At 45.1% G+C, this 72,089-nt stretch overlaps 1 protein-coding gene across 2 annotated transcripts; it reads right to left on the reverse strand.

Annotated features, from left to right (window-relative positions):
• Window positions 1-5,609: 5,609 nt before the first annotated feature.
• On the reverse strand, window positions 5,610-51,142 carry PEBP4 (phosphatidylethanolamine binding protein 4). 2 transcript variants are annotated; one of them, XM_075272725.1, is made up of 7 exons: window positions 51,064-51,142; window positions 46,727-46,848; window positions 44,657-44,789; window positions 21,287-21,385; window positions 9,123-9,171; window positions 7,272-7,388; window positions 5,610-5,960 (listed from the first exon to the last, which is right to left on the reverse strand). In XM_075272725.1, the coding sequence occupies exons 2-7, from the start codon at window positions 46,840-46,842 to the stop codon at window positions 5,860-5,862; spliced, it is 615 nt and encodes a 204-aa protein (XP_075128826.1). In that variant the 5' UTR covers window positions 46,843-46,848; window positions 51,064-51,142; the 3' UTR covers window positions 5,610-5,859. The 2 variants fall into 2 exon arrangements, with proteins under 2 accessions (XP_075128826.1, XP_075128827.1); XM_075272726.1 differs by having other exon boundaries at window positions 5,610-5,956; window positions 7,268-7,388.
• Between the last annotated feature and the right edge of the window lie 20,947 nt (window positions 51,143-72,089).

Consider the following 72,089-nt stretch of genomic DNA (forward strand, 5'->3'; position numbering starts at 1 on the left):
TACAAAACAAATATAATACTAGCAGTGACCGACTAGCACAGTGGGGTAGAGGGGCCCTGCCCGCGAGGGCTTACAATCTATGGGGGAAGGGGGTTATAGACAGAAGGAGAGGGGGAGACTGTACAGATGGCGGTGCGGTGATAGTGTTATTGGAGGTTGTAGGCCTTCCTTTAGTCTTCAGGGCCTTCTTGAATCCTGTGATTGTGGGGGTCAGTCTTATGTGTCGTGGTAAGGAGTTCCAGAGTATGGGGGATGCACGGGAGAAATCTTGGAGGCGGTTGTGTGAGGAGCGGATGAGAGCAGAGCGGAGTAGGAGGTCTATGGAGGATCTGAGGTTACGTGTGGGCAGGTAGCGGGAGATGAGGTCAGAGATATATGGAGGGGACAGATTGTGGATGGCTTTGTATGTTAGCGTTAGTAGCTTGAATTCAATTCACTGGGCTATAGGTAACCAGTGGAGGGACTGGCAGAGGGGAGCAACTGATGAAGAATGAGGGGAGAGGTGACTTAAGCGAGCAGCACAGTTTAAGGTAGATTGGAGGGGGGCGAGGGTGTTTGCTGGGAGTCCATGGAGAAGGGTGTTGCAGTAGTCTGGGAGATTATGAGGGCATGGACAAGCATCTTAGTGGTTTCAGGGGTGGGAAAGGAGTGGATTCGATGGATGTTCTTCAGTTGGAGGCGGCAGAAAGTGTTGAGGGTTTGAACAAGCGACTTGAAGGATAGGTTGGAGTCCAGGGTTATCCCAAGGCAACGGACCCGAGGGACGGGGTAAGTGTGGTTCCATTAACTTTGATATATTGGTCAGGTAGAGGGGCCATATGAGGTGGGGCAAAGATGAACTCCATTTTCTCCATGTTGAGTTTGATAAAGTGGAAGGAAAGAAAGGAGGCTACAGCTGCTAAACACTTTGGAACTCTGGCCAGCAGAGAGGTAATGTCTGGTCCAGAGAGATATATTTGGCTGTCATCAGCATACAATAGATGTATGTACTGTTCATATGTACTAGAACCTATGTGCTTGTTTATCAAGGACGTGTCAAGTGTTATAAGTAGAGATGAGCGAACACTGTTCGGATCAGCTGATCCGAACAGCACGCTCCCATAGAAATGAATGGAAGCACCTGTGACGCCGGCCGGCCGCCGGCAAAGTCAGCGTCACAGGTGCTTCCATTCATTTCTATGGGAGCGTGCTGTTCGGATCAGCTGATCCGAACAGTGTTCGCTCATCTCTAGTTATAAGGCATCACTGGTGGAGTGTAACTACTGAGAGTGTGCCTAGTTGCAGGACTAGAGCAATCTTCATAGCATCATATCCATTTAGCTTATAGATTGTAGGCTTCCATATTTCCAAGCTATGCTGTTGGGCTCTCAGTTTACCTCAATTTTATGTTAAAATTAATGAAATTCCTTAGTGACAATGCCCAGCTTTCAGGACCATCGAGTACAAACATTTTATTAGAGCAATTCTATAAAAACCAGGAACCTTCATGTACATGTTGATGACAGGTGAGTCATCCACTCCATACCAGGGTCCTTTCTAAAATAGTAATGTGCAGAAAATCTGAAAGAAAAGACCACGTGAGTCAGGATTCTTCCAATAGTAAAACACTGAATGCTAGTCTGGTTTTTTAATTCCTTATGGTGATGGATATATATTATTGAGATGTTATATACATGATGCTGGTGTTAAAGGGGTTATCATAGCATAAAGAGAAAATAACTTTAAGAGACAATAAATTGAGCAGCCATCTTCTGATCTCTGCCATCTTCTGATCCCAGCCCTACATACAGTGGCATGCAAAAGTATTCATACCCTTGAACTTTTTCACATTTTGTCACCTTATTATACCTCCCAACTTTTTAAGAACTGAAAGAGGGACAAAGTGTGCGGCGCGCGTAGGGCGCCGCAGCAAATTTAGCCCCGCACACTTTTATGTTGACTCCGCCGATTCTCATTTATTTTTCATGTGCCCCCACACAGTATAATCCTCCTACAGTCACCCGTAAATTATATGTCCCCTCTCCATCTCTCCCCCAGTTTCATGTCCCCCTATCTCTGTCCCCAGTTTCATGTCCCCCCTCCATCTCTGCCCCCAGTTTCATGTCCCGCCATCTCTGCCCCCAGATTCATGTCCCGCCATCTCTGCCCCCAGATTCATGTCCCCCCATCTCTGCCCCCAGATTCATGTCCCCTCATCTCTGCCCCCAGAATCATGTCCCGCCATCTCTGCCCCCAGGTTCATGTCCCCATCTCTGCCACCAGATTCATGTCCCTCCATCTCTGCCCCCAGATTCATGTCCCCCCATCTCTGCCACCAGATTTGTCCCCCCATCTCTGCCCCCAGATTCATGTCCCCCCATCTCTGCCACCAGATTCATGTCCCCCATCTCTGCCCCCAGATTCATGTCCCCCCATCTCTGCCCCCAGAATCATGTCCTTCCATCTCTGCCCACAGATTCATGTCTCCCCCATCTCTGCCCCCAGATTCATGTCCCCCCTTTATCTGCCCCCAGTTTCATGGATCCCCTTATGTTCCACCTCAATGTTTAACACAAAAAACACTTATACTCACCTTTTCCTCGCTCCCCCGCTGCTCTCTCCACAGTTCCACTCACAGAGTTGTAAGCGCGATGTGATGTCATCACATCGTGCTTACACAGCCACTAGTTGGAGCGCCGCGGCAAAGCAAGGAGCTGAGCTGTGACAGCTCCTTGCTTTAGTCGCTTATGTATTCAACTCAGATCTGAGTTGAAATTGGGACATACTTCCTGCCGACCGGGACAGGACACCGAAATCGTGAATGTCCCACGGAAATTGGGACGGTTGGGAGGTATGCCTTACTACCACAAACTTAACTGTGTTTTCTTGAGATTTTTTGTGATAATCAACACAAAGTAGCAAATAATTGTGAAGTGGAAGGAAAATGATACATGGTTATCAAAATTTTAATCAAATAAAAATCTGAAAAGCGTGACGTGCAAAAGAATTCAGCCCCTGTACTCTTATACCCCTAAATAAAATCCAGTGTGCACAATTGCCTTCAGGAGTCACTTAATGGGTTAAAAGAGTCCGGCTGTGTGTAATGTAATCTCAGTATAAATACACCTGTTCTGTGAAGGCCTCAGTGGTTTGTTAGAGAACACTAGTGAACAAACAGCATCATGAAGACCAAGGAACTCTCCGGACAGGTCAGTGATAAAGTTGTGGAGAAGTTTAAAGCAGGGTTAGGTTATAAAAACATATCCCAAGCTGTGACCATCCCAAGGAGCTCTGCTCAATCCATCCTCTAAAAATGTAAAAAGTATTCTACAACGGCAAACCTATCAAGACATGGCCGTCCACCGAAACTAAGACATCGAGCAAGGAGAGCACTGGTCAGAGAAGCAGCCGAGAGGCCCATGGTCACTCTGGAGGAGCTGCAGAAATCCACAGCTCAAATTAAAGGATGGTGTATTAGAGAAGTGTGGAGCATAGCAGCCTGGAACACGACATCCGCCCGTGAGGCTCCAGACTGCTCATTTGTATATTGTGAAATAAATGAATACCTGGGCAACAAAGGCAGGGCTTTTCATGAAGGAAAAAGGCGTTATATTCAGGTGAGGCTGGCCTATGTTGCTGGTTTAATGTGGTAACAGGCTTCCTTTAAGGGACTATTGAAAATAGGTGAACACTGGTGCAGGTGGGTTGGTTAATTCCCCCTACCCAGTGATGTAATAATAAGCTGGCCCAGCTGGCTAGTATAGAATTCCTCATAGTAACACCAGAGGCAGAGAGGTTTATGCTCTTAACGTAAGGAAATGGATTGCAACCAAGTGAATGAGCAGAGAGAACTTCCTAAAGTCCATTGACCCTAAAGCTTACATGATTGCAGATGGATAACATAACTCCTTTGGTTCAGTTTTCCTAGCAAGAAAGTAACTTCATGCGTGCCGATGTCACAGATCACTTCTGCTTTTCTAATTTGCTAAGTCTGTCAGTTTTTGAGAGTCAAAGAAGGTCATGTAGATACTGGTTTGGGAAAGAAGCGTAGGGTTCTGGAACTGTTCTGTGCAGGACTTTAGGGAACTCTCTGACATTTGGAGTAAAAGTAACATTTTTGCACAGCTAACTCCTGGCCGATGACTTTGCACCTCCCGGCCACACATTTTACTAGCTTGGGCAAGTGCTTTGATTTTTATGTGACATTTATGTAGTAAGGACAAGTTCACACAGCGGAAAATGAAGAAGACTCTTTTTATCCCCCCGATTCCATTGTTGCTTAGGTCCATTCATCTGAATAAGCCGTGGAATCTACAGCAAGATGGAGAAGGAAGCTTATTTATCAGTGTCCTGCTCCGATCTCTGCCTCCTACAATGCTTGTTCATCTGAGTACTAGATGGCGGTAAGAGTCTGATGTTGGAGCCTAGCTGTAGGAACCCCTAAGCTGGTCTCCCCCAATTATGTAGAGGGGGTGTATATATGTACTACACTATACCCAGACTACATACATTATGTGGGATTTTCTGTAACCTACAAGATATTAGTCCAAGTTGATAAATTCCATTATATAATGGAAAAATCAGGACTTTCCATGGGAATACTCAGGACTGGCTGGAAATGTGTCCCTATAGTACAGACAGGCGATACCCATAGATATTGACATGAGGATTTTACAAAAACTTTTGCGACCATGGCTGGATTTATCTTTTATCACCACTTGTAGGCTGCTCACCCCCGAAGCGCCTGTGTGACCCTTAGGAATATATTATGTATAATTTGGGTTTTTGGTATTTTAACACAGGACGAAAGTTCCTATTTGTGTCAACTGGTGACCCTAAGCTTCGAGACCACTAAAAACCAACTATGGGCCTTGGTGACCCCCCTTATCATCTCTCCGTAGTAGATGGCCTTACTGATATGTATAGACTCAGGGCGTCCAATAAATTGTATAAAAGGAATCTATCGCCGATATATTTATTAAAATCAGATAGTGAAATATCACTTTTTTTTTCTAATCTGTTTTTATTTTCCAATTGTAAATTTTTCATTCTCTTTTCTCTACATGATGATGGGGTCGGCCATCTTGCCCGAGATTTTTCTCTGTTCAGTTAACAGCCCTTAGTGCTATTCTTTACAGCATAGTCATGGCCATAGGGATCAATAGTCTGGAGCAGACTCATTGAGATGTATGGGAGAGTTTTCTAGACACGCTCTTTGCAACGAGGGGGAGAAGATAAGGTGTGACATCATTTATTGTCAGTAATGGATGCAATTGGTCAGTAGTGTTATCTATAAAGATGTTCTCTTTTATGTAACCCTGTGATGTACATGAAGTGACTGCTGCAAAGAACACTGCAGAGTTGGAAAGTGTCTATTATTAGGTTTAGTGGCTAGAATGAAAATTGCAGGATTTTGTAAATTATCAAAAAAAAATTGGGTTAAAAAATAAATAAAATAATATACAACTTTTTTTTATTTATTAGGAGTTATATTGAGTGGTCCTCTCTAGCCAGGAGCAGGTTACCGGTGTCAGACCCCCACAATACCTTATCTTAGTGCTAGGCCATTAGAGTGAGTAATGTTAATACCTCGTACATGAGCAAAGAGTTAAGAAAACACACACGGGGGGCAGAGGACATTTCATTTATTCAGACTGAAGGCGCTGGAGTAAAGCAAATCACTGACCAATCATCACAATACAAGTACGTCTAACTTATTTTTATATATATATATATATATATATATATATATATATATATATAGGTATGTATATACTATTCTCAGACATAGGGGAAATGAGTAGTAGCATTGGTGCAATCTTTAGCAAAGTGCGGCAGCCATAATGTTGTTTGACATGATGTGACCATCCCTCGTAAATGTTAAAGATCCTTTTGTTGGGGATTCTGGGCCATGAACTGAGTGGTGGCCACTGGTTCTCCTAAATTAAAGCGTGATGCAAATGACACAGGTTCAAAGCTTCCTGCAAGAGAAGATTAATATTAGTAACCTGTCCTTAATAAATGGGTTGTCTCATGGTAGCCCAATAGGGCGTTATTCAGGAGTCTTCTGTAACATGGAGAGTAAGACTGGCCATAGACAGAGTATTGTCAGCCAAACCCACCAATTTCAGTGGCGCTGACCATCCATCTAATGTGTTCTCCCCCCCTCAATAGCATATGCTTGGAGAAAGAAGGATCGGGCTCTTGGATTTTAACACACCCAATCTTTTGTAAAGACTGAAGAGATAAGCCACTGCCAGAGACATCTTATCTTCCCATTTGGGACACATGCACACTTGGCTGAGCTAAGGGTGAATGTGTATGAGAGAGTCAGGAAGGAAAGTGGTCCATTGAACAAGTACTTGGCCAACAACTATCTAAAGTCTATTACCAGCCTTAAATGGTTCCCATTGCCATGGCTATTAATTGGGTTGTACCACTAAAGCTGTTCACCCACTTTCCACAATCCAATTGCAAAGTTCTGCTTGTTGTCCATAAGAATCTGACAACCCAACATCCTCCATGTTGTCAGCCCAACCCCTGCCTTTGTCTCTCCAGCCATCACTAGAGAGGACCAACTATCGTTTTCCAAGGTTAGAAAAACATGGCCGCTTTCTTTCTGAAACAGCACCACACCAGTCCATGGGACTTACCCTGTACTGCCCTGAAGTTAATGGGATCAAAGCAGCCATATTTTTTCTAATCTAGGACAACCCCTTTAAGTGAAGTTTTCTTTTAAAGCGATTGTCATACAGGGGGTGTCCTGTTGGAGTCACAGCACTAGTGTACCCATTTAAAATGCACTATGTGTAGAGTATAGAAGGGGTTAATAACGTTACCTCTGATAGAAGGGAGAGTGTGGTGGGGATATTGCACTTTTTTTTGCCATGCCGGCATTTTTCGGGAAATTCAATTAATATTATGGCAGTAGCACAAGAGATTAATGGGTCTGCACACCGGTGGGCGTTATTGGAACCTGTTTTTTTTTTTGTCCCCACTAGACCCTCACATAGTCCTAAACATAGCTGCTTCATCACCTCTTTATTAGGGGACTAATGCATGACAACTAAAACTCCCACAATTCTACTTTCCACAGAGCCATTCATTAAGAAAATGAATGACTATTGGATTTCTGGTACCCCCATACAATTTCAGTTCCCCATCTATAGACCTGCACACAACATGGCAGCCCTACGCCAGATCTGGTCATCTGCAGGTCCCTGGAGCAGTGCATAGCAGCACAATAGTGACAGTGAGTATATCAGGGATGTCATGTGGCGGATAGAACGTACCTCGAAATTCCTCCTCAGATGATGTAAGGGAAGGAACTGAACCTGGAGGCTGCAGATACAGGAGGAATTCATAGCGGTGATATCCAGTGTTCGCAGGGGGAGACGGACCCTTGTACTCTGATTAGGGAAAGACAAGTCTTACCATAAAAATCAGGGGAAAGATCTGCACAGACTCCAATCTCCGACACCTGTGTTGATCTATAAACTGTACAGACCTGAGACCCCCAAACATGAAGGGACTTCTGCTCACGGACAAACACCAGAATCCAAAATTATAGGACATATAGACTCCTCCTAAATGACTCCTCTTCATCACTGGAAGAGTCAAGTGTCTAACAACGTACAACTTCTGGTCAATAAAAATTTGGGCATTTAAGTCCGGGACCCCAATATGGGTCCAAACAACTAGAGGCACCCTTTGAAAACGAGGTTTTCACAAACCATGCCTATTTTGAAAAGGCAGGGACAGCCCAAATTTGCTGGAATTGTTACTGAAAATCGCAACAATCCTGGAAAAATTTTAACTTTTGGGAAAAGTGGAGTAAGGGCTCACTTCTGGCCTATGGCGATAATATAAACAGCCGGTCAGCAGGGGTCTTGGGTGGTTTATTACTAATGACATATCCTTAGGATAGATCATCAATAAAATGAAATGGACAAGCACTTTAAGAGCTCACGTTCTCATTCCCTTGACTTCCCATGACCTTAGATATTTGCAGCATACAGTTGTCTATCATGAGCCTTGTAAGACCCCATTGAACATATTTACGCCACAGACAGTCCAGACACTGCCTGGATCATCAGGAACACTTCTCTAGTACTAGTACACATACTGACTGGCTGACTAGTAGCGCCTCCCTACATTATAGTGAAGTACTACATGCTCTGTACTTTTCTTTACCTGTGGCAGTAGGAGCTGCACCTTCAGACACCAGGTGAGAGCGGCTCCATGTTATTTATCTGGTGTACTAAATACCATACAGGGCTCCTGTCCTCAAGACAGAAGGCAAATTACAGGAGATCTTTCTGACTTTTAGAAACCGATTCCTAGTTTTCAACTTATTTCAGCTTACAATGGTCATCCTGGAGCCAGTTACAGAGAACCTTTCACCATCTCCAGCTCTTAGCATTTGTTAATAGGGGCTACTCCACTGATTCTGGATTTTTTTCTCTATCCCCGCCATTCCCGAGCAATCAGTGCTGTTAGTTTTGACAGTCAGGTTCTGTACTGTCAGGAGGGCGGTGTCAGGACAGGAGCAGACAAGGGGGCTTGGTGGAGGAGGTGAAAGGTTCTAGCTAGATCATTGCATGTGAAAACTAAATTGCAGGGCTGACCCTAGTTATACCTTCTTTAGATATGCCCCATGTTGTAGCCTGGTTTACAGGGATGTCCCCTGACGTCTGGACTGTAGGCAACTATATATCTGAAGTATAATGGAAACTTTATCCTGCAGGCTGGCTCCTCTTCCCTTTCTTTCCTCTAGTTGATCATTGCTCCATCTGAAGCCAGGAGATTGCCAAGTGTTTTATATCATATTATGTAACAAAGATGTCGTTTTTAGTAAATCAGAGAATATGACTGGATCATATATTAAAGGGGAATTCTTCAAACAGTGATGACTGTGCATATAAGCCTAGAATAAGATGCCTACAGGTCAATCATGGAGGTTAAGGGTCATCACGCACTACAGAGCAAAAATGCTGCACCATGAACTAATCCTGGCCACCAGCAGGTGGAGTTGTGTATTGCAGCCTGGACTGTTCCCCATATATAACCGCTCCCCTTGCACTAGTTTTGAAGTTTCCTTTGTCGTCTCCCATCCAGATGATTTCTCCAGCGACTAGATTTACCTGTTATTACTCTTCCTTTCAGACCTTTTCCAGATAGAAGATCCCGACCCTAAATAAAAAAAGAACAATTTGTGTATATGTTGATATAAAACAGATACGTAACCATTCACTTAAAGGATACGGAGCTGAATTAGGTTCTTGTGATTGACAGGCATGATGTCAGTCAGTAAGAAAGGCAGCGGCATAACTATAGGGAAAACGCCGGCATTTCCGCTGCGATTTCCAAAAACACAATGCAGCATTTCCACAGCCGGTATTATTCTATACTGTGTGGATGGGATTCACTAGGGACTGTAAAATGTTGTGGACTTTGCCACAGCATTTCCACCACAGCCAAACTACAGCCATTACACTACATGGGGTGTCAGCCTTAGGCTGAGGTCCCACGTTGCGGAAATGCAGCTTTTTTGTTGCAGATTTTGCTGCGGTTTTTTTTGAGCCAAAGACAAGAATGGCTACAAAAAGAATGGGAAATCTATAGGAAGCTCTTATACATCTCCCCTCTGCTTAATCCACTCCTGGCTTTGGCCCAAAAAACTGCTACAAAATCTGCAACAAAAAAAGCTGCGTTTCCGCAACGTGGGGGCCTCAGCCTAAAACAGATTTTAAAAGCAAACGTAATAAAAACATAATTAACATAATAAATAATAAATGAGTATTAATCAATCAGACTCCAGATCAGAGGAAAAATACATCTATATTCAGATCTCAGAACAGAACCATCTCTATTCCAGGTGTCACAGGTGTCCCCTCCCACAGCCCTGCTGCTCTGGCCCTGGCTCCCCACCTAGCACCCACCCGCGCCTCTTGCTCTCCCCTTATCTCCCACCCGTGCCCCCTCCCCCCTTTACAGCCTACAGTCACCTTCCACATCTCCCCCCCTGCCCCCACCAACACCAACCACCCGTGACCCCAGTCACCCGCCCACCTCCCCCTTTAACCTGTGCAATCGGCCTCCCTCCTACTCACCCTCAGCCCTTTGGTCCCAACCCCCCCACCAAAAAACCCCTCCAGGCCCCCTCCCTAACTCCCAGCACCTCCCCTAAACCACCAACCCCAACTCTTTCTCCTACCCAGCGACTCCCCCCCCCCCCAGCCCCCTACACACCAACTCTTGTAAAACCCCACCACCACCACCACTAAGGAAAGTGGCGATCTCCGAACCTCCAGCACTCGCCTTGCATATGCTGGGGATGTCTGTGTGTAGTGACCGTGACATGAGAGTGAGTGCTGTCTGTGCTGTCTGTTCCCGGCCACACAGTACGCGGGTACGGGCGGCTGTGGGCTTGAGGCCTGGTCGTGCTGCTGTATGTAATGCCAGCATTAGGCGATATGTGGCTGGCCGGCATGTGAGCAGCGTTGGGAACATGCAGGCAGCCGCCATGTTCAGGCAAGTGTCCTCGCGTGCTGGCCATGCCCACATTTCGGCACTAACCTATGGGGCCGCTGTGCTGTCTCCCTATCCCGCCCCCACACCGCCATGCACCAATCGGAGCTGCGTGTCACTACCTGCGCTGACCTCAGGGCCGACAGTGGAGCCGGAGCCAACTTTTGAGGGTCGCGGTGGCGATTTGGGGTGAGTGAGACACGTTTAAAGTAGCCTATGTATCCTTCGTGGCCAATATGTAGATGTGTGTGAAATTTCAAAGCAATCCATTCAGCCGTTTGGGTGTGATTGAGGAACAAACATCCAAACATTCAAACACACAAACATACCTGCCTAGGCTGCAATACAAGCGCACGCCTGACAGGCCAGGGAGGCAGCGCGAGGCTTCTGCTGTCAAAGTAACATGACGCTGGCCCTCGCTCTGCCTCCTAGACGCCACACGCAGCCAGCCGCCCGACCGATGTGAAGCGAGCGAGCGGAGAGAGCAGCATGGGAGCGTGGCAGCGTGAGTCCAACTACACTGGGGACGAGGTGCTGGTGGTGGTGGGGGAATGAAGCTGGGAGCAGAGATGGGGGGGACATGAATCTGGGGGCAGAGATGTGGGGACTTGAATCTGGGGGCAGAGATGGGGGGGGGACATGAATCTGGGGGAAGAGATGGAGAACATGAATCTGGGGGCAGAGGAATGGGGGGAACAAAACCCTGGTGGCAGATGAAGGGGGAACAAGCACCTAGAGGCAGAGATGTGGGGGGGACAACAAACTGGGGGCAGAGATACAGGGAGACAAGAAACTGGGGCCAGAAATGGTGGGAAAAAAAACTGCAGGCAGGGATGGGGGGACAAGAAACTGGGGGCAGATGCAGGGAGGGACAAGAAACTGGGGGCAGAGATGGGGGCACAAGAAACTGGGGGCAGAGATAGGGGGCCAAGAAACTGGGGGCAGAGATGGGGGGCCAAGAAACTAGAGGCAGACATGGGAGGACAAGAAATATAAGCGGTTTAGCGCCACTGCCAACCCGCAGACGAAGTCGCGGGTAACTGCTAATATATGTGTGTGTGTGTGTGTGTGTGTGTGTGTGTGTGTGTGTGTGTGTGTGTGTGTGTGTGTGTGAATAGGGGTCTGTGGCCAGTCAGTGTATAGACATATACACTGACTGGCCACTGCTTAGCAGAAGCAGTGGTGCGGACACAAACAGTCAAGACAGGGACACAAAAATGTGCAGCAAACTGGTTTATTTACAAAAAAAACCCATGAAAATAAATAAACCTTAATTTCAGGCACAAATAAGCAAAACAAAATACAGCCTTAACGTCAGTCAAAAATAAAACAAATTCCTGCTCGTCCGAGTGACTAACTAAACAGAAGTACTGGGAAGCCGCATCAGAATAGGACCAAAATGCGCCTGCCGCAACTTCCGACAGTCGTGGCCTCCCGCTCCGGAGTGGGCCCAAATGAATGGGCCTAGTCTGGAAGGTGCTGTCGTGAGGAGGACACCGTGGCTGAATCGGCCGCGGAATCCGCCTGAAAAAAGTGCAGCTCGCTTCTTTTTACCGTGAGCGGGAACATGCGGTCTGCATAGACCCCTATTGTGAGGGGGCGGATTCTGACGTGGATTCAGCGCCAAAATCCACCCCCTCTTGCCTCGTGTGAACGAGCCCAAACAGTCAAGACAGGGACACAAAAATGTGCAGCAAACAGGTTTACTTACAAAAAAATAGGAAAATAAATAGACCTTCACTTCAAGCACAAATAAGCAAAACACAATACAGCCTTAACCTAACTATACACATGGCTTACTATCAGCCACACAAAAACCACAAGCACAAATTGGTCTCATTGGACTCAGGGTTACAGGACAGACCCACTCCCCGGATCTGCCCTGCAGTGCAGGCTCTGCAGGCTTTTATGGCCCAATAACAAGCCTATGACCCACATCTGGTGCTGAGGCCTCCTCCAGACCCGAACCGGATCACACATAAGTCAGGAATCTGGGGCTGATATAGTGTGATTCCAGCACTTTGCCTTTCACCTTCTCACTATATATATATATATATATATATATATATATATATATATATATATATAAAATAAAGTGGCCAGCAGTGTATAGACTACAAATCACTTTATATCTGGTGTATTTTAAAAAACAATGAGCGTATAAAAAGAAACAGGAGAGACAGCAAAAAAGTGATGGAAGTAAAAAGAAGAAGTAGAAGTACGAGAGAAATAAGAGGAGGTTGGAAAGTATTGAATGCAGGCAGAAGAAAACAGCAGCATCACGCAGGAAGTGCAGAGGAGTCACCGGAGTGTAGGAGAGCTGGGCTGAGGGGGCCGAGGATGCGGCACACAGGGGATCCCTGACACTGCCTGTGTGGGTGGGCTTGTGGGAAAGCCCCTTGATCAAGATCAGGAAGGTTCTCAATAGGTTTGGTGATAATTTACATTTAGTTCAGTAAAGATAGTTTATGCTTCAGTGTCTCCACATGATCAGAATCGAAAACCAGACACTGCTTTATATCACCCAAGTGCATAAAATGATATAAAGCTATAAGTGCACAAGGATGTGGCCTCTTACCGAAAGGATAAAGGGCCCCCGATGTGCTTCTCTTTCAGGGTTCAGAACCAATACTAGCCTTGCTGGAGCTTAGAAAGAAGGCTCCAATTTTTTCAAATTTATTTATTCTTATGACATTTTTTTCTATTGTGTTTACAGTATATTTTTTCTGATCGTAGGTTTTTGTATTCGGTTTTCTATACCTGATTATGTGGCGGCCATCTTGCCTGAGCTTCTGCTCTGCTCTGTTAACAGCATTTAGTGATCTCCTTTACAGAATAGTCACCAATAGTCTGGAGCGGACTCATTGAGGTCTATAGGAGAGTTTTCTGTACAAGGAGGGGGGAGGAAATAAGCGGTGACATCTACAGTCAGTAGAGGAGGCAATGATGGGTCAGTGGCGATATCGGTAGCAGTGTTATCTTCCATTGTAATCCTGTCTGTCTTACATGTGAGGTAAATGATGGGACTGCAGCAAAGAAGACAAAGTGAAGACAAGTTATAAGGTTCAGGCTATAACAATGGTAAGTGCGCTCAAGATGAGGGAATGAAACAGTGTATGTCTATGTGGTTACGTGTGTTTACCAAACCCATTTTAGGCACCCTCGGCTCACCACTCGAGGCTTTCACAATTGGAGCTCATGGCATCTTGTTACAGCCTGTATTATAGTCTCGACCTGATGTCAGCAAAACATGACTTTCCCAACACATTATACACCAAACAGCCATGACATTAACCTTCCTCTTGTGTTAGGGTCGTGACCGACCCGTTTTAGTTTTTAAATGCATACAAATTCTACATACATTTGTTTATTGCATTAAGACTTTTTGACTTTTCCTGAAACTTATTTTTAAACAAAATACAATAAAATAAAACTATTTTACTAAATTGTAAAATGCTCTTATTAAAATTATAACACTTGTGTTGTTGGGGTCGTTTTTGACCCAGGTTTAATATAAGAGTAAAAAAACAATAATAAGTCCCAAAACTGAACTCCTAAACACAATATAAACCAACAGCCCACAGCCAGCTCTACCTCCAACAACTTGAGTTAGGGACATGTTCAGGCATGTATGGCCAAATCAGCTTACAGTTGGTACTTTGCAGAGTATACATCTTCAGTTTACACCATGCAACAATGAGGAGAAGATTAGATGCAAGCCAAATTCTGGATTATATCTGGGATGATAATGAATCAGAGGACACACAGCAGAAAACTGATACAGATGAACAGGTTCCTGGGGAGGAAGATGATGTGGAGTATCAACCAGAAGACACAGACCATTCTGATCAGTCTGATGAGGTGCTGAAGCTGCTCCCACGGAAAGATTCAAATCCAAAAGTGGCAAGATCAGTTGGAGCTCAGTACCTCCAGATGTACATGGCAGGGCAGACGCTGCAAATGTCATAAAAATGACCCCTGGGATCACAAGGTTTGCTGTGACAAGAGTAAGTGACATCAAGACATGTTTTGATCTGTTTATGCCATTGTCAATAATAAAAAAAAAAAGTCATTATTGCTATGACAAACCTTGAAGGAAAAAAAGTCCACAGCAACATGTGGAATGACCTTCATGATGATGACCTGGATGCCTACATTGGTGTTCTTCTCCTTGCTGGAGTGTACAAATCCTGCAATGAGGCCACTGATAGTCTCTGGGACGCATCAAAAGGAGGAGTGGACAACCTGGTCAAGCTGACTGCTACCTACACTTGCCAGCGAGTGACTAGGAGATGGCCAATGGTTGTATTTTCAAACATCCTTGATGTGGCAGCATACAATGCATTTGTGTTGTGGACCCACATTCACCAAGGATGGAATTCAAAGAAAAAACAAACAAAGGATGTTTCTTGAGGTACTAGGAAGATCCCTTGTCAAGGCGCAGATTGACCAAAGGGAATGAGTGCCCCGAGACCCAGCCGCTGCAGCCTTGGTCCGACAACTCCAGAGCTCAACAAGTGCTTCGCCCACACCCACAGCAACACAAAGAGCATCATCACCAGCATCCTCCTCAACCATCTCTGCCTCAACATCAACCACAACAGCCACAACTCCAGTGAGACCAACTGATTCTAAAAGAAAGAGGTGTCAGGTCTGCCCTAGCAATAAGGACAGAAAGAAAAACACATCATGCTTTGCCTGCAAAAAATACCTTTGCAAAGAACACACAAAATGTATCACTTTTTGCCACACATGCATCTAAAAACTAGTACTTGATTTCTGTTGATTTGATTTGCTTGATTGATTGTTGTTTGTTTGTTTGACCTAGAAAAGCTACTTTTTATTATTATTGCTATTAATGTTAATATAATTTTCATCTTTTATTTGTATTAAAGTTCTATTAAAAAAAAAAAATCTGTTTTTTTTGCCTTTTTCATAAAGTAGTTAGATACGGGTCAAAACTGACCCGTAACACCATAGATGTTACTAAAGTTAATAATACAAAATATATATATGTATATTTTTTTTTTACATTTAAGAAATGTTTTCTAAAACCTTTCAGTAATAGTCAGATGATATAACAAACTTTTTTAAGTTTATATTATTCTCTTGAGGTTCATTTGACAATATTTTTATATTGAAAATGAAGGGTATGCTCTCAAATGAAAGGCCCAGGGGGCCACACCAAAAATATTAAAATCAATCCTTCCATGGATGAGAAACCCTAACAAGGTAACTAAGAGGTAAGAAACAAATTGGATCATAAATAACTGTTTTTAGGGTATCCTAGGGATGATTTAAGACACGGGTCAAAACCGACCCGTTAACATAAGGGAGAGTAACTGAAAGCTAACACAATACGAGGGTTAATAGTGAAGTGCATAACACCGATTATCTATGGACACTGCCAATGAGGGGGATCTATCAGGCAGCAAGTGAATAGTCAGGTCTTCAAGTTGATGTATTGGAAGCAGGAAAAGTGTATAAATGAAAGGATCGGAGTGACTTACCACATGTGGTCCAAAGGAGGACAGGCACAAGGGCAAAGGGATGAAAGACTAGTCTATCTGGTCCTATAAAAGAAGAACTACTGTATCACAGATTGCTGGAAATGTTACAGCTATGACACAGACCGCTAACAGTGCCTATGCTGAATCCTGTCCGATACCAAAAATGCCTATAATGGGCACATAAGCATCAGAACTGGACCACAGAGAAGTGGAAGAAGATGACTCGGTCCGAAGAATCAGGTTTTCTTCTACATCAAGTCGATGGCTGGTTGCATGTGTGTAAGGCTAGATTCACATCTGTATTGGAGTCTCTGTTGGAGGCTAACGTATAGCCACTGAGTTCCACCGGGCTCTGTGTGTAACTACTGTTTTAGCGGTCCGGCTCTCCGTAGTTCAGTTCCCCGACGGATCCAAACAATGGAGAGCAAGCACTGGCAGCACCACATTGTCAGCAAGTATCTGGGATAGCAGCGTCAAAAGAATGAAGCAAGGTCGGCGTGCGCTGCCACTGGAGCAGCATCTTGAAAATATTGTAAGCGAGAAGATTTGGCCGCTCGTCTCCAAATGATGGTCCAGAACAAATCCGACAGGGTCTCTCCCAAGTAACCCTCTCATATATGGGTGTCTAGGATATTGTTACGAGAGTAGGGTCTGGCAGAATGCAATAAAAGTGTGAAATAAGGCCCACTATGGAAGACTTGCAACATGGCCGATTTGGATATAGGAGAATCCACTAGAGGAGGGAAGATTAAATTCCGCTTGTAAGTAGATAGTGGTTTTTAATGTCAGATCAGTAGTTGGCGCTGTTTCTGACACTTAACAAAGGTTTCCAGCAGACCATCCCGATGGTCATCTTTAGCTGACAATATGGATGGCTTATGGGGGGTTCACACCGTTTTTTTTTTAACCGGACACAAAGTCCCTCATGTCCGACTTTGTGTCCAGCTAAAAAAAAAAAAATAGTTTCTCCGCGGAGAGGCAGAAGGCGGACACAGGCGGTCACCTTTACACACCCATTCAAGTGAATGGGTTTTAGAACTGACCGCCGGGTTTCCGTCTCCTGTTTAATTTTGCTGGGGCTGAAGAAGGAAACCCGGCGGATTGGCTAAACCGGAGACCGAGCGCAAGTGTCATTCTATGCTAATAGGAACAGCGTAGAGCACTTGACACATGAGAATGCAACAGGTTGATACTTGGCCCCTGTGGTTGTGAAGTAGTTAAAGTTGCCAGAGGGTACACAGAATAAAGTGCACAGCAGTGCAGGGCGCCAGGCAGGTTGTGTTTCTCGGCACATATTCTAATATTAGCTGCACAGATCAGGCTCGGTGTAACAATGGATCCAGCTGTCTCCTAATCAGAAGTCACAGCTGGCTCGGCTGGGTTATTAGAGTGCAAGCTGCACAGGGCGCAGTGTTATACCGATGAGCTGGATCTCGGGGAAGCTCTTTCAGGCTCCCACTCCCAGGCCACGTGTGACAAGGAATCTCCCACTCAGACACGTAAGAGAAACAGGAGGAAGACCAGGCGTGGGAGACAGGGAAAGTGGAAAGCAGAACACAGGGGAGAGGAGAGTGAGGAGAGGCAGGCAGAGGACCATGGAGAGACAGGGGAAAGCAAGGGGTGAAGAGAAGGGGCCCCCTCAAGTACCAAGAACAGGCCGCAGAACAAAGTCCTGCAAAACCCATCCCTACCTGACCATACCCCTGTCCATCTCCGCTATGAATCAGCCACCTTAATATTAAAACTCCCTACTGACTACTCTCAGCCCTCCATTACCCTCGGAGGCGCTCCCCACTCTCCACATCACTTATCCCGATGGTTCCCTTGGTAACTGCAGTGAGTTCGGCTTTTGGGATGAGTCAGGTTGGTGCTGTGAGATTTGCTCCTGCATATGGGACAGGACAATTCTGTATCATCACCACCGCCGCCATCATCATCATCTCTCTCATCCCACAGCTTTTTTTTTTGCCCTATCTAACATATGTCCGGAATGAAGTCTGCAGACACGAGGGAGCTATTCCCGGATCGTGTGGCAGCGTATAGTTTTTATATAATGTACCCACCTATGTTATAATATGACAAGTCACTGGGGATTTCCACTCTGTGCACAGAAGGCTTAGGAGATTTAACAATCTCTTACTTTAGGAGGTATTTCGTGCTATGTGATACACAGCCTAGCTGCTGCAGAACATCTTTTTGCAAAGGAAGGATAAAATGATTAGGGTTCACATGACCAAGAGCAGGGAGTGGGACACGGATACAAAAACAAACCAAAACTATACCCGCCCCTTTAATCCCCTGCTCTGCTAGTCGCCATATCTGTGCAAGTGACCAATGCAAAGATTACTAAGTGGCAAGTAGCGTATAATACACATGGTGCATATCCCTCCTCCGACCTCCTTTACTTAGATAGCCAGCCTTATCACACGTGGCATATATCATACCCGTCAGTGGGATATGGGCGCGTCATGGTGAAGCATACATACACAAGCCATAGATCACCATGCACAAGGCCACACATCAGAAAGATTGCACAGCATACCGTCATTGCACTTCAAAATTATGGAAGACCACGTAATAGATGAATGGCCTGCGTCTGTCCGATAATTGTTGGCCATAGAGGGAATACCTCACATCATGAGAAAACCTCTTTAAGGCTGGGGACACAAGGCTGTACCTGCAGTGGGTTAGTACAGAACAGTGTAATGGATGGGGCTTAACTCCCTCCGCAAACTGCGGGAACAAATCTGCAGCGCCAAGAGTCTTGAAGCACGAAGTATGGCAGATCAGCTCCAACTGAGCTCAGCCACTACACAGAGATCAGAGCTGTCTGCTGCTTACTCCATTCCCTGTGTACCAGGGTCCTGGGTGTGACCCCACCAGGCTGATACTTATCACCAATCCTGAAGACAAGTCCTCAGTATTTTCAGCCTTCAAAACCCCTTTAAGGGTGAATTCACACTGAGTAAACGCTAGCTTATTCTGAACGTAAAACACGTTCAGAATAAGCGGCGTCTAAAGCAGTTCCATTCATTTCTATGGGAGCGGGGATACGAGCGCTCCCCATAGAAATGAATGGGCTGCTTCTTTCACTCCGTGCAGTCCCATTGAAGTGAATGGGGAGTGCCGGCGTGTACGCTCCGGCATGAGCAGAGCTTGCCGTATACGCCGACACTCCCCATTCACTTCAATGGGACTGCACGGAGTGAAAGAAGCAGCCCATTCATTTCTATGGGGAGCGCTCGTATCCCCGCTCCCATAGAAATGAATGGAGCTGCTTTAGACGCCGCTTATTCTGAACGTGTTTTACGTTCAGAATAAGCTAGCGTTTACTCAGTGTGAATGCACCCTAATGCTCATGGTTCAGAAGTAGGCGGCTTAGAGGGGTTTTCCATAGGGTAGGTCATCAATATGATCAGCCGGGTTCCGACACCTAGGAATCACACCAATCTGTAGGTTGAAGAGGCTGCAGAGTATTGTGGCCTCTTCTTTGAACATCAAGCACAGCACTGTAAATATACTAATGGCTGCGCTTGGCATTGCAACTTAGTTCCATTCACTTGAATGGGACTGAGCTGCTGTAGTACCATGTGAATGTGACAACAACGGCATAGCGAAGAGCCTCACATTGCAGAAACACAACTTTTTTGTTGCAGTTTTTTGAGCCAAAGCCAGGAGTGGATTTGAGCTGAAGGTAGATATATGAGAGTTTCCTATATATATCCCTTTCCAGTTGTAGCCATTCTTGGCTTTGGCTGAAAAAACCGCAGCAAAATCGGCAACGAAAAAAATTCATTCCTGCAATGTGAGACCTCAGTCATACAGGGTATTCCCAGCTTATGCCGGGTTCACATAGGAGTTTTTGGACCGGATTTTGAGGCGGAGTCGACCTTAGAATCCGGTTCAAAAAATGGCTAGCTGCACTGGATGCCGATGCAGTGCATATAGTGCACCGCCATCCAGTCACAGTATTCTGCCCCGGATTAGGCCCAAAGGCCTAGTTGGGTGGGATTTTGACACGGATTCAGTGTCAAAATCCAGACCAAAAAAACCCGTGTGAACCCGGCCTTAGATCTATCCATTCCAGAGAATGAATGGAGAAGTGGCCACGCATGTACACGGCTTTCTCCATTAACTTCTGTGGGCATCATGGAAACATCCTGCGCATTTGTACCCATAGAAGTAAATGGAGAGACGCCCAAATGCTTGGCCACGTCACCCTACCTGGCAGGTGAATGTGCCATAAATGTCTACAATTGGAATACCGCTCTGACAAGCCCATATGGGTATAGCGTCCGGGTGTTCACATACTTTTGGCCACGTATTGTACTTCTCATACATGATATCAGCAGATCGTCTTATAAGGTGCCAACTTTAGGTTTCCTGCCAGGAACAGATGTCATAGAGATCACCGATATCTACGACAGATGCCTTCTATGTGCGCCGTGAAGGGGATTTACATAGAACCGGCGGTTTTTTATCTTATAATGTCTTAATGGGAAAAAATGTTAATTTGCTGGTGCCCAATTATTCTAGTAATGTCAGCTCGCTAGAATATCTCATTAACCCCCGAGGGGAGGAGCGAGGGCTGCAATTACTGCAGGGAGAGACAATAAGGAGAAGGGTTAACAGGTTGTCACAATTAGAAGCGATTATCATCCATTGTCATTATTAGCTTGTGATGGGAAAATGTAAAAATAATCACAGTGATCTGTGGTATTACCTTCCTCCCCCCTCCCCCCATCTATTATATGTTATCAGGGGGATGCATTATGTCACGGTACTATCTATTATCCTACTTGTCTGCTTCTTTTAGGCTTTCGGTGTCTTCTGGGTCTCTAAGGGTGTCTTTACACAGAACATTTTGCTACAATTAAATGCAGTGTTTATTAGAGGCATGTTCACACATTACAGGACGTGTAACCAAATCTACAGGGAAATCTGCACTAAAGTGTGTGGAGGACAAGTCTCTGCTGCGAGAAAAGGGCTAAATAGCAGAGTGTTCACATTCCTAAACTTCTGCCGCTCCGGTGATGCCACTTGCCTAGTCCCCTGCAGTGCCATGCTGGCACGTGACTACTGCACCCTGTAATTGGGCAACACAATACTTCATTGATAGAGGCCAGAATACAACAACAATAGACCTGCCACCACTATGGACAATTTTAGCAAAATTGTGTTTTTACTGCACATTTTTAAAATTTGACAGAAAGGCAAGAATAACAAGTTAGCAGTACTTGTAGTCGTAGTCAGAGTGGACCAGTTACCTGTATATCCGCAAGCAACCAATGTCTCCAGTGCTGGAATCTTGGATTGTTTCTGCTGGGAGCATCTGGGTCAATCATCAGCAGAACATAGATCTTATCCTAGGAGGAGAGGACACATGTAAGATGGCAGTGTAACACCAAAGTTAAAGGGGTTCTCTTCTTTAAATAATCCCTACTTGTTACAAATATCCCTTGACAAGAAGCTGCTCACTAAAGGAACCTTTGCTGGTAGCCTAAGGATAAGTTCACACGGGGTTTTATGGTCGCCTCAGGTTCCGGGCCAAAATATGGGTAGCTGCGACTGGATGCAGTGCAGTGGCATCCAATCGCGCACTCCACTCCGGATTAGGCCCAAATGAATGGGCCTAGTTGGGAGGAGGTGTCTTCAGGCGGATTCGCCTCACAACAAGAATGAGCACCTCGCTTCTTTTTTCTGGGAGCCAGAACAAACAGCTCCCAGAAAAAAGAACTGACCGGCTCCCATTGATTTCAATGGGAGCCGTCTTTTTGGTCAGGATTCTGAGGCGGATAGGGCCTCAAAATCCTTAGCAAAAAACCCTGTGTGAACTTACCCTTAGAGTACGCTCACATGGGGTTTTTTGGACCGGATTTTGACGCGGAAATTCGCCTCAGAATCCGGTCCAAAAAAACGCCTCCCGTGACTAGCTGCGACTGTCGCAGCATTCCGCTCTGGATTAGGCCCAAATGAATGGGCCTAGTCAGGAGGGAGTGTCGTGCTGCGGACATCCAAGGCTGATTCAGCTGTGGAATCTGCGGCAAGAAAGGGCAGCTCGCTTCTTTTTTCCGCCAGCGGGAAAGGAAGTGAACGGCTCCCACTGAAGTCAATGGCAGGCGTTTATTTTCGAGCCGGATTCTGAGGTGGATTCCGCGTCAAAATCCGGTACAAAAAACCCTGTGTGAACCCGGCCTAAATGATCAGTGGTGGTCTAATGGAAAACTAGGCAGTTTTCCTTCAGCAGCACCACCACAGGAGAAATGAAGCATTACATCGTGCCCATTTGCAACACCAATGCAGGGGGGTGATCTGTTCTGATCCGCTTTTTTAACCATTCTTTATTCCAACTCCTCCTTAGACCCTGTACCAACTCCAGACCAAATCCAAACTACTACATGATAGGGCAGATTTACTGAAAGTAACAAATTCTCTTAGGTATGACATTAACGATACAGAGCATAATGGGACTAATACCAGTCTTGATGTACTTAGTACTGGAGTAATTTGGGCTTTGCTCATTAAGAAACATAAACATCTTAAGGCCGGGGCCCCACATAGTTGAAATGCTGCGATTTTGCCACGGTGGAAATGCCTTGGAAAAAAACACTGGCTAATTCCACATTGCAGAAAAATATCTGCAGCGGGCATACTGTGATTTCAAAAACTTTGCATTTTTGTAAATCGGAACATGTCAATTATACCGATGGAAATGCCGGCATTTGCCATATAGGAATAATTGAAGCAGAAAGTCCCTCTGCAGACTTTACGTGAAATGCTCTGCGGGAAAAACCGTGATGCGGTTCCACTATGGTTTTTCCCATTGCGCTTTTTGGCTGCAGCTCACTACGTGGGGCCTTAGACTCAAGGAGATTCTGTCACTTTTTAATTGAAAACCTTAGGATAGGCCATCAACTGAAGATCCTCGGGGGCCTAATACCCAGGACCACCTCGTGGATCAGCTGTTTGGAGAAGCTGCATTGCTCCATGAGAGCTGCTTCTGCTCCACCAGCCATATAATGTCTTGTTCATCAGTCACATGGCCTGATTGCAGCTCAGTCCCATGCAAGTGAGCAGGGTGAGCTGTAATACCAAGCATGGTCGCTGTACGGTATATGGTGGTTGTCGGACTCCTGATAGTCTAAGCCTCTAAAGATAGGAAACCCATTAGGTCCATTTCTGGTTCTTAGTGGCCAGGTCACATTTATGCTGCTACTAGTTATTGTGAAGTTTCTGCCAGTTTCTGACATAAATTCTAGTACATTTGTTGGATGCGGGCGGCCACCTCGGCCTGATTCACTTTTCAAAGCAGTGGAATGGAAAAAGCAAACACTGTCTTGAGCAAAAATTTGCAACTTTTTTCTGCCACTTTTCAGGCGTAAGAGGTTTAATAAATTCCACGTATAGGATAGGTCATCATATCATTCCTCATTTATTAAAACCTGGTCTTGTCATAGCAACCAGAGGAGGTTTTTTTTCCTATTTTTTTTTCCGGCTTCTGGGCTATAAATATGTGTATAAAAGTACCAACAGCAAATCTAGCGACCACTAAGCTGGGCACGTACAGTAGACTAAGTTCTGATGATTTGGGCAGTTCTGGCCGACCAATAAAAGAGAAACTACCCCAATGCAGCTGTCAGGAATTAAAAGGCTACTGGATTTCGTCAGGCCCGATTCTTTTGTTCGATGGGGAGAGAAGCTACCACCAGAGATCTATACAGGAGCTGAACGTGTATACATATGAGGTATGGAGGTTCAGCCGGAATCTGCTGGAAAAACAAGCAGGACACTTGCTTACACCTTCTGCTTCCCATTGAAATAAATGGGAGGCAGATTTCAGGTGGAATCTGAGGCTGATTTTGAGGCAGATTCCTATGTGTGAATACCCCCTTTATTTTCAATGGGAGGGAGCACCATAGCGTCCTGCTCAATCTTAACAGGGGTATCCCCATTGTGTCTGAGGTTAATAAGCAAGTACAGCTTGTAAAAGTGGAGAGGAATCTGAGACAGAAGACCAACTCAAATTCCTTTTCTCTTTGGGTATGTTCACTCTGAGAAAAAGGTCGCGGAAAGCTTTTCCGCCATGTGAATATTCCACGGGGCTTGCCGCAACTGAACGACGGCGTCCCGTCGCTGCATCCCACTCCTGTGTAGGCCCAAATGAATGGGCCTACACTGGAACGTGTCTCACGCTGCGGCAAGAAGGGTCATCTTGCTTCTTTTTGGAAGTTACCATCATAGTGGCTGTGACAATAAACTGATAATCTGGTGCCGAAATACCATAATGGCTACGAATAACTATTAAAGACCCCCATCTGTTTCCACACAACCCCCCAATCAGTAAGTGCAGAGTCGGGGAACACACAACTATCTTGCTGGTAGTAAACAGGAAGACAAACACTGGCAGTATACACCCTGAACACGGGGAGGTGCGTCTGCCGTACAATGACATTCAAACAGATGTGGCCAGAATATTCTAGTGATGTCTGATCAGAGGGGGTCCAACCGCTGTGGCCCCCCAAATCACCAGAATGTAGTGCCTGTGGAGCTGTGCTGTTTTGTTTGTACCTTTTGTTCTAGACTAGAGCCAGGGGTGAACCTACCCCTTTTGCTGCCCGAGGCGAACTACAGAAAGCCGCCCCCCCCCCCAGGAGGAGGGGGCGGAGTGGAGGGGGCGTGGTTGAGCGAAGGGGGCGGGGCTTAGTGCCGTTCGCAGACAGAGAGCAGGCATGGAGATGACCTGCTCTCTGCCTGAGCGTGAGGGGAGGCTGCTGGAGCAGTGCTGCTCCAGCGGCCTCCCCAAACCACCGCTCGGTGCTAAGCCAGTCCAGGACAGCTTGTCCTGGACTGGCTTAGGTAATCAAAAATGCCGCACCCTTGCCTCATGGGAGGTGCGGCACTGACTAGAGCTTGATGGGGTTTGCAGTGGTTACTTCCCAAATCATCGGACATTGTTGGAAAAAGCCTAACAATTTTAATATTTATAGGTCAATTCACACAAAGCAAAATCGTTGCTGAAATTTGAGTGTTACAGTACTGCAGAAACAACTCCATTCAGATTTGTGGAGTACATTTTCAATCCCAGAAATTTCTGCAATAAATCAGCCATGTCTGAATATAGCCTTCAAGTGACTGTCCAGTGCGAGACTCACTGTGGTGTTAGGACTCATTGAAGTCAATAGGCAAATCTTATGGAGGTGAAGGAGGTAAGGTCCGCAACTCTTGTTCGTAGTAAAAATATATTTTATTCCATCATTTTAAAAAAGTTTGGCAAAAGATGCCGTACAAAAAAGTAAAGAGAAAGAAAAGTGAAATGATAAAAACACTAAATATCACATCTCCGGCTTGGCTGACACGTTTCGAAACCGCAAAGGTTTCTTAATCATAGCCTGATGGATGCCAAATCTTATGCCCAACCAGGAAAAGTGTGTGCCATTCTGGACTTGAGGCCACAAATAACCATGCTAGGCTTAAGGCCAAAAATGGCCATGCTAGTCTCGAAGCCACAAATGGCCCTGCTGGGCTCGAGGCCACAAATGGGCATGCTGGGCTCGAGGCCACAAATGGGCATGTTAGTCTCGAGGCCACAAATGGGCATGCTGGTCTCAAGGCCACAAATGGGCATGCTAGTCTCGAGGCCACAAATGGGCATGCTGGTCTCAAGGCCACAAATGGGCATGCTAGTCTCGAGGCCACAAATGGGCATGCTGGGCTCGAGGCCACAAATGGGCATGTTAGTCTCGAGACCACAAATGGGCATGTTAGTCTCGAGGCCACAAATGGGCATGCTAGTCTCGAGGCCACAAATGGGCATGCTAGTCTCAAGGCCACAAATGGGCATGCTAGTCTCAAGGCCACAAATGGGCATGCTAGTCTCGAGGCCACAAATGGGCATGCTGGGCTCGAGGCCACAAATGGGCATGTTAGTCTCGAGGCCACAAATGGGCATGTTAGTCTCGAGGCCACAAATGGGCATGCTAGTCTCGAGGCCACAAATGGGCATGCTAGTCTCAAGGCCACAAATGGGCATGCTAGTCTCGAGGCCACAAATGGGCATGCTGGTCTCGAGGCCACAAATGGGCACGCTAGTCTCTAGGCCACAAATGGGCATGCTGGGCTCGAGGCCACAAATGGGCATGCTGGGCTCAAGGCCACAAATGGGCATGCTAGTTTCGAGGCCACAAATGGGCATGCTGGGCTCGAGGCCACAAATGGGCATGTTAGTCTCGAGGCCACAAATGGGCATGCTAGTCTCAAGGCCACAAATGGGCATGCTAGTCTCGAGGCCACAAATGGGCATGCTGGTCTCGAGGCCACAAATGGGCATGCTGGTCTCGAGGCCACAAATGGGCACGCTAGTCTCTAGGCCACAAATGGCCATGCTAGGCTTGCAGCCACAGTTCTTCACTGCCATGTAACAAGCACCAGAAGCTTTCCCAGTTTATATTACAAACGTATAACTGGAAGGCAATCTGAACAGAACCCTAACAGATAAAGGAGGATATAAGCATAAGCCTAAAGACCATGCAGCCTAACTTTATGAAGGAAAACACCTTGTAGTAAAGCACAGAAATGGTTAAGCAGCCGTGTTGCTTTGCAGGAAACACTCAATTCCAGCTGGTCCCTGTGATAAGTATATAATAGAAGTAAAGACGCCACACTTAGGCAGGAGAGTAGACGTTCCTTGGAGCCGGAGGGGGGGTATCGGTCTTTACTTCTCGTTCCTTGTTCTACAGTAATTGCATTATTTAAAGCTGCGTTTCTGTGACAACTGCTCAACCTGACACATGCAGAGCGTGCTGCTCACAGGCAGTGCATGGCAACACTGCAAAGGATTCTGGGAGACACTACAGCATGCTTTCCTTTGTCTCACCCGCTAACATGCTTGCTAGAGTAGAAGTGTTAACCACTTATCTGCTGGAATTCTTTATAGAACAATCTACGCTAGGGGCGGGTGATAATCTTGCAGCCTTCCAACTTGCTGTGCACTTGCTTGCCCTTCTGATGTTGTGCTTTGGGCACTAAAAGGTTAAAACTCCTATAGGACAATTTTGGAGCATATATAGCCCAAAATGCTGCGACTCTGTTTCTGTGGCATAGACAATGGCCACAAAAAAAGAAGTAACTACTAGGCGTTTGGTTATAGTGCCTGCTTGTTTGGTTACACTTGGATCTCCCACAGAAGTGAATGGAGGAAGCCATACGTATAATGTACTCTAAGCGGCCATACACAGTACAATGCCACCTTAGAGACCATACAAAGTATAGATATCCTCTAGGGGGCCCCACACAGTCCTGAATGACTCCATACCGTATAATGTTCCCTAGGTAGCCCTGTTCAGTATATTACATACCTTCCAACATTTGGTTGACTGTGTCCAGCATGCAACATTTTCAGACAAAGTCAGGCCCCTTATGGGTTCAACCACACCCTATCTGGTCATCATCACACCCCATTCTTGTGACAAGGGTACTAATAGTGCTGGTGACGCTGTTTTTGGATGTCACGGTTACATAAAACGCCCAAGTCATATACAAAGTGAATACTATGCCAGTGGCCTGGGAGACTTGCCTGCTCTTTTAGGAGTCTGGGGCATCCCCTCTTTTTTTGGAAAGAGTTGACAAGTATGGTATGATATATCCCAAGTAGCCCATCAACAATACAAAAAATATATAATACTGACCTAAGCCCATTCCTTGCCATGTCTAGTTCTGTGCTCATTGTGATTCCCTGTCATCAACAGCCCCCAAAATGTGTGAATTTCCGCTGGATCCAGGACAACTGGAAGGGGGGCGCCGTGCTGCCATAGGGCCTGGCAGGGCTGCCATTAGGCCAGTATTACTGCTACTGGCCTAACGGCGGCCCTGCCAGGCTACCGCAGCAGTCATTGTATGTCCTATTTCAACTCAGATCTGCGTCAAGAGGATGCAGATCTGAGTTGAACACATACGCGGCTGAAGCAAGGAGCTGTCACAGCTCAGCTCCTTGCTGCCGCTGCTACTGGCTGTGTAGACGCAATGTGATGACGTCACATCGCGTCTACAACTGTGCGTGAGAGAGAGAGGCGCGCAGAGAGCGGCGCGGGAAAGAGAAGAAGGTAAGTGTAATGTGTACATTGAGGTGGAACGTGAAACTGGGGGCAGATGAAGGAGAGGATGGCATGACACTGGGGGCAGAGATGGAGAGGACATGAATCTGGGGGCAGAGATGGAGGGACATGAATCTGGGGGCAGAGATGGAGGGGACATGAATCTGGGGGCAGAGATGGAGGGGACATGAATCTGGAGGCAGAGATGGAGGGACATGAATCTAGAGGCAGAGATGGAGAGGACATAAATCTGGGGGCAGATATGTGGAGACATGAATCTGGGGGCAGAGATGGAGAGGATGGCATGACACTGGGGGCAGAGATGGAGGGACATGAATCTGGGGGCAGAGATGGAGGGACATGAATCTGGGGGCAGAGATGGGGGGGCATGAATCGGGGCAGAGATGGAGAGGACATGAAACTGGGGGCAGAGATGGAGAGGACATGAATCTGGAGGCAGAGATGGAGAGGACATAAATCTGGGGGCAGATTTGTGGAGACATGAATCTGGGGGCAGAGATGTGGAGACATGAATTTGGGGGCAGAGATGTGGGGACATGAATCTGGGGGCAGAAATGGAGAGGACATGAATCTGGGGACAGAGATGTGGGGACATGAATCTGGGGGCAGAAATGGGGGGCATGAATCTGGGTACAGAGATGGAGGGGACATGAATCTGGGGACAGAGATGGAGGGGACATGAATCTGGGGACAGAGATGGAGGGGACATGAAACTGAGGGCAGAGATGGAGGGGGAGACATGAATCTGGGGGTAGAGATGGAGGGGGGGGGGACATGAATCTGGGGCAGAGATGGAGGGGGGTACATGAAACTGGGGGCAGATGAAGGAGTGTTCACATTGTGTTTTTGGCCTCCCTTGCCGGGATACGTTGGTAACCAGTCACAATCAGCTCCCCACTTATCCCTGCACGGAGAACTGCAGGCCCCCCTTTTTTTTAATGGCCAGTTCTTCGTGCAGGGATAAGTTGACAGCTGATTCTGACTGGTTACCAACGTATCCCGGCAAGGGAGGCCAAAAACGCAATGAGAAAAAGCCCTGAGGATTTATTAGGAGGGCTCTTATAGATGGTGTTGGCTCTCTATAGGCGCTGTCACACGGAGCAGATTTTACCTGCAAATAGAATCTGATTAAGCCTTGTAATGCTGCTAAATAAAGGGAAATTTAATACATAATTGGTATGTCGCAAAATAAAGTAGTTTTAAAATGGCGTGGGGGGGGGGGGCAGACACTTAGGCTGTATGGGGTCCCAAAATTCCTGATGGCGGCCCTGGGGCCTGGTGCAGGTACACAGTTTACCCTATGGTTAAAACGGCACACACCTCACCACTCTCTGCTACTACTAGACAGGGCTCTGGGGACCCTTGTTTGAGATAGATGCAGGTCCCATGAGGTTGGATTTTTTTATTTTTTTACATATCCTAAGAGTATGACTTATATGTCGCCACTTGTCACCTCTCCCGATTTGTCTGTTTTAGTAAATACTTGCATCCATTCCAGTTCTGCAGCATCTATTTTCAGTATCCTGTATTATGCCGGTCTTTCTTATTCCTTCTAGAAATTTCTGAAGTTTCCAAAAACAACCTTTTAAACTTTTTCTGGTACCACAACAGTACTGTAGAAGAGGAAGTTCCTGTCCCCATGAACAGTGACCATCAGCTGTGACATACAGCAGATATCCTGCTTCCACAGGGATCATGAGGAGTTGAAGGGTTGCCTATGCAGCCAGTTGTCATGCCCAAAGTCCATTAGTCTTTTCCTAACAGGCTGCCTGTAAAGATGGCTGTACAATATAATTTTTGATGGCTATTCTACATCATTCAATCGATGCAGGGGTCATTTGGATGAAAGATCAACCATCATTATCAACTGAACTGGGTAATAAACAATCAATTTAGAGTGAATCTGCACAGACCAGCTAATCAGCCAAACACTCATATTTTTGGTCAACTACTGGCTTTATGGATAGAGGATAAGGTTGCTGCCAGCTGGTTAATTGATTTAATGCATCATTCTGTGCACTGGTAGCCTCTTATCTACAAACCTAGCAGTCTTAAAATAGTACAGAGTATCAGAGTGTAACAGCAGCAATTATCTGAGTGTCTTTTGCAGCAGCCTCATCCTACCCCTCCCCTCTTCATAACATATATATATATATATATATATATATATATATATATATATAGTATTATATTGTACTAGCTATACCCGCGACTTCGTCCGCGAACCCCCCTTCCTTGCGCGAACCATGTGCTGTGCGGCCCGTTGGCCCCCCACGGCCCTTTTCTTTTGGCCACCACGGTCCCCTCCCACACCCTGGTGTGGCGGGACCCCACAGCCCTGCTGCTCTGGCCCTGGCTCCCCACCTAGCACCCACCTGCGCCCCTGCTCTCCCCTTATCTCCCACCCGCGCCCCCTCCCCCCTTTAGAGCCTACAGTCACCTTCCACATATCCCCCCCTGCCCCCACCAACACCAACCACCCGTGACCCCAGTCACCCGCCCACCTCCCCCTTTAACCTGTGCAATCGGCCTCCCTCCTACTCACCCTCGGCCCTCTGGTCCCAACCCCCCCACCAAAAAACCCCTCCAGGCCCCCTCCCTAACTCCCAGCACCTCCCCTAAACCACCAACCCCACCCCTCCTCTTTCTCCTACCCAGCGCCCCTTCCCCTCCCCCCTACACACCAACTCTTGTAAACCGCGCCCCACCACCAGTAAGGAAACTGGCGATCACGGAACCTCCAGCACTCGCCTTGCATATGCTGGGGATGTCTGTGTGTAGTGACCGTGACATGAGAGTGAGTGCTGTCTGTGCTGTCTGTTCCCGGCCACACAGTACGCGGGTACGGGCGGCTGTGGGCTTGAGGCCTGGTCGTGCTGCTGTATGTAATGCCAGCATTAGGCGATATGTGGCTGGTCGGCATGTGAGCAGCGTTGGGAACATGCAGGCAGCCGCCATGTTCAGGCAAGTGTCCTTGTGCGCTGGCCACGCCCACATTTCGGTGCTAACCTATGGGGCCGCTGTCCTGTCTCCCTATCCCGCCCCGCCATGCACCAATCGGAGCTGCGTGTCACTACCTGCGCTGACCTCAGGGCCCACAGTGGAGCCAGAGCCAACTTTTGAGGGTCACAGTGGCGATTTGGGGGGAGTGAGACACGTTTAAAGTAGCCTATGTATCCTTCGTGGCCAATATGTAGATGTGTGCGAAATTTCAAAGCATCCATTCAGCCGTTTGGGTGTGATTGAGGAACAAACATCCAAACACACAAACTTAGTAGGATATTTGCTTGAAAATTGGAGAAGAAAACAGATTTATTAAGATGTATTCCATAGTTTCTTATTTTTCACCTATACTATTCATTTATGACAAGTTGTTCATAACTAGAGTAACGCCACTACAAAAAGGGGAAAACTTACTCAGTAAATCCTGTGCACCTCAAAATGATACCAATGTAAACTATATCTCATCCTACAAAAATCAAACCCTCAAAGTTATGCGGATGTAAAAAAAAAAAAAACTGCTATGTCCTTGGAACATCACAGAGCAAAGCAAAATGTGTTTTTGTGTAAAAGTATTAAAAAGAAAAAAAATCTGTATAAAACGCTGGGTTCACACCAGCGCCCGGACTCCATTTTCAAGTTTCCGTCTTCTGCATGCAGAAGATGGAAACCTGTCAGATCGGGTCCGGCCGTGAGCGCTGGTGAACGTTTTATGCTCTCCGCCGCGAAACCGTTTTTTTTTTAAACCGGACACAGAGTACTGCATGTGCAGAGAAAAGTGGTGAAACAAAGTTTCAGGACTGTCCTTGCAAAAACCAAGAAATTTACTAAGTTCCACACTTATTATATAGTTGGAGTCATCCAGCAGGTGGCAGATAGACAGCCTGTTCCCTGTCCAGTTCACATGAAAAGCAGATAGGAAGCATCACCTGAAGGGCGTCCCCTTGTCCTGCTCTTGTATGCAGGTAGATATGAGATTCCTGCTGCTGTACAGCTAGACAAGAAGAATCACTTGCTGCTCCTTCTCACCACACTTAACATATCTGGGCAGATAAACTAATATTGTGTAACTTTTAGACAGTGCAGAGTAAAGCGGTGTTCACACTGCCGCTGCTGTCCGTCCCAGGGTGTCCATGGTAAACCCCGGAAAAACAGGACAGCAGACGGCTTGCGAGTGGTCGGCTTTAAAACTCATTCATTTGAATTGATTTTCAAAAGGTGACCTCTCCTGAGCGGTTTCAGCCTCACCGCCTGGTGTCCGTTTTTTTCCGGACACAAAATCCTACATGGTTGACTTGTGTTTTTCCCATTCCACCACATCCATATCTGTTTATGGTTTCATTATATGGAGAACTGAATGACGATATTTGAAAATACATCTTCTCCTGCCAAAAACAAGCCCTAATTCAGGCCTTGTCACATTTTATGTTGCAGCCTTGTGCTAAAAAATAAATAAAAAAAATCTAGGCCCCCCCCCCCCCAATCAGACTGCACTGAATATCCAATACAGACAAAGTGAGAACAATGTATTAGAAGTATTTGCTAATTTATTGAAAAGGAAGTATTCAGAACTGAGTGAGCACTTAGCCACAGCTTTGGCAGGGAGTGCAGCCTCCAGTCTACTTCAGCATCATGCCACAAAGTTTGCAGACTTGGATTTGGAGATTTTCTGCCATTCTTCTCTACACAGGATGTATGGTGCTCAACCTTCTAGAGCCCTGTTTGGTTGAATGGGGACGGTCAGTGGTCAGCCATTGTCAGGTCTCTCCAGAGATGTTTGATTAGGATAACGTCAGGGTTCTGGCTGGGCCACTAGAAGGACATTCGTAGCGTTGTTTCTAAGTTCCTGTGTTATCTTGGCTGTGTGCTTGTTGGAAGGTGAACTCTGGATCAGGTTTGTATTACAAATACTGTACTTTGCTCCATTCAGCTTTCCTTAAACCGTGACCTTTGTCCCAGTCCCAGCTGCTGAAAAACAACCCCATGCCATGTTGCCACCACCATGCATCACTATAGGCATGGTATTGGGAAGATGAGGAGCAGTGCCTGGTGTTATGGCGCATTGAGCTTTGTGGCCAGAATTCTATCTGGTTTATCATAGTCTGAGTCTTTTAGGTGCTTTTTTATAAACTCCAGATGGACTTCTGGGTGTCGTTTACTAAGTGGCTTCTAAGAGGCTTCTTTATGGTCACTCTCCCATAGAGCTCAGATTGGTAGAGTACTGCAGTCATTGTTGACTTTCTAGAAGTTTCTCCCATTTGCAAACAGGATCTATGAAGCTCAGCCTGAGTGACCATTGGGTTCTTCTCACTTCTTTTGCCAAGGCTCTTCTCCCTCAATTACTTACTTTGATGGGGCGGAAGCTCTAGGATGAGTTCTGTCCCAAACTTCTTCCATTTAGGAATTTTCAGTGCAGCAGAAACTTTTTGTCCCCTTCCTCTTCTCCAGATCTGTGCCTCCACAATCCTGTCTCTGAGCGCTACAAGCAGTTCTTTCTTCCTCATGGCTCAGTTTTTGCTCAGATATACATTGTCACCCGTGAGACCTTCGGGTAAGTTCACACAGGAGTGCACAGGAATTTTTTCCCACGACTGGAGGCTTCTGCAGTGCTTACAGTGCACCGGCATCCAGTCGGGGCATTCCACTCCGGATTAGGCCCAAATGAATGTGCCTAGTTGGGAGGGAGGGTCGCGAGGCGGACATCTGTGGCTGAATCAGCCACGGAATCCGCCTGAAGAAAGGGCATGACCAGCTCCCAGAAGAAATGACCAGCTTCCATTGATTTCAATGGAAGGCAGACTTTTGAGCCGGATTTTGACGTAGATTCCGCATCAAAATCCGGCCTGAAAAACCCCATGTGAACCCGGCCTTATATAGACAGAAAGAGTCTGAATACTTATATTCATGAACAATTTTACTTTTGCCTTTTTTAAGAAATGTGGGATTCGCCACGAGACAAATCTCAGATCAGACAAACCATCTATACCGCCACCCACTCTATGACACTTATAAATATAATATTTAATAGTCGTGTTAAACCCCACAACAAATCTTTCACCATTTGCATAGTCAAATATTATGGTATACAGCAATCCTCAATTGTTAAAACAGGACCATAACATAGCAACATGCAGGATATTACAGGAATAATGTGATGGGGTCTGACATTGGGAACCTTTCTGAAACAGTAAGACATGGATTGTTAGAGGAAACAAGAAGATAGCAATAAGCTTGAGAATAAAGAAATATAATTATCATATCATGGACATTCCATGTCGGAGTAAAGCTTTGCACCTGTAGGCCGGGGCCCATGTAGTGTAAATGCAGTGACGAAAAAAAACGTAGTGTTTTACATTACCTGCAAAGTGGATGAGATTCTGGCTAATTCCATCCACATATTGCAGAGAAATAATACACTGCGGAAATGCTGCAATCTGGAAAAAAAACTTTGTGTTTTTGTAAATTGCAGGATGTCAATTATACCTATGAAAATGCTGGTATTTTCTGTATAGGTATAATAGAGGCAGAAAGTCCGCAGAGGAAATCTCTCTCCTTACAGCGCTGTCTGGTCCTCCTGCACCGTTGTTGTATTGCAGTGGCAGTCCTGCCGCATGTGACCGCTGAGGCCAATCAGTGGCCTCAGGAAAGAGGCATGTGACATCACTACCTGGGACGTCCTGAGGTCTCTTCCTGAGGCCGCTGATTGGCCTCAACAGTCACGTGACCACTAAGGCCAATCAGTGACTTCAATGGAAGGGATTCGGGACGTCACACCTGGCAAGCAGTTTTACTTTCAGAAGACTCCAGAGCAGCAAGACCGGATCGCTTGGAGGACACCGGAGCACCAAGAACAGGAAAGTGTGATTTTTGTAAAAAAAATGTCACCTCCCCAGGCAAATTTTAAAAATATATTTTTTGCCCAGACAACCTCTTTACAGAAGTTTTGTCACTTCAGCCACCTAGCCCCTATCTACAGGATTGGGGACAGATGTCAGGTTGTTGGTGATCAGTAGAATGGGGGCCCTAAGTCCCCCTGCATCCACTATGTGAATGACGCAGCAGTCCACTTGTGTAAGCTGAACTCCATTCACTTCTGTAGTACCCAATGGACAGAAATAAGTACAGCACAAATACAGCCCAGGAATATGAGGAGCCGCAGTAGAAGCCTGACTCTCCTGTGTGAATACTTACTTATGTTCTTCAGCCACTGGCTTCTGTAACTCCTGCACGATCGTAAAACTGAATGATTTACACAATGGATTTTTTTTGCAATTCTTCCTCAAGTTTCTAAATCACATGGCACATTTCTTTGCTTTCTGTGAAGACGTATGTTCCTAAAGGACTAAAAAATTTCCACTGAGAAGGAGAATGAAACCCAACAAAAGTCCAGGATAGTTAGCAAGTCTCTAAAGGCGAGGCTCCAGGTAGTTGGCAGACAGAATTTCAGAAGAAGACATGTTGCACATCACAAGACAGAATACAGGTATTTCCTACTGGCCACCAGGACTGAAGATTAAAGTAACACAACATTAATGTGGGGGTCACTCAGAGTCCTGCCTGTGACTAGAGATGGGGCTCCGACATTGAACACCACATCTGCAACTAACATGTCCTCATACTACGGAGACCTCTAGGCACCTCAACATGGCTACCTGGTTCTCTAAACTGAGCCTAACAACATTGGTCCCCCTTTCTGTCTCGCAACTCGCACACATATATACCAATGTAAAAGGAAACACAACTGTAACAACAGTCTTTTCCACTGGGAGATGATTCTCCATTCCAGGACATCAACAGTGTTCAGTTCTGGTCGTTTCTTCCCATGAACTTGGACTTATTCCCAAGTGGTATTCCAACCCGAATCCCTTATTCTTCCGGGTCAGACACCAAGCAGCTGAGAACATCTCTGCTGGTTGTTACTACAATCCCTACCTCAGGTCAACCATCAGTCAGAAAGGGTCTTCTGGCAACTCTTTGATGGTCATCGTCTCCACTTCTATGAAAGCTGATGGCTATGGGGCCAGTAACCAAAGGACAGCCATCCACAGTCACATAAAGCGGCCCAATGTGACCACTGTGCGGCTCTTATCAGGTCATTATATTGCAGTACTACAAGTTTACACTATGTAAAAAGGTATTTTGGTATAGTGTATATTCCTCATCATTGAAATTCCAACACCAAGAAGGAAAAGTATTGGAATTAGGGAAATTACAGGACTGATAAACGTTAAGGATATATGAGGAAACATTTTAAAACCATCTTGATTTATTCAGCATTGTGGACAGGAACACACGCACTTGTACACCGTGCCATGCTAACAATGAGGTTATTAATGTAGTGTAAGGAAGGTTATGCCTCAACAAATGCACTTGGGCCTGCATGTCATGAAACTTGGCTACTGGCCGCTTCTTTTGCAATTGCCTACCAAGTATAGAGATGCTGCAGGGCATGGTAGCAAGTCTACACCACACAGCCTGCTCATAAGCACAAGCAACATGTGGCCTAGTGTTGTCCTGTTGGAAAGACCATATCATTGGGTCCACGACCAAAATAACGTAACACCTGAGGTTAGTGTACCTGAAATGATGACTACCATACATTATGCCAACCCACACCATAATCCTGGGCGTACCACTTGTGTGATGTTCCCTTGTGAAGGCCCATGTGATCTCCACATCAATACCCGGCTATCATTGTATCCGAGACAAACATGACTCATTGCTTACAAGGACAGACCTTCATTCCAGCTTCCATCACCATCTTACTGTGCACCATAACTTATGAGAACAGCGAGGTCAATGGAGCGCCTGTAGATGGACTTCTGTTTTGTAGATCAATGTCGTGCAGACGTCTTCTGACGGTTTGTGTTGACATTGCCATCCAAGGCTTGAGATATGACGTCAGAATGGATCACTACGCGGCATTCTCCTCTGGGATGATCCGTCCATACAGGGATTTGCCTCCATGCATCTCTTGACATCATTCCAGTAAATTGTGGCTCTAATTCAATGATGAACCGAGCTGACATCTTGGCCTAGGCGCATAGTGATAAACAGATCTCTCAGTTCAAGGATCTTGTCCCTCTCAGATTGTGACAAGTGGTGGATGAGCAGGCGACATCACAGGACCATTACACACTACTCAATCCCATTTTTGAGGTTTTATGCCCCTGGGTGCTGTAAAATGTGATCATTTGCAGAATTGTGACAATGGCTACTTCCTCGATGGCACAACCTTACCGCTTGTCCTTGGTGCTGGGATATCAATGTTAGAGAACACATTTCTACAATGGTCTGATGGGGTAGGGGGCACAGAACATACCGCAAATACAAACATGACTTGTATCTACCACTGCATGGTGCTCAGGATTAGGAGCCGCTTATAATTCAGCACATTAATGGGATCTGTACAGGCTCTGAAAGGGTTTTTGCAAGGCGTGAAGAATTAGTAAATGGCATTTATCGGCTGGAGTGTACGGCTACAGGAGCCCCCTGCTGTCACAGCACCTGTACTACACTGCTCAGCACATCAGCGCCAGCAGCAGGGAAAGATACAGCTTATTAAGGGTGTATTGATTTTTTTTCCCTTTAGGTGTGCTGTCCGGGTGGAGGCGGAGGGACCCCAATTCCACCCACTACCCCCTCCCTTCAATCTCATGCTATCCATCCTCCCCCGCTATGGAGAAAACCATTCGGGCTTCCCCTGCCTGCGGGGGCTGTAGGGAAGATACCAGAGAAGTGCGGATGGGAAAGGGGAAGCTATGTTAATAAAGGCTTTGTTACATCGAGAAGGATTTTCATAGTAAAATAGGTTAAAGGACATGGAAGATCTATACTGAAACTTTCTCTAGTGCCCACCACAAATCTAGGGACTAAGCTGACCAGCGGCTGTGACCTGCAGGTGACGGGAGACTTACCCAAACAGATGCTGGAACTTGTAGTTCTAGAACAACTAACCAGCTTTACCAGTGAATTCAAGCAGTACAGAAGCAGCCGATAATGTAATTTTAATCCATCCCTGTTTGCTGAATACAGACTATTGTTCCCTGTTATCAGCCAGTTTAGACAAAGAAGAGTAACTACAGGGGTCAGCAAGCTTCAGCATTACAACAACTCCCATGGAAGTGAATGCTGGGAGTAATAACAGTGGACGCGCCAAAGGCTGCTGACCCTGCAGTGCAAAACAATCCCTGGTACTCTGGTCACCAATTTTATTTCTCCAGATGCAATTGTGTGACTGATAGCAGCCTCTTATGGGACAGTGGTAGAAATGTCTGCCACTTGTGAATTCATCCTTGGGGGGCATTCACACGGAGTAACGCACCGTCGATCCTGCCACGATAACTCGCGTAAGAATCAGCACTGCAAAACAGAATACCATTGACTTCAATGGATTCCGTTTAACGCGCGTAACATATTGAAATCAATGGGAGGCTTTTTAACCCATTGATTTCAATAGGTTATGCGCGTTAAACGGAACCCGGTGAAGGCAATGGGATTCTGGTTTGCAGCGCTGATTCTTATGTGAGTTATCGTGGCAGAGTCAGCGCCGCATTACTCAGTGTGAATGCCCCCTTGGGGAAAAGCTGTGTTTGTTTACATAGAGGCTTTAGAGGAACTTTTGGTTCCCCTTTCTCCTGATCTGCTATGACTTGCTTTGGGGCTGGGACCCCCACTTATTTTGAGGGTCTGCAAATGCCTGTGAATGGAGAGGTGATAGGTTGAGAACCACTGCTGTCGAAATGAGTGGTGGCTCAAGATGTGTTACATGTACCCATGGGGGTATCCCCGCAGCATGAGCCCCCTTCTATAAGGGTTCACCGTCCATGAACTATTATTATACTTGAGGGGGTCTCTTCAGACCCCCCAGAATATAATTAGAGGAGGCCCAGTGGAGGTGAGGAAACATAATAAATAGTGACACTTGCCCCCCCCCCCGGGGCTCCAGAGTGACATCAGGGGTACTCAATTGGGACATTTTCTCACTAGGGGGCACTTTGCTTGGAACGGTTAAGAAACACTGATCTATAAGAAGGCCAGAGATAGACACATGAAGTGAATGGAGTGGACACATGCAGACCCTCATTCTCCAGATCACTAGAGGACCCCCAGGAATCAGACATTTGTCCCTATCCACTAGAGAAGGAGAAAGTTTCATAAATGGAAAATTCTCTTTAAGTTGACAACTTTAGATTTTTGTGCTTGCGTCTGTTTCTGTTCATTATTGAGGCAGCATTTACCATCGCAATCCAATCCTTCGGAAGAAATCCATGCGTTTAGATCACAAAATAGTAGAACCGTCGGCCAGCGTTCTCATTGATGAATGATCCGACTGTACCTTAAGTTTTTTCCCATTTCTTTTGACCCGCACAGGCCCAGACCATCACTCTCCCTCCATCTCCAGCCTCATGGCTCCCCTTGTACAGACGGATTGTGTCAGTGTCCAGAAAGGAATAAAGTAAACTCAGCAGCAGTGTTAATATGATCCATACATCAGGCCGCGGACGTCGGGAATCGCTACCATTTATCAGCACTGAGTGGTCATTGCTGAGCTTGGCAAGGCCGGCACGATGAACTCATCATTAACCCATATACTGAGCGCTCTGTGCCAAGAGCCGCATCGGAGGAGCGGGGCTAGAAACAGGGGGGATGTCACTCACTGGGACTGAAAGGGAGAGTGGAAAATAATTCTGAAGGGGTTTTCCAGCCCCAAATGGACTTGTCATACTGGGTGACCTATCCAAAGGAGATGTGATCTGTGGGGGTCAGGTCCAGAGGTCGCTAGAAGTTGCTGCAGTCCGTATTGGGAATCCCTTAGAGGGCCCAGGCTCTAACATAACAATGGGCCAGCAGAACACAAATTTGAAGACTACTATGGTTTATTTCTTAGGTTAATCCCCAAAATCACTATCTGTTGGACCCAGGGAAACCTCTGTCAACAACGGCGGTGATGCTCCTATTACTAAAATAGGAGTGGACTGTACATGCTCCCCATCAGTAGATTCATTTGTGTGCAGAAAACCCCTTTAACTCCTCCTTTTAAAGGGGTTCCCAGGTCTATGTCGATCAGTTCTTTATATGAGGCTGCTTATATGCATGCGGTCTACATTGGTGCAGCTTTGTAGGGAAATATAACTTTTTCCCAATTCACCTATAGTAGCCAAATCAGAGACACCCATCTGTTGGCAGCGCTGTTTTTGACTCAAACACGCCAAATGGATTTTTCGTGTATTGGTAATCGCAGCGACAATATTACTTGAATCCCCTAGAAGCTTCCAGCACCCTGAGGCTGCTGCAACAGCTGAGGTCTGCGGTGTCCAGATATCGGACCATGACGGATCGCATACAGGTGACCTATCCTGTGCCCATCATGGAAAACCCCTTTAATGGGCTAGACAGTGAGTTGAGTGCTACCTATAGGTGGCACTAGAGACAGTCTTACGGAAAAGCACCAATTTGAGAACTTCTTCCCAGAAAGTGTTTTGCCCGTAAGAATTCCTACACCAGTTGGCTGTCCACAAGAAGGAACAGTTTATTTATTTTCCACTTACCAATATCTCCAGGATCAGGTAGTGACACAATAACTACTTCTGAGCAGCACATTTCCCAGCTGACTCCTAAATGGCTCTGAATGCTTCATTTTTTTGGGTGGAGCAATATTTTACTTTCAAGAAAAATCCTGAGAGGGAGTCACAGCTCCGCCCCTTTTTAAAGCATCACTGAACAGCAACATGATCTTTTGCTAAATCTTCATGATAACCCCATGCTTTTTTGTATGGGGATTAGCTTTTATTAAACAGTACTGCATCACGGGGACATCTCAGATCCATTAAGGCCTACATAGGTCAGAGCAGACCCTCCCTTTAAACACCCCCCACTATGTGCACGAATGGTGAGCAGTTCCCACCCTGATGCTTCCTTGTATTACTTGCAATGACACATTTTCCCTGACTCGGACATGGCTGCGAATAGAGCTCAATGGTGCAGTAAGAGAAGCCTGAGCTGTGGTGATCCGCTGACCTCGGTGCTGGCTCCATTTTAATATTAAAGTAGCCTCTGTGGTGAACAGTCGTATTTGCAGGTGGGATCAGGGACTATAGCGGGGGGTCAGCAACCTTCTGCACTCAGAGCTGTTGGGAAGTGTCAACTCCCAGCACGTTCTATTCAATTCTATGGGAGTTCCAAAACCACACAAGTGATTGGGCATGCTGGGAGTTGTAGTTTTGCAACAGCTGTAACACAAAGGTTACTGATTAGAGATGAGCGAATACCTCGCTCCATAGGAATGAATGGGAGTGGCGCTTCACCCCTTGCAGTTCGCCCGCTCCCATTCATTCCTATGGGAGTGAGGTATTTGAAACTAGAGTTTCGAATAATATTCACTTATCTCTATTACTGACCCCTGGTCTACAGCCTACCTGTATTGTCCATTGTGGATCCGAAATCCACCTACTGACTCATCAAGATTGCTCATTCAATCTTCATGCACACATCTGAGTGTGCCATCTGATGGTCTGTTCCGTCCCAATGAAAATAAATTAGGTTCTACTCTTCTCAGTTTCATTGGAACGGATTAGATGCCCCCATAGGGGTACGTACAGAACAGATTGCACTTGGGTGACACTCGGATGTCCAACATACAGCTGCAGATTCGGCATCAACTCAGATGTACACTTGATTGTCTACATGGGGCCTTGTTTTCTCCGAATTCTCAAGATATACGTACTCTTAAGGGGGCTGTCCAGGAACATCTGATTGTCGGGAACCTGACATTAGGCCTTCACATGGATCAGCCTTAAGATGTCACTTCTGACACCTCTGTATAGCGGCCAGGCACCAGTATTGCAGATCAACCACCTCTGCTTCCACCTCTATGCTGTGTGTAGAGGTCTCTTACCACTGAGCCATGTGGGGCCTCCTTTCGCCACCCCCACTACCCAAAAAAAAAAAAAAAAAAAATCAGATATTTATGGTCTATCCTTAATATTCCTGGATCGCCCTGACATCTTCCACCAGGCAAGACACAGAAACCCCCATTAGTTGATCGACCAATCCCACCAAAATTGTGGGGTCCAACATTCATCTAATATGTATGGCCAACTTAAGGCTGCTGCTCCGGCTCACCGCTATGCTTTACACTTCCAGTTTCCCTACTGAATACCACAAGAACTATATCTCTAAAAAGCAGCAGCCATGACATGTTTTAAGTGCGTTTTTGCCTTTGCTGTACGGTAGTGGCACGACTTATAGTCACACCACTATTATTGGCACATGTGTAGTGTTTAGGCTTTCATGGCTTCTCAGTGTCCCCTTATCATAGCTATATCCACCTTTATTCCATTCTTATACTGTAAGATATGTTTGTAAGCCTGGAACAGGGTTACACGCACTGGGATTTATGTAAGAAAAACAAAGTAATTGTATCATTTTTGTAGTACACATTGTATTATAAAAGGTATAAAAGCAGCCTCCAGCACATCCACCCTGACATCCCATTAAATGTGGTATGTACAGAAGCTATGCACATGGTTGGCATTTACATTATGTCTCTAATTATCCATTTATAGTGATCTGGCAGGCACACCAATACCGCCATCTAGTGGAGAGATGGAAATATTGTACACTACTGGATAAGCAATCCTGCACACAATGTACAGTTTAGGTCTAATACACACAAGCGAGCGTGCATGATAAGGCTCTCCCAAGGGTCCTATTCATGTAACACGGAAGACGACGTGTTATTTGGGATGTCATCCAAGTACTTTCCTCTGCAAAAATCAGAACCCCCCTCCCTCTCAGACACCACACTCGCCGTGGGCATGGGGTCTTAGTCTGTGGGATCAGTAGTTCACTTATCAATTACGTCATGCACTAAGGTCATCAATGAAGCCAACTCTAGGGTCACACTGTTGTTCTGCTCCACATAAGGATCCATAAGAAAGAGCCTGTCCGCTTAAAAAGCAGTTACCCGAGAACACCCGTGGACCCCATAGACTATAATGTTAGGCTAGTACAAAACTGGTGGAGATAAATGTCTCCCGAATCCGTGGCAGAATCTCTTCAGGAAACTTCAACACAGAAGTGAACCTAGCCTGTACTGTAATACAATTCATACAATACAATAAAATTGTATTGTATGAATACTGTAATACAATTGTGGAAGAAAGCAGCAAGAAAAAGAAGCCAAACTGTAGACTTCCATGTTACCTCTATTCTAAATGCAGATGGTCCATAAGCCGAATTATCAAGCAGGTCCTCCCGAATGAATGACACAGCAGTGCACATTGATGCTTTATTGACTTCAATGGGACTGTACTGTGGGACATGCATGCCCACTGTTCTCCCGTGGATATGGAATAATTTGTTTTTACCACACAGCCCCTTTAATACAAATGTAGTCCCGTCTCCCCCCCCCCCAAAATAGAACAATCCACTGACCTTTTGCCTGTTGTCAATCTGTTCTCACACTCCCCACCAGCAGGAAGTTACATGTGAGCAGCCAATCAGCTTCTGCTCACAGATCACTTCCTGTTCCTACGCTGGAGCACTACGGCTTACAGAAGAAGCATGGACGGTATTATATTCAGCTAGAAAGCACTGAGTTCAGTGTATTGTTAGCTTTCCTGGTTTGCACCCTGGTGGTGGAGATATCGGTGCTGTTAATCTCAGCACTGATGTCTCTCCACTGTCAGAAGGGCAGGCCTTACAGCCCGGCATCATCGCTGGGAACTACGGAATGCAACTTCCCCTCTTCCTGACAGTATTCTTCCATAGACTTGTACGTATAAGGAAAATGTTTGTTCTTGTACCGTGTTAGCCAGTGGGTTAGAAATATAAAAAACAAGAAAACTTGATAGTCTTCAGTTAAAAAGGTATCAACTACTGAAGACTATCAAGTTTTCTTGTTTTTTATATTCATAGACTTGTACGGTCAGGGATCGTGTTCCTTTCTGACCAGCAATGATACTAGGCTGTGAGGCCACCTTTTTGACAGTGGGTAGACATCGGCCCTAAAATTAATGTTAATATCGGCACCAAAAAAGTCCTGATTTTCATTTGGCGGTTTCAGTTAAAAAGAACAGACACCCCGTGGACCCTATTGTAGTCTTTCATGTTTCCATTTCAGCAGACTGTTGTTCTGATCCTCTGATGGGCAGCCCTAAGCTAATGTGAACCTAGCAAAATAAAGACAATGCAGCTTCACTTTGTCATGGAAGGAAGGCTTTTTTTTCTTTTTAAATGTAGATTGTGAGCCCCACATAGAGCTCACAATGTACATTTTTCCCTATCAGTGGGTCTTTGGAATATGGGATGGAAAACCATGCAAACACAGGGAGAACATACAAACTCCTTGCAGATGGTTTTTTGCCCTTAGCGGGATTCGAGCTAAGGACTCCAGCGCTACAAGGCTGCAGTGCTAACCACTGAGCCACCATGTGGCCCCCCATCGTGGAAGGAAGGCTTGGACCAAAACATGCCGCAATAAAATACCTGTTATTGATCAATGGACTAACACATACGACCTACCTCCTGGGCATTAGAGTAAGTCACCACTGGGGCGCCCCACTTTTTAAACAGATCTTGGGTAAAGTTTTGACATTGTGGAATATGTTTGCAAGACACATCGCCTATGCCTGGATACTCAACATGGAGATCAATGCTATGTGAAAAAGAAAAAAAAGAAAAAGCATAAGTAGACTGTATGCAAAAGAATACGCCTCGGCAATTCATTGTGTTAGGCCTCATGCACACAACTGTATGTATTGTCAATGCGCTAGCACACTGGCCTATTCATTTCTATGGCCCCATACACACAACCATGTTATTTAACGGGCCTGTGTGTGGGGTAGTGAGCCCAAGGGATAACTCAGGACACGTCCTATTCCTGTCTGTTTTGCGGCCTGGGATCATTGGAGTAGTGTCATGTGACACTATAGCTGCAATTCTATCTCTACAACTTACAGAGACATCACTGGCTGAAAACGGTCAGGACTGGGATATTTATATGCAGCTGTGTACAACTGCATCCTTAGTATCATGAGAAGGTCAGTGCCTATGTGTCCTACCTCTAAGGGCTAGTTCACATGGGGGGCGGTATGGCGCATTTTGGTCCTGATTCTGATGCAGGAAGCTGCGTCACAATAGGGCCAAAATGCAGCTGCCACGACTTCCAACAGTCGCGGATTCCTGCTCCGAAGTAGGCCCAAATGAATGGGCCTAGTCAGGAGGGTGCTGTCGTGAGGACGGGGCTGACTCAGCCTCAGAATCCGCCTAAAGAAAGGGCAGCTCGCTTTTTTTCCCCCGAAAAAAAAAGCGAAAAGAGGCGGACTACATAGACCTCTATTGTGAGGGGGCGAATTCTGAGGTGGATTCAGTCAGAGTCTACCCAGCAGCTAGACCCTGACCGACCGGGTGCAGACAAGGCCCGTTACCTGCAAACTTTTAAATATTACTATCGTACCTCTGATGATGCTGTCTGCTTGTTGCAGCCAGCAGAAACGCGTTAGGACTTACGATATATAACGTGCATGGGTTTCGGAGAGATCACTATCTTATTGGCCCTAGCTAGTTTCAATTCCCCAGTGAAGAATGGCACTGTTAGCCGGTTTGTGTGGATCGAATGCTTTGTCATTAGGGTCCATTTGGTGAGCTGTGGTTGTCTGCCTCATCTGGTTCAGCAGTTCTCTGACCGTGGTCAAATCCAGTGAGTCTATATTGGTGTGGCAAATATTTACACACAGCGGGGATCTCAGATTATATACCTGGTGTGTGGTACAATACACATGGACTGACTAGTAGCTAGCCAACATATTGTCAGGGTCGTATAAGGATAGACCATCAGGTCTGATATGAACCTATCACTGGACCAATGGCTTTAGATAGACTCTATACCTGTTAATAGGATTGCAAGTCTATTTGAGGTGGTAACAAAATATCTACATCTGACCAGCAGACTAGGAAACTAGTTGCTCTGTAAATACAGATGGACCTAATAAAGCTAAAGTTTTGTGCACAGATACTGACTACATGACAAAATATTAAAGTCGGATTCAACTCCAGACAAAGGAGAGGCCTATGTTGGCTAGCAGGCACCTATCATTCTACCCATGCCGCAATTGGTATGTTTGGTGTTTTATTATTCACATACCTAACAACTTTTAGATATATTATGAAAAGTTATATTTTAGCGTGTACTAAAATCCCACAATTTGTTTGATGTCTACTAGATGGGACATAACTGCACAAGAAAAAGGACAATTAAGGTCTGAACACAGGAGCAGATTGTAAACTGTATATCAGGGAGCAGTCTAGGGGAGAACCTGGACTAGAAAATCCAGTCCTTGCATTGGCCACATTTCTCAGCCCAGACCTTGTTGGGAGCCCGGGACATCTTAATAATCTATGATGCTGGGATTCCCTGCCTGTGACTTCATTGTCCCAAAGAGACATCCAGCATCATTGATCAGTATGCTATATGGAGTCCAGGTCCCCTAACTGGGTTCAGGACTGAATTTAATGACCTGAGAGTCTAGCTGTCTAACTTGGAATAATGTACAGCCATAATTTTAGTCCATGATAAAACCGCTCTCCACTTACCTACAAAACTCAGCATCGTCACCAGTAATAGGCTGAATATTACACGTGGCTTGGATGACAGAGAAAAGGCCCATTAATGATAAGTGACACGTATGAAGAAGCAACACCTTCCACATTATTACCTGGAGAGAGCACAGTAGTCTTATTACATAGCAGTAGTACTATACATAGGCTATACCAGTGGTAGGAGATACATGACAGTCCTAATACTGTTCACAGATCCACTTTATAGGGATATCCACTGTATAGGAGAGGGTCGATCGGTGAGGGTCTGTCCTTTTATAGGAATGGGTTCCCGAGTCCCCCTGTTTATATGGAATGATGGTAATTCATGCTCCGATCAAGTTTATTGGACCACCAGAGAGCTGGGCTATATCACAATGTATTGGAAAGGGTTAATTGTTCATCTTGATGGTTCTTCCTTTGCTTATGTCAACTTGTGGACAGTTCTAAACATTAGGGAGGGAGCTGGAAGTGTAAAAAGGTTTAGTCTATATTGTACTAGTCAGCCCATCCAAATGGGGGACGACTCAAGACTCCGATCTAACAGTTATCCCCTATCCAGTGGAGAACGCGTCATTACCCGAATACCCATTTAAAGAGGTTATCCACCTTCTAAATACAAAATAGACCATCAGTGGGGGTCTGACTATCGGAACCCCTGCCGATCAGCTGCTTATCGGTACCTGGTTACCGGTACTGTAGCGTCCCATAGCACTGAATGGGGCGCCAATACAGTACTAATAACTATTGCTACTAAAAGTACAGCGAGCTCCCGCACAGCCCCCACATGTGTACAATGCCAGGAGCTGCACACTCTGGGAAGCAGCTGATCAGCAGGGGTCACGACATTCAGAACCCATGATCTAAAATTGATGGCTTATTGGTGATAATAGGTCATCGATTTTTAGAAGGTGGATAACCCCTTTAAGGCCATACTGTAAGGAGATTTCTTTCACATATTTCATTATAAAATAAATTTTTCAAAAACAAATAATAGTATTCTGATAAGTAAAACCAACTGTGTCAGGCGCTCCACCTCTTTACCAACCATTCCACTCCCATATAAAGTACACATTTACACCCAGCTCTCTACACTATACCGAACCTCATGTGTCCGATCACACAACCTTTAACTTTTATATTGAACCTAGACTGACATTTCTCTTAGGGGGAGAACATGAGCCAAAAATCTGTTTGGTATACCGCACAATCTACACTGACTAACCATTTTTTAAAGATAAGATATTGTAAAATATGCCGTGTTGTCTCAAAACATCTACGAGAACCCACAGTCCCACACTCAGTACCTGGGAATCACCTTACCATCACTCACTCATCATCTTACCAAGGGATTGGCTTTATATTCTGGAGTCTCTAGAAATCACAGTGTCCTCACAATACAGTAAGAATCACTCAGTATCAGGGCATCACTATTACTCCAGAATATAATGAGATTCACTCAGTATCTGATAATAATTAGAGATGAGCAAACAGTGAAATATTCAAGAGTCTACTCGTTTCGAGTAGAGCCTCAATATTCGACCACTCAATCAAATATCGAATCCCATTATAGTCTATGGGAAAAAAAAGCTCGTTTCAGGGGAAACCACTATTCGACTAAAGGAGAGTCACCAAGTCCCCGAATAGCAGGAGGAGAGTGTTTAGGAGAAGCGCTGTGCAGTTAAAGCGCATGGACCCCATTATAGTTTATGGGGTCCATGCACTTTAACTGCACAGCGCTTGTAGTTGTGCTGATATTCCATTTAGGGGGTCCTCCTGCGGACTCCTTCCGCACGGAAGGCAAGCGCTAATGTGAACCGGCCCTTACTCGTCCTGCAGAACCAGCATTGATTGGCCGAATGCTGTACACTGTATAGCATTCGGCCAATCAAGGCTGGTTCTGCAGCAGGCTCGTCCTTGCTAGTCGGGAGAGCTGGCAGCTTGCGTTTATGCAGGAGCTGACTTTTTCTCATAGGAATGAACTGACCAGCATTGATTGGCCAGTGTACAGCATTCGGCCAATCAACACTGGTTCTGCCGGAGGCTCGTCTGTGGCGAGGCCGAGTCTGAGATCGGACCACAGCAGTCTCCATTGTGGTCCGATCTTAGACTCCGCCTCCTCACAGACGAGCCTCCGGCAGGACCAGCGTTGATTTGCTGAATGCTATACAGTGTATAACATACGGCAAATCAACGCTGGTTCTGAATCAAATCTTTACTGTGAATAGCGATAGTATTCGAACGAGTACGAGTATTTCGAATACCGTAGTATTCTTTCGAATACCTACTCGATCGAATACTACTCGCTCATCTCTAGTTATTAACTATATTCTGGAGTAATAGTGATTGCGAAATACTTCAGAATATAGTGAGAATTACACAGTATCTGGCAATCACTATTACTCCAGAATATAATGAGAATCACTATTATGCCAGAATATAACGATCACTATCACTCCAGCTTATCAGTAGTGATTGCTATCAGATACTAAGTAATTCTCATATTTTGGGGAAATAGTGATTCCCAAATACTGAGTTATTCTCATTATATTCTGGGGTAATAGTGATTCTCATTATATTCTGGAGCAGTAGTAAGTCCTATTATCCTGCAGTAATAGTGATTGCCAAATACTCCAAAAATATAATGAGAATCACTCAGAATATTCTCAGTGATTCTCATATTCCGGAGTAACAGTGATTGCTAGATACTGAGTGATTCTCAATATATTCTGGAGTATCTGGCAATCACTATTACCCCAGAATATAATGGGAATCACTGTCACTCCAGAATATAAGGAGAATAACTCAGTCTGCAGGTAACAGTGTTATTCTATAACTTGTGAGAATCCCTCAGTATTTGGGAATGACTTACTCCAGAATACGATGAGTACCATCCACAATGTCATAGTACTGCTATAAGGTACATGAGCCATTTGCTGGGCCTCAGGTCTCTTACTGAGCGGTGGAGTTTTCCTGTTGCATTATACATGTATGGAGATAGTATACAGAGACTATGTACGCACCGAGACTGATAGGATGCGTGACAGCGCACACACAAGGCTCCTCTCACTACTGCACAGGCTCGGTGCCAGTGTACACCAGCCCTACGGGGATGATCACAGGTTAGGATTAAATCCAACATGTTTTACAGGAGGATATACAGCACAACTAAGGCTGACTCTCAGGATCCTGCCATGGCTATACCGCAGATCCTCCTCCTAAGGTTACTCATTGTCATTCCAAACTTTTCTATATAGAATCTGCAAGGATATCTTGCAGAATTTTTTTTATATATATATTTTTTTCACAATGGGCACCATTTTGTGTGGATTCATTCTGGGCATGTGAGTGACACTGGGTATATTAGCAGACAACTGCTTCAAATAGATTTTCAGTGGGGTGTCACAAGTTAGACCTCCGCCAATTCAAAAGCTGAAAGATCAGTGGGCAATCTCAGTGCCCACTAGGGTACCCATTCTTTTTTGTGGTTACCCTTTCTTAATGGGGTTATCTGGGGAGTTAACGTTACCTTCTTTCCTCTGGCAGTCTCTTCATGCTGCATCCTGGAGTTCTGGCTTGGTTCTGACCCAGAGTCACGTAATCAGAACCAGTCCCCAACCCTGGGGTCACCCCCTCCCCCATTTGCACAGGTAATTGGGGGCTGAATTTACTACAGTGGGAGTGAGTGGAGCAACTCAGGGGGCATGTGCTGGTTCTGATCATGTGAACCCAGGGTCAGAACCATGGTATAACCCCCCGCACTGGCATGAAGAAGCCACTAGAGGAAGAATGGTACATTTTACTCCCTGGACAACCCCTTTAAAGTGCACCCCTCTCAGTTACTATACTATATGGCTGGTGATAAAAGTATCTGATGCTACTATTGCAACACTTATATTGAAAGGAAAGATGCAAAAGATATATATATATATATATATATATATATATATACACACAGTGTATGGAGGATATAGTCTCTGGCTATGCCCTTACAGACATTGCACCAATCACACCCCTTTCCAAAAGTTACCTGCAAGCTATAAGTGCCATTGTATCCCTTAGATGGCATTATATGTGGTGTAACAATACAAGTCATATGACACATGGCCCCCTATACACATATACAATGACTAATGCCCAATGATACAGCCTGGAGCCTGTAAGGTCTATTACAATAGATGCATAGCTACTGTAGGTCTGTGTCCTGTCACTATCCCTGGTGGTCTCTGTGTCCTGTCACTATCCCTGGTGGTCTCTGTGTCCTGTCACTATCCCTGGTGGTCTCTGCCAGTCCTGTCACTATCCCTGGTGGTCTCTGCCAGTCCTGTGCTCACCCCTTGTACAGTCACACAGGCCGCAGACTCCTCTCCCCTCGGCCGTCTCTCCGGTTCTCCCACCTCACCCGCTCAGCTGACTCTGTTATTTTGATACTAGTCCCGCCCCTCCACGTGGCTAGGAGCTGATTGGCTGCACGATCTTCTCTCTGATTGGCCGCAGTTGCTGTCAATCACTGTCATGGCCGAGCTGCACAGGATGTAATACACACATAGCGTTTTATGCTATATGTGTAGAGTTGCTGCTTCTAGTGTCCTACAGAGGTTTGTATTACTACAGGAGGGAGGGGGGGCATTACTTTAGTAAATAATACAAATTCAGTGTATGATCAATTGATAGGCTACACTTCCATTCTGCAAGGTCTGCTTGCTGGCAGTGAATAGAAAGCTTTAGAAGGTGTTATTGTATTCATACATTTCCCAGAGGAGTAGCCGAGGAACAGCATGACAGAGTTATACTAGGCTCACTCTATTGTCAGTCTGTCCATTGTTCTGCTCCAACAACAGCAGTCACATACAGAGACTGACAGACTCGGGGGAGAGGATTAGTTCCTGTTATTCACAGAATATAGCATAGATGGGGCATCATGTTTATGTCATTTTTATTTTTGCATTTTTTTAATGTCTTGGAAAATGTTTAAAGAAAGAGAGGAAAAACGCGTCTGGTCGTTACAATTTTTGTGTTTTTTTTTAACACTATAAAATGCTACTACGTTTATTTAATGTTCCCCTTTTCATTACAGATTTTTTTCCTTTTGTTAATCATTTCTCAAGTTTTAAATTTTTTTTGTTTGTTTTACAGATTGTTTGGAGGAAATTTTAAAGGGGTTTTCTGGGCATAAAATTTTTTTTTTTCAAAAAAGGTCTGTTAGTGTTATTAATAGGTTAATAAGCACTCCCGTATCCCTTTAGAAGTGTTTTGACTGATTTCTGGCGTTCTCGGGGAGCTGCTGGCATCTTCTGCATTTGCTTACATAGGTAGCTCCTGCCCACTACTAGCCTTTCCCACTAACTCCACTCCCTCCGCCCCCACCCCATCATACTTACCTGTTTTCGTGTCTGGATTTTCTCGGCACGGGACATCTCTTCCTTCATGAGGTGCTGGCTCCTCCTCTTCCTGATGTCTGCCAGAGTCCCGGCATACGCTGTTGGCAGCACTCCGGCCAGTTATATTACACAGGTGTGGGCTGCCAGCAGACGTCAAGAAGAGGAGCCCCTCAGAAGGAAGTGATGCCCAGTGCTCAGAAGATACAGACAGGAAGACAGGTAAGTATGATGTGGTGGTGGGGTAGGAGGGATAGTATAGGTGACATTCAGTATCCGGAAAACGGAACATCACCGGAAAATCTGAAATTGTATCTGTGCGCAGCTAGAGGGGAACATTAAAGAGGACCTTTCATGAGTTTGGGCACATGCAGTTCTATATACTGCTGGAAAGCTGACAGTCTGCTGAATTCAGCGCACTGTCGGCCTTCCCGATCTGTGCCCCGGGTGAAGAGCTATCAGTGCCGGTACCGTAGCTCTTCACCGTCACTCTGTCAGGAACGCCCTTCTTCCCAGCAGCATCTATAGCACTGTACAGTGTGAGCGGGGAGGAACGCTCCCCAAGTACTGGTCTATGGAGGAGCACTGTGAGCAGAGGGAGGGGGCGTTCCTCCCCGCTCACAGTGTACAGCACTATTGGTGCTGCTGTGCAGAAGGACGTACCTGACTGACTGTCAGAAATGCCCTTCTGACGGTGAAGAGCTACAGTACCGGGACCGATATCTCTTCACCGGGGCACAGATCGTGAAAGCCGACAGTGCGCTGAATTCAGCAGACTGTCGGCTTTCCAGCGGTTTATAGAACTGCCTGTGTCCAAACCATGAAAGATCCTCTTTAAGCTGGGGGCAACTACTATATTTAACTAGATTGCCAACATGACCACCCTGGCGATCTAGTTAAATATGGCTGTCCCCCTCCAGCCTCTCCAGTTTGATGTCTCCCTTGAGTTGGAATCCTGGACAATTGGGAGGTGAGCCTTAGGTGTCCTCGTTTTTGGAATAAAATTGTTGGGCTGTTACTTTAATAGGAGCTTCCCCTCTACTGCTTCAGGCACCCAGAGGCTGTTAGTGCAGCTGATCTGTGCGGAGTCTGGGTGTCGGAACACCGCAGATCTTATGGATGGGCCATCAGTATGAAACATGCATGCGGCACTAGAAAAGCCCTGTCGGCAGGGGCCCCATGTAGCATAAGCGCCACGATTTTGCCGCCCTGGAAACTGCAGAAAAAAAAAATCTGACGGTTTTATAGTTTTGGAAATCGCAGCATGTCAATTTTACCTACAGAAACACCGGTTGTTTCCCCTATAGGTATAACTGAAGCATAAAGTCCGCAGACTACAGGACCAATCTCAATAAATTTGCTCCAATGTGTTCTGTCTACTTTTTTTTTTTTATTAACAAAACAGAGATTCAAATCCCTTGCATAGAAGTCAACACACCTTGTCCTGTAAGCCCAGGCAGTTCTTCTATAATGTTTACTGCCCCCATGTGGTGAATTCACTTTAGTTCTCTTCTTTCTGTGTTATAGGGAGTTGTCTTTCTTCAGATTCAGTCCCTCAGTATATGGCTTCAGGAGGACGACTGTGACTCAATGGAAAACTATAAGCTTTGATAAGCAAAAAATGACGCTGACAGTAGTGGTTAAAACCCCCAGGTAGGTGTTCTTGTAAAACTAATCTATTCTGCAGTAGTTAAGGTTGAGGCCTCAAGTTGCAGAAAAGCAACCTTTTTTTGTGTTGCAGGATTTGCTGTGTTTTTTGGAGCAAAAGCCAGAAGCGGATTAAGCTGAAGGGAGAAGGTTAAGAACTTCCTATATATTTCCCTTTCCTTTTGTAGCCACTCCTGACTTTGTCTCGCAAATTCGGCAACAAAAATATCTGCTTTTCTGCAGTGGGGGGGTCTGAGCTTAAAGCCAGGGCCCCACGGGACGTAAATGCCACAAATAGCCCCTGCGGCGTTTTACAGTCAGAGCAAAGTGGATGGGATTCTAACAAATCCCATGCCCAATTAGCGGTAAAAACCGTGGTGTGGACACAGGGGTGAGCCTAGCTTTTGCTGCATACTTTCTGTCTAAAGAGCTGTGGGAAGAACTGTGAAACGTTGCCGCCACTGCGGTTTTTCACACAGTGCTTTTTTTTCTGCAGGGCACCCAGTGGTGTTTTTTTTTTTTTTACCTCCAGCATTCTTCATGCTGATGACCTATCCATGGGTTGGGTCATCAGTATCTGATCGGTTCTTTGCACTCAGCTGAACTGGCTGCCACCTGGGGATGCTACAGAGACAGGTGGAGTCAGAGGCAGGCATGTTCCTATTCATACTTATCCAGTCCTGACCACACAATAGCAGTGGAACTGGGATATCGTAGCTCTGTGACTTTTAGGCTAGGGCTACAAGGCGATTTTGGCCATGACACCAAAGATCACCATGTCACCGTGTGACCCCGTCATTAGTGTTGCATTGCGACCGCCACATAATATTTTAAAAAAACCAAAACAGTCATGTTCAGTCGGTAACAGTATAAAAATGCCCCAATAGACAAAAAGTGATTTTTTGTGAGAGTCAACATGTAATAAACGATAAAGCTAATTATATAATAATAATTGTATCATTTCATAAGTATTATAAAAATAATTCATCATTTTATTTGCAGTCAGTGTTTCCAACTCTGACTCCACCCAAAAACTGGCCCAACTCTGACTCCACAATCTGGTACATATACATAGTTACATAGTAGATGAGGCTGGATAAAGACATTAGTCCATCAATTCCAACCTATAAAAAACAAACCAGTACATGATACATGAGACTCCATGGACTGTTATACCCCAAACCAACCACCCCACTCCCCCCCATATAGCGGTCACCAACTAAGAGGAAGATGAGACTCCACGGACTGTTATACCCCAAATCAACCACCCCAACCCCCTATACCCACCACTCACCCCCCCGACTCCAACTACCCCCCCACACACACACACACTTTACTAGCTTTGGCAATGCCAATTATCTATTCAGACTTGCCAATAAAGCTTGTTTGATTTGGTACAATTATACCCGGTGCTTTAGGCCACGTTTCAGTCCCGGTGTCCTAACATTTGGAGTCGCCATGAAACATTATGAATGCTTTTTTTCATGGAATTATTGTAATCTGTGAAATATTGTGACTTTACTGTATTTATGGAAAGCAACAACTTTATTAAATCTTTGGTCTTTGTAGAAATTTTTCTACACGCTATGCCAGGACCGGTGCCATATTTATTTGGGATGGATCACTTGACAGACCCTATTGATTTTAAAAAGGGCCATCTGGGTCCCATCCGAATAGCTCTTGCTATTAGATGTGATAGGACTGCAGACGGGGCAGAGCTTAGCTTCTCTGTATTATATTACATGTCCTGTCACTGAGCCGGAGCCATAGAGATTGTGACAGGCCCTGAGTTCTCATGCATGAATAACTTTCACATGGTATAAGTGTGTGTAAACAGACAAAGATATAAGATCAGGAACACGGTGTTACAGTACCTGCACCATTATGTTACTGACTATTGGATGACACCATCTCTTGTACAGGTGAGCACAGGGGCTTTTCTTAAAGGGTTCATCCAGCCAAACAACACTGTCCAGAATGGGTTAAAATAATAGAAAGTCAGAGCGCGGGTTCAAAACATGCTCTGAGAATCCGCTGCCGAACCACAGAGCTGATGACCTGCACAGATTTGGAGAAACCCTTGAAGTATTATGCAAATTAGACAAATAGAGCACTGGGGGCGGGACTCCAGCCCTGGGAGCATTGCTTTTGTTGCTCAAATAGGATGGTGATGTCATCACAGTGGGAGGATCAGCTCTTATCGCATGGGGTGAAATGGTAGGAGACTAAGCTGCAAGAGCAGTACTCCAGGGAGCCAAGGCCGCCCCCAGTGCACCTACTGCCTCATTTACATAAGACTCCAAAGTTGTCTTTCTCCAAAGCTATAATAGTGACATAGATAGCAGAGGTATGACGGTTATCGCTGTAATGGGCTCTGTATGGTGGGAACAGTTGAATATACTTGGGGGAGGAGGTAGACTCCCTTTAATAAGTGACATGTCCCATATAGACATGGATTTAAAAAAATCTGCAACTGGTTGAATAGCCCCGAACCACAGGACACAGAATACGCGACAAAATCGGTGTGCAAATTCTGAACATGCACATGTGTAGTTTTCTGATCCCCGCCACTGTGGAAAGCAACCCTTTATAGTGGCTGCCATTAGTAGGAGTTACCTTGGGGTGAAAAAATGAGCTTTAACTCCTTAAGGGGTTCTTTGGTCAGGATTTTGAGGTCGTATCTGCCTCAAAATCTTGACCAAAAAGACGGCTCCCATTGAAACCAATGAGAGCCGGGATGTTTGTTCCGGATCCAAAAAAGAAGCGATCTGCTCATTCTTTCAGGCGGATTCGCCTCAAGACACTTCCTCCCGACTAGGCCCATTCATTTGGACCTAATCCGGAGCGGAGTGTCGCAACTGGATGCCGCTGCACTGTACCAGGATCCAGCCACAGCTACCATATTTTGGTCCAGAACGGTTCCGATCCAAAAAAACATGTTTGAACTTACCCTAAATGTACCTCCATTAAAAAAGTTGCATCATGGTGAAGTTTTGATCAGTGAGGGTCCAGGTGCTGCAACGCCCCCCAAACGAAAAGACAAAAAGGGGCAGAAATCCTGAGATGGGTATTGGTCCTGTTTGGCTGCGGTTCCTTCTAGGATCACGGTTGGTTGTGTACAGGCTCCTAGCGGGGTATTTATTTACACTGTCTTTTCGTTCCTGGGCTGGTACAAGATGCGCCCTGACCTCCTGCCTGGCATAGATTTCTGGCGTGTGTATGATCAGATCCGTGAGAAGACGACACATGAAGGACATCAGTGACCTCCACTGACCTATACATTTCATTCATGAACTCAGGTTGCAAAATGGACAGAAATAAGTCCTGAGTTTTACTTCCAGGCTCACGGCCCCATACACAGACTCATGACAACGTATGGTCGTGTGTATAGGGCTATGAGAAAGGAATGGGTCAGTACACACAGCGAGCCCACAGGCACTGGACACGGTCATGTGCATGGCTGCTTCATGCACTGCTACATTTCTAGACGTCTTTATTACCGTCCTGGCATTTCCATTCACCTATGTACTGAATAATGAAATCCCGTCAGGGGTATATTAGATGGAAAAGTACCTGCTGTAAGGCGCACAGTCCTGCGCTGTATGGTGTAGTGCAGAGAATTGTAGCAGATCAGGTTAGATATAAGGGCTGTTCACACCCACTCAAGTCCATTGGTCAGACTGCCTGACTCCCACCTGCCTGACGTCTTAAGGAATGGGGGGGGGGGGGGTTATTCAGTACATAATACACCTGACATTCTCCTTGCTTCAGTACACACCTGTATACATCTTTAGAGTTACAAAACAAGGTAGAAACTTTTTGTGCGGCTACAAGACTCCGGCAGAGACTTTGGGATCCTCAGCAGGGAAAATCAGGTGCGAAACAATCCATAGGGGTAGGACATAGACCTGCAGGTACCGACCAGGCGCCTCGTATTTATTGTTTTTCTTTTTATCTTTGCACAGACCCCCTACAAAATGGAGGAAGAGGTGAGAGAGATGATGGAGTTGACAGACTATAATTATGATGAGTGAGTATTTTACTGCATTTATTCCTTTATTTACACCAATGTCCGACATGTTTGTAACCTTAGAAGTGCTGGGGTCCCCGTAAACGTTCCAGAATTTTATATTAACTGCAAAGTGGATAGAACTCCGGCTAATCCTATCTACACGATGCAGAAAATAATCCGCATCGGAAGGGTTGTGACTTCAAAAACACTCGCTGTTTTGCAAATCGTAGCATGTCACATATACCTATGGAAATGCAGGAAGTTTCTCTATAGATATAATGGAAGCAGAAAGTCCGCAGAGGAAAACTCAGCATCATAGGACATTCCTAATATGTTGGTACTATGTGAAATAAAATTACTGTCTGTGCCAGTTTGCAGGTGGTATAGGGTTAGTTTTGTGGCACATGGGCAGCCAAAAGAGATACAAATACTCCCCCTAGCCTTAAGTAGAAAAAAAACCTCAAAAAGTAAGCGCTTGTTCAGACAGCCATAAATTCAATCCCACGTGGCCTGATCGTCCATATTGATGAGGTGTGCAGAGCGCTGGTAAACAACGGAATGGATGGAAATACACAAGTGACAGGGTGAAGACCAGAATCACAATAACCTTCCATGTCCTAAACCCACATACCCATACAGTATAATATAAGGTAAGGGTGATGTGAGTGAGAACAAAGGATTGGTCATGCTGAAAACCAACATGTCTGATGCTTCTGTCCTACAAGATCTACTGCCAAGGAAGAGTCAGGACAACCCTAATTTATTAGAAGGTCTGCCAGTCTTGTAGTGGGTATAGTTGGCGTTCATGTAATGTGTATAGTCACATCTAGAGATAGACATTAGTGATCATTAGTGTTTGTTTTTATGGTCCCCTTTTAACTGGACTCTATCAATATAGAACTACTATCCAAAATTTAAGAGGTCTTTCTGAGGACTAATAAAGCTTACCAGTGTATTTCCTAAATTGGTTAAGCTTTGTTACTAATGTACATACCAGTCCCCTGGAGCCCCATTCATTACTTTTTTGGGGGGCTGTGGGGAACTCAGTTCCTCACTCTCCCTACATTTGGAATTTTTTTTGTAGTCTGGTCTTTCTGTTCCAATGTTCTCTTGTAGCGGAAGCCATCAGAAAGGACCCAGGGGCAACATGGTGGCTCAGTGGTTAGCACTGTAGCTTTGCAGCGCTGGAGTCCTGGGTTTGAATCCTGCCAGTAACAACATCTGCAAGGAGTTTGTATGTTCTCCCCGTGTTTGTGTGGATTCTCTCCCGTTCTACAAAGACATAGTGATAGGGGAAAAAATGTACATTATGATCTCTATATGGGGCTCACAATCTATATAAAAAAAAAAAGGACCCAAGGAAGTCTCAGGTAATGAGATCCCATGTCCTTTGCTGAGGCCGCTGATTAGCCAATTAGCGATCACGTGCGGCTTGTACTTCTGATGCAAGAAAACATTATAGCAGCAGATGCAGACCGCGCTTAGAGGCATCAGACCACCGGGGACAGGCCAGTATTGGGGGGGGGGGGGTTGTTTTTGGTTTTTTTCACCTCCCAAGCCCAATTAAATTTTTTTTCTTTTATCCTGGATAATCCCTTTAAACTCTGTAATGTCAGGTGGGCGGTGTCAGGCAGGAGGTGTGATACAGAGCTCCAGTCAGAGGCAGCCAGTGTCAGAGCTCAGAATCGCACCCCTTGTCTGCTCCTGCCTGACACCGTCCTCCTGACAGTACAGAGTCTATATAGCATAGCAGGAACCAAAACTAACAGCACTGGTTGCTCAGGAACGGTGGGGGCTATAGAAAAAAAATTCCAACTGTGTGAGAATCAGTGGAGCAGTGACTATTAAATTATGTGAAGAGATGGGTTTGTTGGAGGTGTTGAAAAGTCCTCTTTAAATATATTTGCACTATATCCATGGAACTCCATGCACCCAGCAGAGACTAAAGGAGTGCCCTTTTGGCCTCTGTTATATAGAAAGGTGCTGCAGACAACTCATTCCAATACAGCGTGTCACCCCAATAAGTATATGCCTCGCAGTATATGTTTATGTAGTTGTTGCCAATGTATGATGCTTACAGTGGCATATGTTGGAGCCTTCCATCTGTTTCCATTGGGAAATCTTTCAGGCACATAACTCTTACTGAAGACATTATAATTATTTATATAGCATCATTAATTCCATCGTTCTGTACATTATTATATTAATTCCATGGTGCTGTACATTATTATATTAATTGCATGGTGCTGTACATTATTATATTAATTCCATGGTGCTGTACATTATTATATTAATTCCACGGTGCTTTACATTTGGGGGTTACATACAGTACACAAAATATACAAACAAATATTATACTAACAATCACCAACTGGCACGGTGGGGTAGAGGGCCCTGCTCGCGAGGGCTTACAATCTATGGGGGAAGGGGATAGAGACAGAAGGAGAGGGGGAGACTGTACAGATGGCAGTGCGGTGATAGTGTTATTGGAGGTTGTAGGCCTTCCTGAATAGGGGAGTCTTCAGGGCCTTCTTGAATCCTGTGATTGTGGGGGTCAGTCTTATGTGTCTTGGTAAGGAGTTCCAGAGTATGGGGGATGCACGGGAGAAATCTTGGAGACGGTTGTGTGAGGAGCGGATGAGAGCAGAGCGGAGTAGGAGGTCATTGGAGGATCTGAGGTTACGTGTGGGCAGGTAGCGGGAGATTAGGTCAGAGATATATGGAGGGGACAGGTTGTGGATGGCTTTGTATGTTGTTAGTGTTGTAGTGTTAGTATTTTGAACTGTATTTGCTGGGCAACGAGTAGCCAGTGAAGGGATTGGCAGAGGGGAGAGGCCAGTGAAGATCGGGGGTGAGGTGAATTTAGCGAACAACACAGTTTAAGGTGGACTGGAGGGGGGCGAGGGTATTTGTTGTGAGGCCATGGAGAAGGGCGTTACAGCAATCTAAACGGGAGATTATCAGGGCATCTTAGGGTAAGTTCATATGGAGTTTTTTGGTCCGGAACCTGAGGCGGCCTCCGCCTCAGGTTCCATACCAAAAAATGGTTAGCTGCAACTGAATGCTGGTGCACTGCATCCAGCCGCGCACTCCACTCTGGATTAGGCCGAATGAATGGGCCTAGTTGGGAGGAGGGAATGTCTTCAGGCCGACTCACAAGGCGAATTGGCCTGAAGAATGAACATCTCACTTCTTTTTTCAGGGAGCCAGAAAGAAAAATTGACCGACTCCCATTGATTTCAATGGCGCCGTCTTTTTGGTCAGGATTTTGAAGCGGATACAGCCTCAAAATCCTGACCAAAAAACCCTGCGTGAACTTACCCTCAGCAGTTTCTGGGGTGAGGAAGGAGCAGATTCGTTGGATACTCTGAAGTTGGAGGAGGCAGAAGGTGTTGAGGGTTTGGACGTGCAACATGAAGGATAGGAGAGAGTCCAAGGTTATCCCAAGGTAATGGACTGGTGGGACAGGGGTACAGTCCTATGAAAAAGTTTGGGCACCCCTATTAATCTTAATCATTTTTAGTTCTAAATATTTTGATGTTTGCAACAGCCATTTCAGTTTGATATATCTAATAACTGATGGACACAGTAATATTTCAGGATGAAAAATGAGGTTTATTGTACTAACAGAAAATGTGCAATATGCATTAAACCAAAATTTGACCGGTGCAAAAGTATGGGCACCTCAACAGAAAAGTGACATTAATATTTAGTAGATCCTCCTTTTGCAAAGGTAACAGCCTCTAGTCGCTTCCTGTAGCTTTTAATCAGTTCCTGGATCCTGAATGAAGGGATTTTGGACCATTCCTCTTTACAAAACAATTCAAGTTCAGTTAAGTTTGATGGTCGCCGATGATGGACAGCCCGCTCTCAAATGATCTGAAAACAAAGATTGTTCAACATAGTTGTTCAGGGGAAGGATACAAAAAGTTGTCTCAGAGATTTAACCTGTCAGTTTCCACTGTGAGGAACATAGTAAGGAAATGGAAGACCACAGGGACAGTTCTTGTTAAGCCCAGAAGTGGCAGGCCAAGAAAAATATCAGAAAGGCAGAGAAGAAGAATGGTGAGAACAGTCAAGGACAATCCACAGACCACCTCCAAAGAGCTGCAGCATCATCTTGCTGCAGATGGTGTCACTGTGCATCGGTCAACAATACAGCGCACTTTGCACAAGGAGAAACTGTATGGGAGAGTGATGAGAAAGAAGCCGTTTCTGCAAGCACGCCACAAACAGAGTCGCCTGAGGTATGCAAAAGCACATTTGGACAAGCCAGCTTCATTTTGGAAGAAGGTCCTGTGGACTGATGAAACAAAGGTTGAGTTGTTTGGTCATACAAAAAGGCGTTATGCATGGCGTCCAAAAATAACAGCATTCCAAGAAAAACACTTGCTACCCACTGTAAAATTTGGTGGAGGTTCCATCATGCTTTGGGGCTGTGTGGCCAATGCCGGCACCGGGAATCTTGTTAAAGTTGAGGGTCGCATGGATTCCACTCAGTATCAGCAGATTCTTGAGAATAATGTTCAAGAATCAGTGATGAAGTTGAAGTTACGCCGGGGATGGATATTTCAGCAAGACAATGATCCAAAACACCGCTCTAAATCGACTCAGGCATTCATGCAGAGGAACAATTACAATGTTCTGGAATGGCCATCCAAGTCCCCAGACCTGAATATCATTGAACATCTGTGGGATGATTTGAGATTGGGCTGTCCATGCTCGGCAACCATCAAACTTAACTGAACTTGAATTGTATTGTAAAGAGGAATGGTCCAAAATCCCTTCATCCAGGAACTGAGTAAAAGCTACAGGAAGCGACTAGAGGCAAAAGGAGGATCTACTAAATATTAATGTCACTTTCTGTTGAGGTGCCCATACTTTTGCACCGGTCAAATTTTGGTTTAATGCATATTGCACATTTTCTGTTAGTACAATAAACCTCATTTCAATCCTGAAATATTACTGTGTCCATTAGTTATTAGATATATCAAACTGAAATGGCTGTTGCAAACACCAAACTATTTAGAACTAAAAATTAAGATTAATAGGGGTGCCCAAACTTTTTCATAGGACTGTAAGTGTGGTTCCATTAACTTTGATAAATGGATCAGGTAGAGGGTGAACTCCATTTTCTCCATGTTGAGTTTGAGAAAGCGTGAGGAGAGAAAGGAGGCTACAGCTGCTAAACAGTCTGGAACTGGACAACAGAGAGGTAATGTCTGGTCCAGAGAAATATATTTGGGTGTCATCGGCATAGCAATGGTAATGAAAACCATGAGAGTCTATGAATTGGCCGAGGATGCAGATGGAGAACAGGAGGGGTCCTAGGACGGAGCCTTGGGGGACACCTAAGGATAGAGTGCGTGGTGAGGATGTGGTGTGCGAGTGGGAGACGCTGAATGTGCGGTTGGTGAGATCCAGGTCTGAGATACCAAGGGATGAGAGCGTTTCAAGTTATATGCACAGGGCCTTGGTTTTAGGGTACCTTACAGATCTTCAGAGATGGTGTGAATGAGACTCAGTAGCTATATTAATGATCAATGATTGAGATTTGGGGCACAGCACGCCGTCATAAAGGGCTGTGGCAAAAATACATATCGTCCTGTTCCTGCAGCTATGATAGGAATGTGTGAAATCTTCCATTGTGTATCCGTCATAGCACAATACACACATGTCACATTCTAACTGAAGCGTAGAAAGTCTTGTGTGTTGTCATATTATCTACATAGTGCTACATATCTGCACCACTTTCAGCCACAAACATAAACCCTTCCAATCATAATAACCAAATAGGCTGGTGGTAAAGAGGATCATCTATTGCAGGACATTGCTCTGCACTGTGACTCCATCTCTGTTTACATCACATCCCATCTGCTTTATCATAGTCATGCAAGGTAACTACAGCCTCCTCTTATCTTATTCACTTCTATGGGACGAGGCTGTTATTACATGGAACAGTGCTATAAAACAAATGGCGTGTAAATACAGGAAGATTTTTGGAAGGAAGATCCCATAGCCATAGGTGTAGCCTATGACCGGTCAGTGAAATGGCTGTAATTCCATTGCACGGGCGTTATAAAACAAATGGCATAAATGCAGAAGGAGTCACGTTGAATGCTTGAGCGCCACAGCTGATCAGCAGGGGTCCTGGTACTGGACCTCCACTCATCATATATTGATCATACCTGTATATAGCCTAACACTGGATGTACCTCCGGGTCAGTACACGTAATGTAATGAGTGCAGCTCTGGAGTATAACACAGGCTAGGACAAGCACTGTACTATATTAAGTTACTCAGACTTTTCTGCAGAATGTAAACACATAGCGGACATGTGATACATCGTGTGTGAGGTATGAGCTATTGGTTTAGTGAGGCATTGCACGCTCCAGACATACTGATAGAGCGATGAGGATCATTCACACATGATGTCACCTCCATTCCAAACACACTGATATCTGAGGGTGTTTTGTAAACCGTAGTAAATTCCGAGTGCTCGTCTATAACCCTTGTACGAACTGAACATAGCGACCTGTGGTGGAACCTCGCGGCTGACCGACATTATTGACAGGCAGTCAGAACAGGTTGTGATTTCAGCAGGTAACAGAATGTCACTGAGCTACTTCTGTGCCCGATAAGATCTGGAGACGAAGAAAAACAGTGTAAAAATGGACCAGACATCTGAAGCAATATTCAGCCTGTCAGTCACAAAGAACTAGAAGTACCCTGAGGTATGAGGCGCCGTGCGGGCAGCTATTGGACTCCAAATTAGGAGAAATTCTCATGTGGCGTATTTTCACTTTGCATTGCAAAACGCAATGTTCATGACAAACCTCTATCCAAATCCACATTAGATGTCGCCTATGGATTTTTCAGAAGATTTCCTGCGGCAAAATCCATGGCGGAAAAATCACTTAATAGTTGTTCAAGATGTGGAGACGGCTCCGAAAGTGTAAAAGTTCCTTGAGATTTATCCTCCTTTACTTTCTGGGATTCATCTGTAAATTGTGACCACTGATATCCTTAACCATTTCTAGTAAGGGTACAATACACACCTTACATGCTATAGATCTCTTTTTGGAAGGAAGATCCCATAGCAATAGGTCCAGCCACATATATGTAGATTTTTTTTTTTTTTTTTTTTTTTTTCTCCTAATCCGCGCCAGAAAACTGTGTGTGAATGGACTTTAAGAACTGGTATGCCCACCACACCTCACATTCATGTGAGATTCCTGTATTCGCCCAGGAGGGATGAATACGGGTGCGGACGGGAGTCCTACAACCCACAGTAAGGCCTAGTTTACACGGGGACGGAATAGCATATTTTGGTCCTGATTTTTAAGCGAGAAGCCACGTCAAAATCGGGACCAAAATATGCTTGCTGCGACCCTGCGACTATCAGTTGCGGTTTCCCGCTCCGGAGTAGGCCCAAAATGAATGGGCCTAGTCCGGAGGGTGCTGCCGCGAGGCGGACGCCGCAGCTCGATGAGCTGCGGAATCCACCTGAAGAAGGGGCAGCTTTATGTGGATAAAAAGAGATTTCAAAGGCTGTAGAACAGATTAGAAGCTCCTCACCACCAGAAGTCCTGCGGGCAGACCATCTGACTACTCCAACACAAGCGGCCTTACATAGTTGCATAGTAGATGAGGTTGGATGAAGACCTCAGTCCATCAAGTCCTACCTATGACCCTCCAATCATCATATTTTATTATCCTACAGTGCACTAAGCATACATTGTCATATTGTGGTAGGTAATAGAGATAATAGAAGGGTAAAGGTGAAAATAAGGGAACAATTAATATTAATTAAATATTAATAACCAATATTGCTCTCCTTTCATAGCGCTATGTAAATAAAATTTATTATACAGGAGAGTTCTGAAGGATTTTCTAGGGCATACGAACATAGGTAGTCTTCATGAGACATCCCCTTTAAATCCCATTCACATGCATTATACTATACTTTCAAGCAGATTTTCCAAGCCCCCTCTACATACATTAGGGGCATCTGAGGTTCTACAAACCAGCAGTCACCCTAGCAGGTAACAGGCCCTATTTACTTAGCAATTTCCCCCGCTCCTGCTCACGGCTGCCTGCGCTTCCCCTTCTGCGGATACGGCTGTGAGCAGAAACAGGAATTGGTAAGTGAGGGCACAGGCCCACGACCCCCCCCCCCCCAAACACTGCTATTGTTATACTCTGGGGCCACTATGGGGCATAATAGTGTGTGTAGGGGCCACTATGGGGCATAATACTGTGTGTAGGGGCCACTATGGGGCATAATAGTGTGTGTAGGGACCACTATGGGGCATAATACTGTGCAGGGGCCACTATGGGGCATAATACTGTGTGCAGGGGCCACTATGGGGCATAATAGTGTGCGCAGGAATGCAGTTTGTGGGGAAGGGGGCGAGGACCGGGCCCCATGTCAAATGTTTACCTTAGGGCCCAGCCTTTTCTAGCTACCACTGTGGACACATCACCCCAGCTTCTATTATACCTCAGGACTTTATGGTCTCAGCGTCTTCCTGTCCTTTTCCTTTGTGGTGCAAGAGAGAACTGGCACATTCTGGATGAAGCAAAACAAGGGTGTGTGTGGTCCTCACGTCTCATAGAATTACATATACGTAACAGGAGAAGAAACCAAGGCGGAGCAGGTTTTATAAATGTGTGATGTCATGAAAGTGTAAAACGCCAGATTAGTGACCCACCTTTGGGGATGTGCTCAGTACTCTGGCTAAAATGTCATCCTTTGCCTCTGTGCCTTAATGATATCTACATAAACAGAGTTTCAGTTCCCTTACAATAAAAGCATTAAAGTCTAACAAAACTTTCCCACAACTTGTGATTTTCTGGTAGTATTTGTGTCATTAGTAAATTTTGTAATATACTTAACATTTTTGTTGCTCCTTTCTGTGAAATCCTGCTTTCCCTGGCTTCTGTATTGAGAGCTGTTCCTGCCTCTCCCTGAATATTACGGTGTATGGAGTACAGGGCTGTATAACATGTAGACATGTAGTATATCTCCGGCATATAAACCGCTTTCAATACAGAAACTAGGAAAAGAATAAAGAAGTGCAGGATTTCACAGAAAGGAGACAACACTTGTGAATAAAGTCTATTACAAAATGTATTAATGTGGGTCGAATATGCAAATGTGTTTCCTAGGATGTAATTAAGGAAACACTGCCTCAGTATGCTGCCCTCTATTGGAAGCAACACCCTTGAACATCATGCCCGACTTTTCAACAAGCCTTTAATTGCAATGATGTGGGATTTTGCCAAGTCAGTATCATCCCAACTGTGGACGGCCGTTTCGATCTTATTGGATCTCATCAGCACAGCCTAGGGAGAACTGACTTGGCAGAGGTGAGAGACTTCTAGACCAGATTAAGGGGATATTGTCACTCCTTAGGGAGAGACCACCATGTAGGTGTGTGGAGTCTTATAAAGCCATTTTTTCCACAGTTGGGATGATATTGACTTGGCAAAATCCCACATCATTGCAATTAAAGGCTTGTTGAAAAGTCAGGCATGATGTTCAAGGGAGCTGCTTCCAATAGAGGGCACTATACTGAGGCAGTGTTTCCTTAATTACATCCTAGGAAACACATTTGCATATTCTACCCACAACCCCCTGCAGTGGAGCAAAAATGGCTTTATAAGACTCCACACACCTACATGGTGGTCTCTCCCTAAGGAGTAACAATATCTCCTCAAAATGTATTAGTGACACACATACTGCTGGAAAATCAAAAGTTGTCCGAACGTTTAGGTACGCTTTATATGGGACCTGTCAGATCGATTTGGGATACTAAATCACTAATAGCTCCTTATGGACTGGTGGTTTAGTGTCCGAAATAGTTCTTCTACAGTGTTACTGATATGTAGTGTTCAGTACTCAAATAGTGGTCCAGAAATGGGGTCTTGGGCCCCCAAAACTCCAAGATATGTGTGGGGATAGATAGCCAGCCCATTTGGTACAATCCTATAGAATTAAAAAAGGTTCCTGCTGGCTCTGATAGAAAGGTATCCGTACACACAGTGTATTGTGTATGGGGCTGCATAGTGCTCAAAGTGCCCATGTTGACCCCTGGCTATACTGAAAGGACCCACAATAGGCACACGAAATCCGAACTGTGCCATGGAGCAAGATAAGCAGCTGGCCTGGTCTGATGCACAGGTATCCATCACTCCTAGGCCCCATAGGCTTAGGTTACCAAAGGCATAAGATAGCAGTATTATATATAGTGCAGGGTTATTGGGGCCCCCCACAGATGTTGCTTTGAGCCCAGGAGCTTCCTGGCTCTGGTCAATGTTCTGTGTGACCCCTTGGGTCCTGGCATGGGTGTGAGCGTTATGTGACACATAAACATAGTACAGACCGCACATCATGGCTGTGGTACTGACTAATGGCAGTGACCTCTTTCACCAGCAGTCTTGTCGAGTCTGTGCCTCAATGGGTTACAGTTCTTTTGGTGGCAAAAGCTTGGTCTACACAATTGGACCGGAACTTAATAGAAGCCATACATATCTATATGATCGATGCCATAGCTTCCAATTTATAATGGACGGCTTGGGCACCGGTGACTAAAACCAAATTTTCCAATAGGATATATGGATAAGGCTTGTCTTCATAACACAACCACTTCAACAAAAAATGTTTAAGAAATTTTTGCAAAAAGTAATGCTGGGCCGTAATGCATGAGTCCTTTTCTGAAATAATCCCGCCATATGTAGTAGTGGGCAGTCTCCGGCCTGAGCTCTTCTTATTCTGGACACTTATATTACTTGAGTCAGTGTTTGGCCATGTCTGTACAGCTGGAGGATCTGGATGAAAGGTGATACATGTTCTCCTTCCAGAATGAGATTATAAGTGTCTGAGACTGAGATTCAGCATGTCCTGTAGGTTAGATGTGAAGTATCAGCATAAGACGACAAGACACCCTCGATAGGGAGACTTATCTGATGTCTTGGTGGTACCTGGTGCCGTCTACTCCTCACTATTGCACACTTCTAAATGCTTGTGCCCACAATACTGGTGGCAAAAATTGACATGGATATACAGAATATGGCGACTTTCTGCATAAAGTAAAGTACACATTACATAGGGTGGTGGACCCTTGTCTGCCCCCATCGTCAGACCCCATCTCTCAGTATTACCGCCATCTATGTTACTTGGAATCCCTCTGTCCTGTACTGTCATCTTGTGTTCAGTACAGGACAATAGTCACGCAGTGAGGCAGGGACTCCTAACAATAGATGACAACTATACTGTGAGTCTGGATTTCCAGGCAATGTTCAGTCTGAGAAATATGGACCAGAATAAGCCTGTGTGTATCCGGCCTGAACTAGCCGTGTAGCCTGCAGCAAAAACATTTTTCACATATTGATCTTCATGCCCAGGAGTTATTGTTTTTACCAGCCTGCGTATACAGATGGAGCAGAGTTACCCTGAACTTCTACAATTACCTAAACTGCTGCAGTGTGACATCTCATCATAGAAGACAACAGTAACCAATGAAGAGTCATCCCTGGGGGGCCTCGAAGGTCCGTCTACCACCACATAACATATATCCAGGGCCGGTATTAGACAAACCCCCTTAGTGCTCCCTTATAAATATTCTCCTTTATTAATAATATCCCTCTCATGAATAATAGTCCCTTATAAATGTCACATTATCAATATTAGTACTCTTATAAATAATAGCTCCTTTAACAATAACCCTATAAAGTTTCCCACTTATAAATAAGTGACCACATTATAATATCTATCTATCTATCTATCTATCTATCTATCTATCTATCTATCTATCTATCTATCTGTATAAATTTATTTATGGTGTACCCCCCTCCCTCTTATTATAAGCCTATTGTAAATATTTCTTCCTTTATAAATAATAGCCCACTTTATATATAATAACCTCTTATAATAGCCCCCTTATATTTAATGGTTTCCTCCCATATAAATAGTTCCTCCCTTATACATAATGGCCCCCTTAATATATCAGTCTCTCCCTTAAAGCTATACACCCTATATATAATAGTTCCTTTCCTACAATAGCCCCCTTATATATAATATTCCCCCCCCCTTATAAATAACAGTTCCCTGTTTATATATAACAGACTCCTCCTTATATATAATAGTTCCTCCGTTACGCATAATAGCTCCTTATATATGTCTTCCCCTTATAACAGCCAACTTTATAAATAATAGTGTTCTTTTTATATAATAGTTCCTCTCCTATAATAGCCCCAGTTATGTAGAACAGTCTCCCCTTATAGTAGCCCTCTATATGTGTGTGTGTGTGTGTGTGTGTGTGTGTGTATATATATGTGTGTGTGTGTCTGTATATATATATATATATATATATATATATATATATATATATACTGTTCCTCTACTATAGTAGCTGCCTTTATATAATATATATATATATATATATATATATATATATATATATATATATATATATTTCCTCCATTATAAATAATATCCCCTTATATATGTCTCCCCCTTATAACAGCCCTCCTTAGAAATAATAATTCTCTTATAGTAGCCCACTTATAACAATTTCCTCCTTATAGCAGTCCCCTTATATAATAATAATACATTTTATTTATATAGTGCCAACATATTCCGCAGCGCTGTACAATTTGTAGGGTTCAAATACAGACAGAAAGATACATTACAAAGAAAGTATATTTATATATATATATATATATATATATATATACACACAGTGTGTGTGTGTGTATATATATATATATAGTTCCTTTATAATAGTGTCCTTCTATATGTCTCCCCTTATAATAGCCCCACTTATTTGTAATAGTTCTCTCCTTTTAAGTGTGTGGGGGCTATTATACTATTATTTATAATGGGGGCTATTATAAGAGGGAACTATTTATTTGTAAAGCTGCTGTTAGGGTATGTTCTCACGGTAGAATTTGTATTCCGCGTGTGAACATTCTGCGTGGCTAGCTACGACCTGATGCCAGTACAGTACACGGCATCCCATCGCGGCATTCTGCTCCGGATTAGGCCCAAATGTCTGACCCTAATTGGGAGGGAGCCTGAATCCGCGGCAAGAGGAGTCATCTCGCTTCTTTTTTCCGCTACTAGGTAGTGTAAAAAAAAGAAGCCAGTGACTCCCGTTGAAGTCAATAGGAGCTAGTTTTGGCAGCGGATATATTATACAACAGTTTCCCTTTATATATAGTAGTGTGTGTGTGTGTGTGTGTGTGTGTGTGTGTGTGTGTGTGTGTATATATATATATATATATATATATATATATACTTACACCTTATAATTAAAACTTCACCCATACAATGTCCCCCCTTATATTTAATAACTCTCCCACTATAAATATTAGCCCCCCCCCCATAAATAATAATTTCCCCCTTATCACATCCCTTCCCCTTACAAAAAAACAATAAATCTAGTGCTCTCCTTACCGCGCTCCCACTATGAGCTTAGCAGCCGAAGACTTCTCCCTGTAGTAGTGGCCCAGATGGCACGATGTAGTAATGTCATCACGCCACCTGCGCCACTACGTCCAGTATGCTCCTCTGTGGCAGAGCAGGGACTTCTCAGCTCCCTGCACTGACATAGGATTAAGCAGTACTGGCACGCCGATACAGCAGTGGAGCGTCCGGATTTCAAGCCATGAGGCTAAAAGCCTAATGCTCTGAATCCTGAGGGCCCCTTTGGGGACAGGGGCCCTGGGCAATTGCCCAATTTGCCCACCCGTCCTAAAGCCAGCCTTCATGTATCTCTATTCGAAATGGTACAAGGTAGGTAGGGGCCACATCACAGATCTTGTACAGGGGCCCAGGAGCTTCAAGTTACACCTCTGGCTGCTGCGTGATATCTTAACTCCCTTCCTGCTGCGGGCATTTTTCGGTTTTGATTTTGACTCTTCACCTTCCAAACCCCATAACTTTTTTTTTTTTTTTTATTTCTCATATGAGGTCTTAATGTTAGTAGGAGAAATTGATCTTTATAATGGTATCTGTATTAATATCTGTGTAATTATTCTGTACAATGTCCTGGGAAGCTGGAAAAGAAAATCATAATGGGGTGGAATTGGAGAAAAAGTGTATTTGTGCGACTTTCTTACCGGCTTCGTTTTTATGGCGTTCACTGTGCAATAAAAATGACATATCACCTGTATTCTATGTTTTGGTACGATTCTGGGGATACCAAATTTATATTATATGTTTTATTTACATTTTAACCCTTTAACAAAACTCCAAAACTTTGCAAAAAAAAAAAAAAAAGTGTCCCAAATCTCACTAACAGATTCCCTTTAACAC

This window comes from Leptodactylus fuscus, chromosome 5, assembly GCF_031893055.1.
Source record: "Leptodactylus fuscus isolate aLepFus1 chromosome 5, aLepFus1.hap2, whole genome shotgun sequence".
NCBI classification, from domain to species: Eukaryota; Metazoa; Chordata; class Amphibia; order Anura; family Leptodactylidae; genus Leptodactylus; species Leptodactylus fuscus.

What these genes read in the sequence shown, in the direction of transcription:
- PEBP4 (XM_075272725.1), bottom strand. Translation starts at nt 46,842, where the DNA reads ATGTGGAAGGTGTTGCTTCTTCATACGTGTCACTTATCATTAATGGGC. An exon ending in CTTACTCTAATGCCCAGGAG is followed by an intron (nt 21,386 to 44,656) that starts GTAGGTCGTATG and finishes CTCTCCTCCTAG; the next exon opens with GATAAGATCTATGTTCTGCT. An exon ending in GAAAGGAAGAGTAATAACAG is followed by an intron (nt 7,389 to 9,122) that starts GTAAATCTAGTC and finishes TTCCCTAATCAG; the next exon opens with AGTACAAGGGTCCGTCTCCC.